The sequence below is a fragment of the Lissotriton vulgaris genome, chromosome 7, assembly GCF_964263255.1.
Source record: "Lissotriton vulgaris chromosome 7, aLisVul1.2, whole genome shotgun sequence".
Lineage (NCBI taxonomy): Eukaryota > Metazoa > Chordata > Amphibia > Caudata > Salamandridae > Lissotriton > Lissotriton vulgaris.
This window is the reverse complement of record NC_141695.1, coordinates 1654630913-1654703001: the sequence shown is the minus strand read 5'-3', so window position 1 is coordinate 1654703001 and position 72089 is coordinate 1654630913.

Genomic DNA, 72089 nt, shown 5'->3' with positions numbered 1-72089 from the left:
TAGTTCTGATAGAGACTTCTAGGTGCAGATTCCTCACCTTTTGAATATTTCCGAGACATCAGACTGGATCTGGAAACTTTTCAGCATACCTCTGCATGCCAGTAAGTGGCTCAGTGCGGCTGTGAAAAGGACATGCGGAGGCGCCACTCCAGTGCACTGATGTCAGTTTCTTCCCGCACCACCAGATGCGGATATAGAGCTACCTCTTGTTTATTTGCGATCCTTATCTCAATCAAAGAAATTTTTTACAGTGTGCAAGGGACATGTCACCTCCAAAAATGACAGGTTTTAAGCCCTGTAAGAACTGTCACACAAAAGTGTCTGTTGCAGATTCTCATCATATTGGCCAGTGGTGCCAGTCGACCCACGACTGTAAGGCTGGTAGTAACTGCATGTCAATGAACCCGAAGGCCATACACGACCGCAAGGCAAACCTTTACATCACCAAGACTCAGAAGAAGAGTCCTAGTATGAAGTTCGATCCTGGTCCTATTCAAGATCCAGAATTTGCTGGAGTTGTTCCAGGGATCGGTCTTCCTCTCGATCCAAACCTTCAGGTAAGTTGAAGAAAAAGCACTAGAAAACTAAGCAGGACTTGGCCCCTTCCCGCCATTCACATGCCCCCTAAAAAGGCGCAAGCATGGCACTATGCATCTCAATCTCACATTCAAAGTTATTCAAGTTCATAGTCGGTCCCACAACTTCTTCTGGCGCAACATGAGTTTCTGGGGACTTCCCCCCTCCTAAGCAGATCAAAAAGCTCCTTAAGGCCATGCTCTGACTCTTCAGATCCTTGCCTACTACTCTGGTATTCCTGCAGGCTCGCTCAAGACAAGGGGTTCTCCACCTGGGTTAAATCCACTGGATTAACCTTTGGCACCAGCTGGACCCTCTGAGCCCATAATAGGCCTCCCTCCAGCTCCACTGCCGACGTTACCTCTGCAGCTCTCTCCATGCCGGTTCCCAGTGCATCGATGCCAATGCTGTTGACTCTGGAAGACAAGGTCCCAGTCCTTGAGCTCCAGCTCCACACCTTGAAGGTCCATGAAGGACCTTGAAGGTCAAGACCAATGTACCTATAAAGGTTCTTCATCCAGGGCAAACAACTATTGAGTCACCCTTACCATTTAACAAGGTCCTTACCAATACTTCTTTGGGGGCTTAGGGCAGAACTTGCTCTGGCCACCTGGTCAACTGTCAAATTGCACAATTCCATTTCCTTCCTCCGGCAACACTTGTTTTAGCTCCCCTCACCTAAAAGCTTGGTGGTGCCGGTGTCTGCAAGCAAGACTAACCCCAACACATTTCTGACTACTCCCTCCCGTTTGGGAGTTGATGGGTGGGAACATTTAGTAAGAAGATTTTCTAATCCACCAGCTTGGGGCTCAGGTATGTGAATACCCGCTGCCTGCTAGGGTGCTATTTTCAGGCCCTTTTAGACTCTGTGGCTCAAATCCTAATGATCTCCGACTGGTCCTCGCCCAGGCCACACAGGATGGTTGTGATGCAGCCAAGTTCACAATTTGTTGTGGCTTGGACACCACCAATTCAATTGGGCCTTTGGCACTGGTGTTGCCATTCACTGCCATGCTTGGATGCAGCCCCCGGTTTTTCAGACAATATCCATTTGTGCCTCATGGACATGCTGTTTGACGGGCCTCACCTAATGGGGACAAGGAAGACTCTGCTTTTGTGAGTTAAAGGAGAGCAGGGCATGGCATGTTCCTTTGGCTCGCTCCACCTCACCAGCCGCATCAGCCCTACCATTCCTATTGTGGCTGCGGCAGAGATACCCCATACCATCAGCGCTGTGCCTAGCAGTTTTGTGGTTGCAGCCATAGTACCCATGGCCCCGTCAACAGGCCATCCAGTCCACAACCCCCACACCTCTGTCAAGCCCCATTAACGTGTTCTTAGTGGAGTACAACTACTGGGTAGAAGGCAGGTTCCGACGATTCTTGCTGGGTTGGCAGGTCATAACATCAAACAGATGGGTCCTGCAAATTGTGTGCAGAAGAGCTATGCCCTACCTTTCCTTTGTGCTCTACTGCACCTTCCACAGTTCCCCCATTGACTGTTGGATGACCATTTTTCTGTTTTGTGGATGTAAGTGTTCCATCTTTTTGGACAAAGGGGCTATCGAGAGGGGGCCTGTGCCAGAAGTAGGACTTAGGCCTTTGTTCGAATTTAGACCTGCGCCCTCTCAATGCGTTCCTCCAAAAGGAAAAATTCAAAATGCTTACACTTGCCCTGGTCTTGTCTGCCCTCGATCCACAGTGCTGTTGGCTCTGCAGGATGCCAATTTCTACATACATGTCCTGCAGGCACATCAGCACTACCTGCAGTTCCTGGTGGAAAAGGAGCATTTTTAGATTGCTGTGCTTCCCTTTCATCTCATTGGTGCCCCTTGAGAGTTTACAACTGTGATAGCCCTGATGGCACCACATCTTCCCAGGTCAGGAGTGCTGGTGTTGCCATAACTTCATGAATGGCTTTTGAGGGTGTGCTCACCCTAAGCATTCATCAACCACCTCGAGACTACAATGAACCTATTTTCATCCTTGGAGTTCACTACCAATGTGCCCAAATCACACCTGACTGCTCTTCAGATGCTCCCCTCGATCGCACAGTTCCATTTTGTGCCTTTCCCCTGGGACAGAGAGTCCAAGACATTAAGGCTATAATCTTGATCTTTCAGCCTCAGTCCTTGATTTTAGTGGTGTCAGCTTTGAGGCTGCTTGGTTTGATTGCGTCTTGGTGGTTGAGCATGCAAGATGGCTTATAAGGGTTCTGCAGAGGGATCTAAAGTTTCAGTGGGACCAACATCTAAGGGATCTCTCTGACCACGTTTAGATTTTGGAGGAGATTGCAGAAGAACTGCAGTGGTGGTTACTGGACTGTATTTGGGTCAGCAGAAGATCCCTTTCCCTTCCCCACATAGAGCTGACAGTGGTGACTGATGCACCACTTGTGGGTTTGGTTGCCTATCTGGGAGAGAGGGGGTTCAAAGTCCTCTGGTCTCCGTAAGAATCCTGCCTCCGTGTGAAGCTTCTGGAGCTAATCCACTTGGCATTGAAGGCCTTTCTTCCATCCATCGAGAGGAAGCTGCTACAGATGCTGATGGCTAGACTACTATCATGTGGTACTGCAACAAGCAGGGAGGGGTGAGGTCACGGACCCTGTACCAGGAGGCCCTGTGCCACTGGAAATGGCTGGACTATCATGGAAATTTTCTGGTGGTGTACCAACCTGGTAGGATCATTGAATGCCAAGGAGGACAAGCTCAGCTGTCTGCATCTTGTGGACCATGAGTGGCAGTTACACCTGGAGGTGGTGTATGGTCTCTTCTCTGAATGGGGAGAAATTTGTCACGCTCTATTTGTCACCATTGAGAATATGCAATATCAGCACTTCCCCATGTTGGAGTTTCCAGGACATCTCTCGCTGTGAGTCGAGTTCCACCTTGAGTGGAAGTTAGGACTCCTGTAAGCCTTTCTGCCGATACCACTCCTGCCCTGAGTTCTCAAGATCAGGACCGACCGGGCAGAAATCATCCTGGCGGTCACAGACAGGCTCAGATAGTTTGGTGTCCAGAACTACTGGGCATGGGCATCTGTGCTCTAAACAGGCTGCTCCGCCGAGAGGATCTGCTGCCGCAGCAGTAGGGCAGAGTCGGCACCCAGGCCTTTGCAATCTCCAACTTGATGCTTGGAGACAACAGTGGAACACCTTCAACCTTCCTCCAGAGGTAGTTGATGTCACCTTGGCAGCCAGACGTACCTTGACAAAAACTGTATACGCCTTTCGTTGGTCAAATGTGTAGCTTTGTGCAGGATTTGGCAGATAAACCCCCTTCAGGCTCAGGTACCTGACATTTTGTTGTTTGTTTTTCCTTAGCTTGGCAAGGCATTGTTCTGGGGACAGTTAAAAGGTACCTGTTCGGCTCTTTTGGCCTGTTTACGGTGGCTGGATCAGCATTCTTTGTTTACGTCTCCAGTTGCTATGCACTTTTTGAAAGGTTTAAATCTGTTTCTGCCTCTCCCTTTGTCACGCCACAATAGGACTTTAACTTTGACCTCTAATTTCTTATCTACACTCCATTTGAGCCTCTTCACAGCTGTTCCTAGTGTCTCCTCACCCTCAAGACAGTTTTCCTTGTCGCCATAATATCAGTGCGGCATGTGAGGGAGCTTCAGGCTCTTTGTGTCAACCTGCCATAAACCACCTTCCTCCCAGGCAAGCAGGTTTTGCGGACACAGACATCCTTCTTGCTTAAAGTTTTGGCGTCCTTCCACATGAGTAAAAACATCACCTTGTCTGCTTTTTTATGCTCTCCCTCGCCCCTCTAATGAGGTGGAGAAATTCCTTTGCTTGGACCCCAATAGAGCTTTGAGCTTGAATATTGATCATACTAAAGAACACCAAGTGGAATATCAGCTTTTGTGGGCAGTTCTGAAGCAAAAAAAGGCAAGACTGTAGAAGAGAACCATCTTCTTCTGCATCACATCATGCTCTGCAGTTAGATCTGGTAAGCATTGCTTAAAAGCATCCTCATGAAGGGCTGTGTGCTCATCCTACTAGGATTAAAGTTTCTACCACTGCATTGGCATGCGGAGAACCTGTCCTGGACATTTGCTAGGCGGCCACGTGGGTGTTCCTTCATATGTTCACGAAGCACTATTGTCTGACAAGTCAGGTTCACCAACAGGGACATTTTGCCAGCTTAGTCCTGCAGAACTTTTTGGTTTGCGTTCATGCACAGACCCACCTCATAGTAGGTACTGCTTTGATATTTATTCGAAAGGTGAGGAATCTGTGGCTAGAAGTCTCTATCAGAAGGAAAAGTACCTTAGCTTTGGTAACACTCTTTCTGGAGACTAGCTAGCCCCAGATTCCTAACCAATCCTCCAGTTCTGTTCTGTGGTTGGTCTCTGTACATTAATAAGATGCTAAGTATAGGGCTCTGCACACTGATCCCATCAATTTACTTTTTGGGCTCTGCTTCTGGGGACGCAAACACTCTCTAAAGTAACTGACGTCAATGTGCAGGAGTAGTGCTTATATAAACTATGCAAGTCATTTGAGGAGCGTAACAGCATCAATGCTGAGCCACACAATGCAACCCACCAGCATGCAGAGGGACAGCTGAAACGTTTCCAGATCCAGCGTGTCTTCTTTGTATTATTCAAAAGATGAGAAATCTGCAGGTCGATACAGTCTCTCCCAGAAAGATCATTAGCAAAGGTAAGTAACTTGTTCTTTACAGAGTGCTGAATATCTGAGATTCAGAACTACAAGTATCAGAATACAAAAAGGCGGATCATCAGAGGAGATGATTATAGGCAATGTACACTTATTACATCTTTACAATTTTCCATAAACACTGATGTAATTATCTGTTTTTCAACAAGTAAAATTAACTTGGAACAGACTGATCCAGTTTTTGTGGGCATATGTAACATGGGTAACTACTGACATCTCAAGAGGACTATAGTGATCACGTAGATGCACAGTCGCAACATTCCTGCCTGCAACAAAGTACTCACATTGGCGAGGCAATTAATAACCATATGAAACCCCCAAAATCTTGATACAATGTTACATTTTATAAAGTAATGCATTTGTATGTGGAAAACTGAAACATAGCTCTCTCCGTGTATCGTGTGGGCCATATTCGGGAAGAATTACGTCCCAGCCAAAGCATACTTTTCTGGGTATTGTTTCCTTATTCACAGACAATTCCAGAAGTACGCCTGGAAACCTATGCCAGGCGCCGGTTTCAAGGCGCATTTCTTGGAATGCATATGATTTTAAACAGAGCTGATATTCACCCTATGTAGAGATTTCTACAGCGGAGAACTCTGAAAGGTAGAATCAAAGCGTCTTGGGCAAATGTTATTTTTCTCTCTAGAAGAAACATTTTACCACTCACCGCATCAGACTGCCCTCAGATGTTATTCTGACTCTGTATACTATGCAGTTTCAATGTTAGCTTTCACACTGTCCGCTGCCTACGACTGGACTATGACAGATGGTCAGACTCTGTATTTGGCGTTGCCAAACCAGCAGCCCCCATTCTTTTCTACGTATAATCTGCACTGAAAAGGTGGTGTGCAATCTGCAGACTTCCTTTGGATGCGCCAAATCAGTCGCCACCTGACTGCCATCCTCAGGCCTGCGTTAGGCACGTGAGCAGTCAGGGCAGTGACTGACTGCAGCCACTCTAACTCACTTTACCCCACCTCTGTGCCCCTTGCTTCATTGAGTTACCAGAAGGTCTGTAAGTCTCCATTCTCAAAGAGGTCATATGGCCCCTAGTGCCACTACAATCTCACTTTTAACAACGTTGTGGTGGTGATAGGGGCATTGCTTATTTACAAGGCAGCGTTAAGCCACTTAAAGTGGCTTAACGCTGCCTTGCAAAGAAGGCCTCCTTTCATGCTAGGCTTAGCGTGAAAGGGGTGGGCAGTAGGTGTTGCAGTGGGCCTTCCACCCCAACACCCATTGATTTTGACGCTGCCCCCTATCTACAAGGGCAGCGTACATAGGAGGCAGTGCCAAAATTAAGACCAGGGAAAACCTGGGGCATATGTACAAGAGGTTAATGCCGCCTTAGCAGCACTTTTCGGATGGTTTTACGTAGAGATTTTTTTGGCGTATGTACAAGCTGTCGCTAACCTCTGTTAGCAGCAGTTTTCCGGCGAAAACGTCCATTCTAAAGATCGCCACTTCTGTTAGTGATAATGACATGCAAGGGAGGAGTTCCTGAGCAAAAACAGCCGCTAACCCCACTTAACAATATTTACAAGGGGAATCCTGAAGTTTGGAGGACCAAAAAACTGCCTCTAACTGCAGTTAGAGGCAGTTCTTTAAGACCATAAAATAGCTGGTCTTAAAAATTGAGATAACACTTGGGGCCTCTTTCCAGTAGGTTTTGGTGCTGGACAGTGCTGCAAGCAATGTCGCAGCGCTTCCCTGCAACAAAACTACAGGGCAGGATTATTAAGGGTTTTAATGGGCCTCAGTCATGAAAAGTGTTGTAGCGCTGCGACAAGACAGCGTTGCAACACTTTTCACAATCCCCTTCTTGGGACACCACTGATGCGCAGTATTTACTCGACATCGCTCCATGACGCAAGTAATGACAGATATGTCTGGAATCATGACATATCTGTCTACTCTAAAGTCACACATTGCAGCAGTCGTGTCACAAGCAAGGCACAACTCCAGCAATGCATGAGGCCAGACTATACCTGTGGCACTGCATCACCCTTACCCCTGTCATCAGGCAGGTCAAAGGTACTGACGCAGTTCTGTCGTACAATTGTCGCAGTGAAATCTGAGGGATTTCACTGTTCCACTCCTATGAGGCCTTGTCGTGTGGGAACGCATACCCTGGGTAAATTATACCTGAGGAATATAGGATGTAGAACAGGGCTTCACAAGGTCACACATATGCCTCCAAGCGTCAGTTTGCAAATATGGTGCAACATGGTGCTAGTTTTGCCAGGTCCATTCTTGAGGGGTGCCAAGGTGTCGGGGCAGTTGGAGATCCATCAGTGGCAGTTGCGCGCTGTGGTGTCAGCGTCTGTAAGTGTTAGCCAAGTGGTGGTGCTGAGGGAGTTGACGAGACGTTCTTCGGTGGCCTTGATCCAGCTGTGAGTGGGGGGCGATGATGGGGATGGTGCACTGTGGGCATGGTGAAGAAATGATGTATACCATGATGGTTGAACAGGAGAGTCCGGTAGTGTGGCTGTAGCTGAGGTTCTCGCTGGGGGAGGAGACGTGCTTGACCGTGTGTCCTGATATGTGGCTTGCTGCAGGGACTAGCTGCTTGAGTCTGATGTTGGGAAGCCTACCCAGTTGGGGCTGGTGTTCTAGACACTGGGGTTGTCCAGGTGGAACTTGAGCTAGCCGAGTAGGATGTCGTCGGTGGATGGGAGAGCCTGGTGTGCAATGAGGTCTACAAAGACATCAGAGAATGGGTGTCCATGGCCTGGGGGGCCTGCAGATGAGGGTGCTGCAAAGGATGGGGTTGGGTTTGGTCCCGATCTGGAAGTTGAGGTATTCCATGGTCACCGTTAAGTCATTAGAGTGCGTGGTCAGTCGAAGTGTGCTTCTGTAGGTGATGACAATACCTCCCCCTGGACGGTCGGGGTGGCCCTTCTGGGTGATTGAGTAGCCACCAGTGATGGTGATGTCGATGTCAGGTCTGGAGCAGATGTTGGTCCTTGCAGATGATGTGTCGTCCAGGGTTGATGGCGAGGAGGGTGCTAGCGCCGTAGTGATGGAGTATCCAAGAGAAAGGGTCCTTGGTGCTGAGCGCAGTCCAGGGGCAGACGGATGCAGATGGACTTGCCTATGGCTTGCCTTTGGAATGGGAGACGTCCATTACAACGCAGGCATTACATTGTAATGCCTTTACAATGCAACTCCAACAACGCAGGTGTCTTTATATCACATTCCTTTACAGGGCATGTGAGGTCAGTAATGGGGAATTTTTAAGTTTTAGGGTGGGTATGGGTTTTGGGTGTCAGAGATGAAACTTGGGGTGTCTAATGGGGTAACATTTGAAATTGGGGTGTGTTTTGGGTTCAATCATAAAAAAAGGAAGGTGAGCATTTGGGTCAAAAATGAACATTGGGGTTTGCATTTGGGTCAAATATGATTTTTAGGGTGTAGTTTGGGGGCTCAAAGATACATTTTAGGTTTAAAGTATTTTATTGAAGCAGGGTAAGGAAGGGAACAACAAGGACATGAACAAGCATTGGAAATGCAATAGGTCTCGCATTAGGAAAGTTTGAGCAATTGGTATTGTAAATGACACTTTTTTTATTTATGTGTTGGTTTTGAAAATAGCAAAAGTAATAGCTTTGTCAGTCACAATGTCAATAGTTTTAACTTTCGCAAATGTGACACCTATAGCATTTGTAATGCAATGTGTGTTGTCTTTACGTGACTTAGATGTATTGATATTGCAAATAACAATGGCTTTTAATTTTGTAAATAATTAATACTTAAATAAAATTTATTGTAATTTATAAATGGCAATAGCTTAAACGTTTGTAATTTAATTTTGTGAAGATTATGTTCAGTGTATTTTATTGTGACGAAAATCCAAGAACATTGCATTTGCACCTGGTGGTGGATGTGGTGGTGGTGGGTGTGGTGGATGTGGTGGTGGTGGGTGTGGTGGATGTGGTGGTGGATGCGGTGGTGGTGCATGTGGTAGATGTGGTGGTGGTGGATGTGGCGGTGGATGTCATGGTGGATGTGGAGGTGATGGAGGATGTGGTGGATGTGGTGGTGGATGCGGTGGTGGTGGTGGATGCGGTGGTGGTGGTGGTGGATGTGGTGGTGCATGTGGTGGATGTGGTGGTGGATGTCATGGTGGATGTGGAGGTGATGGTGGATGTGGTGGTGGATGCGGTGGTGGTGGTGGATGCGGTGGTGGATGTGGTGGATGTCATGGTGGATGTGGAGGTGATGGTGGATGTGGTGGATGTGGTGGTGGATGCGGTGGTGGTTGTGTTGGATGTGGTGGTGGATGTGGTGGTGGGTGTGGGTGTGGTGGGTGTGGTGGGTGTTGTGGATGTGGGTGTGGTGGATGTGGGTGTGGTGGATGTGGTGGATGTGGTGGTGGTGGGTGTGGTGGATGTGGTGGTGGTGGGTGTGGTGGATGTCATGGTGGATGTGGAGGTGATGGTGGATGTGGTGGTGATGGTGGATGTGGTGGTGATGGTGGATGTGGTGGTGGATGCGGTGGATGTGGTGGTGGATGCAGTGGTGGTGGTGGTGGATGCGGTGGTGGTGGTGGATGGGGTGGTGGATGTGGCGGTGGATGTCATGGTGGATGTGGAGGTGATGGTGGATGTGGAGGTGATGGTGGATGTGGTGGTGGATGCGGTGGATGTGGTTGTGGTGGATGCGGTGGTGGTGGATGCGGTGGATGTGGTGGTGTTCAGTGGGAATTTGCCGGACAATTTACATTAAGATGTTTAATACTTCATGGACATTTTCAGGGTTGTCTTTGCTTTGTTGTGAAAACTAAAGGGCAGACCGAAACGAAGATCTGAACCCATCTACCCTTGAACAACCAACATAGTACCATGGCACTCGTGCACTGCAATGCTTGCACCAAAATCTGCACAGAATGAGCAATGCAAACACATTTGCACCGATTGCTGCAGAAGCCCGTTTTGTGCAGCCATCCATCTGTGGGTTTTAACTGTTAATATGAAGAAATATGTGCTGAGGCACTGGCAGGAATCATTAATTTCAGCCACCTGGTGTAGTCACACATTTCCCCCAACTCAAAGTTAGGCCCTTAAAAGGTTGGGCAATGAGACTTAGCATCTCAGGGAAAAAGTTTTGAGTTCATACATTTAATTTATTCAGAACACATTTCATGTGAAAACTGAAGTGTTCGACCACTGGAGAAATGTACATTTGTAAGTATTTCCACCCTTATGCAAAAATCCGCCTAGTACATTTAACTATGGTAAACATTTGAAACCCCAAAAAATGTAAGCTAGTCTTTGGTGCTAGCTGATTCGACAGCCGCCAGGACACAACTAGGGGTGTGCAAACTTTCTATCTCACGAAGTTGCCACAATTGATGCAAGCACTGCAATTAATAGGATTTAGGTAGACAAAACCACCATGTGAGTTCTTCAGGTGAAAGTTGGGACTTTGACATTTCTGAGTTGTTGGTTGTGAGGCCAAAAATACAGGCCAACAGCATTCTAAACAGTTTTAAAGATGTAAGAAAACTGGACAATTTTCAGCACCAACTAACACCATCGGTGGGAAATATAGGCAATGCGCTGGAAAAACTAAACTATGCTTGGGTGCAAATGCAGTTAAAGCAGAAAAGTCCACGAACTAGGGGTAGCCAAATAACTACTCAAAACGTTGTTGGTGGTGTTAAAAAAAATGTGCACTCCCCACACAGCAAACGTATTACACGCAGGGTTTAGCTGCAGATGTTTTTGCTACTGTTCAAACATTTGCGAAACTCGCCTAGAAAAAATGCTCTTTTCAGGTTTTTACTTTCAAATTGTTGCTCTTTACAGAGACATTTGAAGCGTGGGAATTTGCCGGACAATTTACATTAAGATGTTTTATACTTCATGGACATTTTCAGGGTTGAAGACAGTCATGAAGACAGATAGGCTGCGGAAAGAGTGACTGAAAGAAAAAGAGTAAAAGAAGGGGAACCAGGTTTGGTGCAGTAAGGACCTTTGCACTTGCGGTTCAGAGGTCATCTAAAACAGGGTCTTGCACATGGAAGGCCACGTCGCCAACAGGGGAACATTAAAGAGGGACAGTCCTTTAGTGTAATCCCCACTTCTAGCTGAGTATATTTCATTGGTCACCTGGCTAAGCAAACTAGCTCTGGCCAACATGACTTCTCCGCCCCTGATCCCTGGCGGATGACATACTATTTGGCCCAAAGTAGTCGGGTATTTAAATGGGCACTCTCGTGCTCTCCCTCTTTTCGTTGACTAAGAGTGTGATGGCCAGCAAAAATAACTTAACAGTTCTGGTGGAGGTGGTATTCCACCTGATAGTCCCAGGTCTTTGTTCTAATGTCTACTGTGCAACAGAGAGGGGACGCATAAATAGGGGAACACGTTTTCCAGAATGACAACCCCACCGGTAGGTTTGCACACCCTGAAATCTAGGCAAACTGGTGGGGGCTGATGTAAATGATGAGCCTTACGAGAGAGAGAATGTTTTAGTATTTGTCTCGGTTGATGCTTTTTAAGGCTAGATTCACGTGATGTTCCTTTTAATAAAAATTGGCTATATATTCTTCAATTGTTTCTCGTATTGCCTGTGGGCTTCCTGGACGCTAGTGGTGCCCAAATTCAGAGCTACGTCGCGTTGCTGTAAACGTCCATAAACACAGCTCCCTCTCGATGTAGATAGCCAGGGCACTCCGATATAGTTAAGGTAAATAGCAGTTTATTCCCAAGGGGTGGAACATCTTCCGCTTGGGAAATAAACTGCTATTTACCATAACTATACCGGAGTGCCCTGGCTATCAACTTCAAGAGGGATCGCAGTGTGTGTGTATGTGTGTGTGTGTGTACATATATATGTGTGTGTCTAACCTGTTCCCCGTTTTTTGTCTGTCAGGATAGAGCGGAGTGCAGTAGCCTTCTGTAGTCTTGAGTCCTCTTGGGGTCACTGTGGCTTCTTTTGCGTAGCGCCTCCTTGTCCTCTTGTGCTCGCATGTGGCGGTGGAGAGAGGTCCTTATCCTGCCATCACAAGAGTTGTTGTGCAAGGAGCCTTGGCCTCTCGCTCCTCGTTTCGCAGTGATGCTCAGCAGATGCTTGAGAGCTTCGCTCCTAGTGGCGAGAAGCCCGGCTCCGCCGCGGGTGATTATCTCAGTGTTTAATGGGGCTGGCAGCACAGGTACAGCTGCCTGATATCAGTGTTACGGTGTAGGACTGACTAACAAGCAGGTGGGAGTACACTTCGGGGAGAAGGAATGCCTCCGAGACGTTTGCAGCGCACGGATCACTAAAGACGAGGGCCTCCTTATTAGATCTGCATTTCTCTGCCTTCCACCCTGATTGAGATTTTTATAGTGTGTAAGTAAATTGAATGTGTCAGTTTAATTGAAGTCTGGAGTTGAAACCAAGTCATTTTGAATTGGTTACAAAGTTGGTTATTGTACCGTTGTCATGAACACAGTGGGTATTTGTCACATAATTTTAAGTCCCTAAACGGAATTTGCTTCATAGGGTGGTGTGATGCTTCTTCGTTCTTTGTAGCGTGTTCAGAGTTGGGCTGTCTCAGGCCATGTGCACGTTACCTGGTGTGTCTACTGCAGTTGTATATTTGCATGCGCACTTCCGGGCAGTGTGAATACGTGTGTCATTGGCTCACGTTCTTTTCTTTTTAAAAAAACATGTCCGCAAAATGTAACTGGGACCGGGTTATATTGCTGATACTCCATAAAGGAAGTGGAAACAGCGAGGGTGTTACGATGAGTGGAAGAAGGGGAACAGCAGAGAGAGTAATGAAAGCTGAGAGCAAAAAATGTGCATGCAAAAGGGAGAACGAGAGTGCCACGGAGGCTAAGAGTAAATGTGTGTGTGTTTGAGCGTGCGAGTGAGAGAATACAAGAGACGAGTGAAAGAGTGAAATGTAAATGCGGGGGCCTTTGAAGTGAAGCTTCACTTGTGTGTGAGAGGTGAGAAGGGGAGGGGGGAGGAGAAATGCGACACGGCGGGCAGGGGAGGGGGCGGAGCGGGGAGAGGGAACAGACGGCGATTTGGTGATGTGCACGCGCATTTTAGGTCAATGCGCTTGCGCATTGACCTAAAAGCCACGGGCACAGGACCAAATCGCCAGTAAGTTTAACTCTGGTTAAAGCCCTATATGCTCGCAAGCTCGATGCGCATGCGCATCGAATAGCGAGACCTAAAAAGAAAAACCACAGGTGCCCCACAGTCAATGCGTACAGTACATTAGATACATCAAAGCGTTACTGTCACCTCGGAGAGCACCATCCAGCATGGAAACACAGCTTGCGCGCCTGTGGTTGAAAACAAAAAACGGGGGGGGGAGGGGAAGAGGGATGGGGGGAGGGGAAAAAAGGGGGGGGGGAAGAGGGGGGGGGAGAAAGGGCGGGGAAAACAACCCTGCTCCATATCCTACCCAACCAACAAACCCCCCAACTCCTGCACCCCAACCCACCTCCTGTACCGTGCCAATGGTCATCTGCTCTCCCCTCATAGCGACCCTCCGGTGGACTCCGCTACTAGACGCCGTTTCCGACCAATCAAACAGGCGGATCCGGCGGCTGTGTCAACCGTAACAGCCTGAGATATCTAGGGCAAGTGATCTCCCTGAACTCAGAACACAACAGACCATGGAAAGGCGCCCACAGCTCCTCAAAAGCATCTACATCCCCCACTGCCACCAAGGACATTTTTTCCATGCCCAGAACATGCCACAATCTATGCAGCCAGCCGACAACGGTGGGGAGCGTGGTGGAGCGCCAGTGTATAAGAATGTTTTGCACCGCTGACCCCAGAGCTATCGCAATCTGTCTACCCCTTCTAGACCTGAGGGGGTACATCAACCCATTCGGCAATCCCAGTAGGATTTAGGCAGGGAACCGTGGCAGCTCTATCTCAAAACACTTGTCAACCTCGCCAAGGACCTCCGCCCAGTAAGAGGCCAAAAGGGGACAATCTCACAAAATATGTGTAAGCGTGCCAATTTGGCCACAGTCACGCCAGCACGTCCCAGGTATGGACCTATCCATCTTATGTAATTTCTCAGGAGTGCGATACCAATAGGTCGAAATTTTGGTGAAGGTCTCCGTGAGCCCCGTGTGATAGGCAGAATGGCGTGAGCGGTAGGAGATGTGATCCCATTCTGTATGACTCAGCACACGTCCGAGCTCCCGTTCCCAGCGCTCCCGACCCGGGTTGTGAATGTGAAAGGGGGGGGCTGCAGCATCTTGTACAAGTCGGAGATAAGCTTAGCGTCCGACGTGCGAGTGACTAGCCAGCGCTCGTACCCCGTGATCTCCCGGTCCACCTTTTCGCGCACTTGGGGCTGTAGCGCCCAATGGCGCGCCTGCATATATCGCATGCGCTCCGTCTCAGGGAGGCCATAGTCCCGCCGCAAGTCCTGGAAGGGGACGACACCCTCCGGTCCATACAGGTGATACAGAGCGCAACAGCGGGCCGCCCGCCAGCAGTCGTAAGCGCCAGGCTCCGTGCCCGGACCAAAGTCCGGATTGCCAATCAGCGGCTTGAAGGGAGAGGGGAAAGTAGTGAGGTCATGCCTGGTGGCCACTGAATCCCATACTCGAAGTGGGACACGCGTCACAAAAGAGGCGTAGAGGTTAGGGGGTCGATGAGCCCGTCTCATGAATGGCACCTCCTGTAGCGTTCTGCCTGCTACCGCCTGGTCCTGAAACAGCCAGTGTTTATCTGACTCCCACCGGCTCCACTCCACCAGATAGCGCAGTTGGGCAGCCTGGAAGTATTTCCGTAAATCTGGTATCCCTAACCCTCCAGATTCAGGCGCAAGCGTAGCTATGTTCCTTTTAATCCGTGGCCTACGGCCCTGCCACACAAAACGTGCAATGGCCGACTGAGTCTCCGCGAGCCACCCTGTGGGGGGCTGTAGCGGCAGCGCCCGAAACAGGTAGAGTACTTGAGGTAGAAGGGTCATCTTCACTGCGGCCACCCTACCCAGCAGCGATAACGTGCCATTATCCCACCGACCCAGTTCCTCGCTGATTTTCGTACTCAAAGCCGCATAATTGGCCGTAACCATCTCTGGGAGGGAGGGTGCCAACAGGATCCCCAGATACGGAATCCGGTCCCTAGACCAGCTAAGAGGGAAAAGCCTCTGCAGTTCCGCCTTGGTGGCGCCGGTCAGCGAAATATCGAGGGCAGCAGACTTCCCGAGGTTCACCTTAAAGCCCGCCACCTCGGCGAAGAGGTCCAATTCCGCGATACAAGCCGGCAGCGACCTCCGTGGGTCATCGAGCGTCAAAATGACGTCATCCGCATAGAGGCTGATCGCGTGGTGGAATCCTCCCATCTTGACCCCGATGATATCGGGGTTCTGACGAACCCTTTGAGCAAACTGCTCCATATAAAGAGCAAAGAGCAAAGGGGACAGTGGACATCCCTGCCGTGTACCCCGTTCTATAGGAAAAGGCCGGGAGCTGCCCCCATTTACTCGGACCACCGCGGACGGAAACCGGTAGCAGTTGAAGATCAGGTGCCGGAACTTCTCGCTTACCCCGAACTTGCCCAGGACCTTCTCTAGGTAGGGCCAGTGCACTCTGTCAAAGGCCTTCTCCGCGTCTATAGAGAGGAGCATTCGTTCACCGGGGATCCTGGAGGCCTTCTCAAGAATATGAGTCACCCTCTTCGTGTTGTCCACCGTCTGCCTGCCAGGCACAAAGCCGGCTTGATCGGAGTCGACCATGCCGGGGAGATGAAGTGCTAAACGTGCCACCAGAATGCTAGTGAACACTTTCAGGTCCGTGTTCAGTAGCGAAATAGGACGGTAGGATCCACAGGCAGTCCGGTCCTTGCCCGGTTTCGGAATCACGGAGACCGTGGCCTGGAGAAATTCGGGGGGAATGGCGCCCGGCTCCGAGAAAGTGTTGAAGAGGCGGGTCAACAGAGGCGCCAGTTCCTGACAGAAGGTCTTATAAAAAAGAGGGATGAAGCCATCCGGGCCCGGGGCCTTGCCCGGCTTAAGCCGGGAAATCGCCGTGACCACCTCCTCGATACGGATCTCCCGCTCCAGATACTGGGCCTGATCCGACGTCAACGACGGGAGTGGCACTGAGTCCAGATAGTCCTCCTCCGCCCGGGCGGAGGGGGCCTCGCCAGTGTAGAGGTCAGCGTAAAAACTACGGAAAACATCCGCAATTTGCTCGTCATCCGTGACTGAACCTCCGGCAGGGGTGACCAGCTCCTTCACCCGGTGCTGTTGGTGTTGCACCCTAAGCTTGTTGGCCAAGAGCCGTCCACACCTGTCGCCACCCGTGTAGTACTTGTGCTTCAGACGGAGCATCGCGTACTCAGCCCGGTCCATATCAAGGGCAGACAAGAGTTTCCTGGCGGCTTTCAGTTGTCTCCAGACTCTGGGGGCTCCCGTTCTAAGATGGACCTGCTCCAGCTCACGCACCTGCCGGGTCAGCTCATCCCTCTTGAGCTGGCGATCCTTGTTCTCCGCCGAGGAGATAGCGATAAATTCGCCCCGGAGCACAGCCTTCAGGGCGGCCCACTGCGTCGCGCGGGAGGTGTCATCATTATCATTTATGCGCTGGAAGTCCGCAATGGCCGCGCGGATCTGTTGCACCGTTGCCCGTCTGTGCAGCAATGTGTCCCGGAGTCGCCAGACCCCTCTCGGTCGAGCCGCCGGGGGTAAATTGAAGGTACCCTCCACCGGCGCATGGTCAGAGAGAGAGAGGACCCCCATATCGGCATTCGAGGCCATAGCGAGCATCGGGCCAGTCACAAGGAGATGGTCCAATCGCGCGTAGGACCTGTGTGCGTGTGAGAAATAAGAGTACGCGCGGGACGCAGGGTGAAGGCGGCGCCACATGTCATGCATGTCCAGCTCCTCAAGTCGGGTGCGAACCGAGCCCGAAAGCTCTCCCAACTGGTGGCGCCGTTGCACAGACCTGTCCAGAGCCGCGTCGAAGACCAGATTCAAATCTCCCCCCAACACCATGTGCCTATCAGAGGTGGACGCCACGTCTTCCAGTGCCCTGTGCAAAAACTGATCTTGATGGTCATTAGGGCCATAGATAGAGCCTACAGTCATCACCGTGCCCCCCACCCTAATCCTATACGCTAAGAGCCTCCCTTTTTGCTCCGCCCTGATCTCCCCCCTGAACCCCTTGGAGAACAGAAGTGCCACCCCTGCCGTTTTAGAAGCACTGGAGGAGAAAAGCTGCGTGGGGAACTTGGGGGTACGCAGTCTGGGACAATCTTTGGCCAACAAATGGGTCTCCTGCAGTAGGCAGATGTCAGCCTGAGAGTTCTCTAACAGAGACAATACTGCCCTCCTCTTAACCGGGTTATTCAGCCCTTTCACATTCAAAGTAACCACTTTAAGAGCCATCAGGGAGGGGAACCCTTGACACGCACATGATGGTGGGCAAAGCCCAGCAGGCAAACATAGAGGCCACCTCACGAAACCTCAGCGCACAACAGACGCAAACATCCCTTCGGCACGGTACAGTCCCCAAAACCCCCCAATTAGGTGGACCCCCCCCCCTTCCCCTGGAAATTCACACACCCAACCGCACACTGCTCCCAACTCCCCGTCTCCCTGCAAACCCCCAAACTCAAAACACCCCCCTGCAATTCCCATTCCCATTCCCCGCTCCTCAAGTCATTCAAAGAAGTCATTGTCCCAGTCCGGTCCTTATCGGACAAGGCCGTGGAAAGTCAATCTAGTGGACGTCCAGCCACCACCACTTGCACTCACCGTCCCTTCCCTCCCTACCCCCAGAACCCCCGCACCTGCGATAATGAAAGGCTAGTGTAGACTCCCCCCGGAGTAAGTTCAGGCCGTCAAGGCCACCTCGCCATTCGCTGTTGCTCTGGAGGCCTCCTGGATGGCGGCCGACATGTCCGCCCGAATCGTGGGCGAGTCAGGCCGCTCCGGTGGCGGGGAGCGCCTCTCCCCAGCCTGCTGCCATCCATCTTGGGTGCTTCGTCTATGTCGCGGCGCCGGGTGTCTGCATCCGATGCCGTGATGCCCAATACTGCACATCCTGGAGGGACCGGAGTTGGTGCAAAGTTCCGTTCCAACGAAAGATCAGGCGGAAGGGGTGTCCCCAAGAGTACTGCGTTCCATGCTCCCGGAGAAAGTCCGTAGCGATTTTAAAAGATTTTCTCTTCTGCAGTGTGACCGTAGATAAGTCCTGATAGAGGGCCACCGGGTGGTCTCTGAAGCGGAAAGGCTGCTGCCGCCGCGCCTCGCGGAGGATCCGCTCCTTCAGGGGGAAGTCCGGTAGGAAAGCCAAAATGTCCGGGGGGGGCGCCGTAGCTCTGCGAGGGCGGCCCACTCGGTGCGCCCTGTCGATGCGGACCTGAAAATCCTCTGACTCCCCCAAAATTGCACGGAAGAGGGCCTCTAGGAAGGCGGTCACGTCTTCACCCTCCTCGCCGGACGGAACGCCCCAGACCCTGATGTTGTTTCGCCTGGACCGGTTTTCGAGGTCTTCGGCGTGGGCCTGCAGCTCAATCTGCTGCTCCCGCAGCCGAGGGCCTCCTGCTGCAGGTGGGTGATCTCCTCATCCCTGGAATGACCAGCTTCCTCCACAGTGTTGACTCGCTCCCCCAGGGAGTCCACTTCTCTCCGTACCTCACGGACCTCCCCAGCCACCTCCTGCTTCAAAGTCTGAAAATCCTCCCGTAAGGAGCTGAACAGCGACTCCAGGAACGATCGCGTCACCGGTGGCTCCCCGCCTTCAGCGCCTCTAGCAGGGGCCGGGGAGTTCGGGCGGCCTGGCTACCTCCGCTGCGTAGGGCACCGCGTCCCAACATGTCTGGCAAAGTCCGATCCCCCCTCCTTTGCCCTCTGGCATTCGACATCCTGGCGGCGCGGGAGCCACCGATGGCCGCAGCTCAGCGAGGAGGCCACTAGGGTCAGGGTAACTATTCGCCAGCCAGGAAGCACCGCCACACAGAGGCTACGAGCAAGGCCGGGTAGCCGGTCCGAGGTTCCCAAAATGGCCACCCGCTACAGTCAATGGGCCAACGCCCAAGGAATGAGGCCTACCTCCGCCGCAAGTCCAGTGGCGATAAACACAGCCGGAGGGCAGGCTCGTGGGGCGAAAGCAGCCGGGGCCAGCTCGTCTGGATGATGAAATGCTCCGGAGGCGCGACTCCACTCCGCCACGACCAGGGTTGGGCCGGAGCGGCCGCGCGAGGCGAGCGTTCTCAAGCCCCGGACTTGCGTAGTAGTCGGAGGCCGGCTCCGCTTCCGTCGCCCTCCTCCGTTCGGCTCCGCTCCGCCGGCGAAGTCCTCCTCAGCACACACTCGGACACCACAGTGCAGGCACTTCGGCAGGCCACTCACAGTCGGCCGGTCACACCGCCGAGGCCCAATGCTTGAAGGTCTCGCGGCCCCCGGGCTGCGCACAAGCTGACCAGCAGGCTCCGCCCCAGGCTATCTCGATCGGAATCGCACGTCCGGCGGGGCACCCAAGGCTCAACGACCGCTCCACACCACCACGGGGGTCACCAGGCTCAGTCACCGCCCGATCCGGGGGGGAATCAGCGGCTGCGAGCGGTGCAGGGTATCAGGGGTCCGGGAGCTCTCGGCAAGTGCGACCTCTCAGCCCGCCATCTTGGCCACGCCCCTCAAAGATACATTTTAAGGTTCAGGGTTTGCTTTGGGGTGCAAGGGTTAGTTTTAGGGTTGCACTCACTGCAGTGGGAATAGTAATATTTACATCTCCGCTATCCAACACCTTCTCTACTGTTGCAATATGCCTAGTATTAGAATGCATTGTAATGGAATGCAATGTAATGGAATGCGTCTTAACTTCATATATACCTTTGGCACACCAGTGGTACGCCCGCTACGCATTGCTGCACAACGGCCGCCAATGAGAAATGCTACGGGGGGACTGGACAGCTGGGAGGTGGGAAATGCCGGAAAGGACACAGGATGGGGCGTGTGAGAGGGTGTTGTAAATATTTAAATGAGAGAAATCTAACCTCGATGCCGGGGTCTTGTGTCTTCTTTGCTCCTGCTCTCAGGAGTCTGCTTCCAGGAACAGGAAGTTGGCAGCCAAGCTCCTTTCCCTGAGGCCAATCACAACGCTCCAATGCGGCGTTGGGATTGGTCATTGGCGCTGGGACAAGGCGTTCAGCCCTCTTGGCCGTGACAGAACGTCTCTGCCGCTGGGCAAACGCTTGGCAAATGTCGGCGTTGATCCTGTTGGATCTGAGCACTGCGTTTGACACTGTTTCTCATCACATACTGCTGAGACGCCTGAAAGAAGTGGGAATTACAGACTCGGCCCTGGAGTAGCTTGCCTCATTCCTCAATGAGAGGTCATTTTCAGTAACAGCCCCTCGTTTGGCTCCGGCGAACATTCTGTTAAACAAGGGGTGCCACAGGGCTCCTCCCTTAGCCCCCTGCTATTTAATATCTATGTCCAACTGCTGGCTGCAGTAGCCACTAGCAGAAGTCTGACCATGGTCTTCTACCCTGACGATACACAGTTGATGGTGGCACTCTCGAATAACACCGAGCGGGACGCCCTCAAGTTTCAGGGTGACCTTGCGGCAGTGGCCGGGTGGATGACCACCAACTGTCTACAGCCAAATTCTAAAAAGTCAGAGGTATTGTTAGTGGGAAAGAACCATGGTCAGTGGAGTGAACTCTGGTGGCAAGATAGCCTGGGCAGGGCCCCCTCTCCCATGCAGGCAGTGAAAAACTAGGGGTATGGCTGGACTCATCTCTTAACTATCGAGTCCAAACAAAAAAGACGGCAGGGACCTGTTTTGGACTCCTACGGGGGCCTAGACCCCTGTTGGTCTTCTTCGATGCACCTACGCGCCAGGGTATTATTCAGGTATCTGTACTGTCCAGACTTGATTATGCCTGTTCTCTTTATCTGGCGTCTCACAAGACGGAGATACGGAGGCTACAAAGGGCACAGAATGTGGCAGCAAGAACTCTTTTAGGTCTGCGCAAGCCTTGCTCTGTGTCTGAGGCCATTAGCCGTCTTCATTGGCTACCTGTAGCCAGGCGTATTGAATTCAAAGCCTTATGTATCGTCTTTAAGGCTTTGAAACTGACCACCCCCTCTATTTTGTTCACCCTCCTCTTGCCATATGTTCCCTCAAGATATCTCCGCTCACAGGGTCAGCACTTGGTGGTGGTTCCTCAAACACGAAGAGTTTGTGCTGGTGGCTGCTCTTTTCGAATAGAGTGGCCATCCTTTGGAACTCACTCCCGGCGCATATTCGTGGCCTTAATAACTATTTAGAATTCTGGAAGGCTATCAAGACGCTGCTTTTCCCTGCACCATAGTTCAAGTCCGCCCAATCTGCTTATATCAGTCTTTTTGTTGGTTTTAGCGCTGGGGCGCCCCTTTGCTGGGGCAGCTGTAGTGCTGTACAAGTCACAGTAACATAACATGAGGCGTGAATTTGCAGTGCTCCCGCCACAAAAGTTCAGCACAGTTCAGGGGCCTCACCCTCCACAGCGTCCGGCCAGCGCAACGTCATCCGGTTTGTGATGCAGAGAGGCGCCTCACACCATTGGTAATCCCTTCCATGCACCCCGGTGTAGTGTTTGATTGTAGTATGCGATGCAGACCTCCCTACATTGGTGTGCAGAAGCGTCTCTACCATTCACAGCTCCAAGGGGCTCATGGCAGTCTTCTCACACAGGTCAGCAACATGTCTCCATGGGACCAGCCAGACTTCACCATCAGGTACAGGCGATCTTCACGCCTCAGTGTCTACCGCCACGGCTCATCGGCTCCACAGCTCCTCTGCATTCCACTCCAGACACAGGTCCCGCAAAGCATCCAGGCTCCAGACGCAGGTCCAGCGAGGCATTCAGGCTCAAGACGCAGGTCCAGCGTGGCATCCAGGCTCCAGACGCAGGTCCAGCGAGGCATCCAGGCTCCAGACGCCGGTCCAGTGAACCATCCAGGCTCCAGAAGTAGGTCCAGTGAGGCATCCAGGCTCCACACGCAGGTCCAGCAAGACATCCAGGCTCCAGATGCAGGTCCAGCGAGGCGTCCAGGCTTCAGACACAGGTCCAGCGTGGCATCCAGGCTCCAGATGCAGGTCCACTGAGGCATCCAGGCTCCAGACTCAGGTCCAGCGAGGCATCCAGGCTCCAGACGCTGGCCCAGTGAAGCATCCAGGCTCCAGAAGCAGGTCCAGTGAGGCATCCAGGCTCCACACGCAGGTCCAGCAAGACATCCAGGTTCCAGATGCAGGTCCAGCGAGGCGTCCAGGCTTCAGACGCAGGTCCAGTGAGGCACCCAGGCTCCAGACGCAGGTCCTGTGAGGCATCCAGGCTCGCATTCTGGTCATCCTGCATGTTTGGTGGCTTGAGGAGGTTGTTGATGTGTGCTGCACTTGGCCCTGGCTGCTCCATTCTGCATTTCAAGGTCTTTTTTTGCCTATTTTTATTGGAGGTCGACTGATAGGCTATTTTTTCTAATAGAGGCAAAAAAAACCCTCAATTTCAGCTGACTAACGTGCGTTTTTTTGCTGCTAAAGTGCCTTTAACTGGTTTTAGCCCGCTAACACCGGAATTCCTATCGCCTTCACTCTAATATTAGCGGCAGATTTCACCACTGATCCCTGAAGCTATCTCCATGTAGCGACATCTTGTACATACGTTGCTAACAAGGCTCTTCAGGCATCCATATGGGTTGGCCCAGCCTTCGTACATACAAGACTTATTACGTAAAATACGTGACATTGTATGGGAGGATAATTTTCTTTTGCTTATGCTGGATGTGTGCAGCTTGTACACCAGCATCAGAGATGATGATGGTGTACAGACCTGCAGACAGTTTTTGATGTCTGGCCCTATTGCCTGTCTTCATCATACTGAGATGCTTATCTCCATGATCAAATTCTGGCGACCCGCTAGGAGGTGAAGCAGTGTGATCCCATATTTGATTCATGTTTAAAAGGCTCCCTCGAGCCATTTGAGCTGACGAGCTCGTGGAAAGGCACCTGCACGCCTTGAGAGGTAATGTGACCCCAGAATACTTTGGCAGCCTGCTCAGCAACCCCAAATATTTGAAATGCCTTATCTCTACTGACGACAGATAACAATCCAGAAACACGTGTATAGAGATGGCCAGCAATAATCTGCACCAAACTGGTGAAATACTTGAAAAACATTTGCAAGCACACACACTTGGCGAACTGCATTCACCATAATGTTTAGGGGCGAACCTGCTGGGAGGTGACGCAGTGTGATCCCACATTTGTTTCCTGTTTAAAAGGCTCCGTCAAGCCATTTCAGCTGACGAGCTCTTGGAGAGGCACCTGCGTGCCTTGAGAGGTACTGTGACACAAGAATACTTTGACAGCCTGCTCAGCAATGCCAAATATTTGAAATGCCTTATCTCTAATGACGACAGATAACATTCCAGAAACACGTGTATAGAGATGGCCAGAAATAATCTGCACCAACCTGGTGAAATACTCGAAAAACTTTTGCAAGCACACATGCTTGGCGAACTGCATTCACCATAATGCTTAGGAGCGAACCTGCTGGGAGGTGAAGCAGTGTGATCCCACATTTGTTTCCTGTTTAAAATTCTCCCTCGAGCCATTTGAGCTGAGGAGCTCGTGGAGAGGCACCTGCACGCCTGGAGAGGTACTGTGATCCGAGAATACTTTGGCAGCCTGCTCAGCAACCCCAAATATTTGAAATGCCTAATCTCTACTGACGACAGATAACAATCCAGAAAACACTTGTATAGAGATGGCTAGCAAACTGAACCAACCTGGTGGAATACTCGAAAAAAAATTGAACGCACACACGCTTGGCGAACTTCATTCACCATAATGCTTAGGTGCGAACCTGCTGGGAGGTGAAGCAGTGTGATACCACATTTGTTTCCTGTTTAAAAGGCTCCCTCGAGCAATTTGAGCTGAGGAGTTCGTGGAGAGGCACCTACGCGCCTTGAGAGGTACTGTGACCCCATAATACTTTAGCAGCTAATGCTTAGGGGCGAACCTGCTGGGAGGTGAAGCAGTGTGATCCACATTTGTTTCCTCTCTTTTAGCTAGGACTAATCCTAAATCTATAAATTTACTGGTAATCTTAGTACGGGCAGTGTGGGGAACTAGTGTTGCCGACAAAAACCCAGGGTCCGCTGAATATCCCTATCTGTTACCTCATTTAGTCTGGTTGTGACTTCCCCCCCCAAAACCCGTATAACAATGGACATTCCCAGAACATGTGAACAAATGCAGCATTTTCTAGTTTGCACTGCGGGCAGGCTGTACTGGATCCGAAAAACTTTTTAATTTTGTGAGGTGTGAGATACGCTTGATGGAACACATAAAACTGAATTAGTTGAAATCTCGCATTTCTAGAGCATTTCCACCTCTGTTCCATCAACACCTCCCACGACTTTTCCTCTATAGGTGTCCAAAGGTCCTCTTCCCATTTACTGCGCAGCCCCTCTAAAGGAGTACTGAACCCCTGCGTAATTCGCCTATAAAAACAGGTAACCACCTTGACCTTTCCCCCTGAGGAGACCACTTATTGACAGGGAAGAAAGGTTGGCGGTTCCTCCATCCCTTTCTTCCAATGTTTACTAATGGCTGCTGTCAATGCTAAGTGTAAGAGAAAGTCTTGTCTGGGCATTTCCTATCTTTCCATAAGGTCTTGAAAGAGTACCATCTTCATAGAGGTCTCCAATATTGGAGATCCCCAGGACTTCCCAGACAACCTCTGCCAATCCCCTCCATGCGGTAACACCTCACAGAGTCATAATGGAATCTCAGGTGCATATGTGGGCCCCACCTTAATTCTCCTAGTGGCACAATTCCAGCATTGACACACCACCCACAGGTCCCTCGGTACCTCCATTTTCCGTAACGGCATCCCGAAGAAGAGTCCGAGAGAGCTGGCGGAGGCCCGGGTCCATACCCCTTTGGTCCTCATCTACCCGCAGCTTCCCTGCCATCCACTGCGCGAACCATTGAAATTGGGCCGGGTGATAATATGCCTCAAAATCAGGGGCTGCCAACCCTCCCTCCTGCCTAGGGCGCATCATGGTGGTCAGCACTTCTCTATGTCTCCCAGAGCCCCATAGAAAACCAGTAGTCTTGGAGTTAAGTTGGGTAAAATATTTACCAGGTACCCATAGTGGCAGCGAGCCAAAATAGTAAAGTAGGCGGGGCAGGGTTACCATTTTAGCAACACCACTCTCCAGTGGCGTAGCTAGGGGGGGGGGGGGGGGGGGCGGTCCACCCTAGGCGGCACTAATCTGCGGGCGGCGGCTTCGCAGAATTTTGTTAGGGAGTCAGTCGGGACACTGACAGTGATGTACACGCTGGTCACCTGTCACCCCCACGTGCGGCTATAACTGAGCAGCTGGCACGGCACACGTGTAGGTAAGTGCAATATAGTGCTTATTATCCCTGACGAGGGGGTAAAAATATGTTATTAGATAAGATTGTAGTAAAATTCCTTGTCAGCCACTGCCTCGTCATTCATGCCTCACGAGCCTCTCACTTCTCAATTAATATGGAACAATAACAATATTATTACCGAAGCACTATGACCTTTACTTATGAGTTAATATAATGGATTGAAAACGCTTTTCCGTTTGTTCTTTTTGTACTTGCTTAAGGCGTCACACTTGAAATGGGGCCACTTAGTTGCTGTTAAGTGTTGGAGTCGTACAACATACGTTACTTTTTCTTTCCACTTAGTTGATGTGAGATAAATGTGTTTTTAACCTTTTCAAGGCTAGGTATTTTGTTATAAAAAGGTCACATACAGTTACAACCTTGATGTTGATGATCGTTTGAAAGCATACTGGGGGAGTGCACAGTTAAGCTTTCTTGCACAAGGCACACAACTAACTAAATCGACTTTTGTAAATATTACTTGTGATTTCAGTTATGGTAGAAGTTGAAAGTTCTGAAGCCTTCTTCCACAGGAGTATAAATGCTTACTGTACTCAAAGGTGTGCATAAGTGCAGGTAAGTAACCAATTAAATTAATAAAACGAAATTCGTTTTTTAAATTTAATTGGTTACTTACCTGCAATCATCCATATTCCGAAGTTTATCATCCCCCACCCTGCCCCTTCCCTCGCCCCGCCTGCCTGCCCCACCGGAACTCCCTCCACGGACCGCGGCTGATTGTCACCGGCCCAGTGACAGATGCTTCAGGTGGAGATGACTTGTCTCGCATGGGTTAAAAAATGTGTTTCCAGTGCTTTGAAGGACAGCTGCCAAAAGTTGCAATTGTCTGAATGTATGAAACATATCATGCAGTAGGTACTGGTGGTTCATAGAAGTTTTTTCTACTTATGACGAAATAATCGCACAGTGCTATCCAGGTGAATAGTTTACGCACTTTAAACAATTGCTGGGCTTTACCGAATTCGTTGTGTAGGAGCAGTAACTGTTACCTTGCTTTTCGGTTCCCCCAGTTTTTAGTCTGCACTAATCCTCCTGTTTACCTTGTGTACTGTGCAGCAAGCGAAAGACAAAAAGGCTAGCTGCTTGCAGAATGCTTATTCCAACAATTCTGGCATTTTTACTCGTAATATCAAATAGGTTAAATGCAGTTAAGGACCTAGAAGAAGCACAAGTGGGGAACAGCTAATGATCCAGAACTTGGCATGTAGACTATTCCTAAATAAAATAAAACACAACCACGTCACTAAGTATGGGCGAATTTTGCAAATCAGCGGTTCGCGAATTCGCAAACAAATCTGCGAATTCGCAAATTTCCCCGTGAAATCGCAGATTTTTTTGCGATTTTGCACCATACTTAACTGGAGTACTTTCTACTGGCTAATCAGTAAGTGCTACCTCGTTGTGTAAATGTATAGTGCTTTTCCTGCACTACAGCTGCGTAGGGCCAGAAGAGTTGCCTCCAGTGACCATGTGTGTGTAGCTTTGCCATCGCACCGAAGGGCGCCGGGGTCCCTCGAGTGAGCTGTCCATCATAGTTTGTAAAGGGCGGGAAGACGGTGCACACCGCTAGTGTTTGTGGGGGGCAAACGGGGGGGCTTCTTTGCGAGTTCACATGCCTCTTGTGTGTACAAAAGGTCAGGCACAGATCAGAGCAGCAGATGAGGAGAAAGAAGCTACTGGTTACAGGAACTGCACGGGGATTGATTTCGTGAAAGTCAAGGATGCAAAGGCCTCCATCAAGCATCATAGCTAATTTTCGACTGTAGATATGGGGAGAAAGCACACCTGCCCAGCCTCGACAAAGCGCACGATTTTTTGGGGCTGAATAACTTTGCCATCACGCCGAGGTCGCCGGGGTCCCTTGAGTGAGCTGTCCATCATAGTGGGTAAAGGGCGGGAAGACGGTGCACACCGCTAGTGTGTGTGGGGGGGGTAAATGGGGCGGGGCTTCTTTGCGAGTTCACATGCCTCTTGTGTGTATAAAAGGTCAGGCACCGATCAGAGCAGCAGATGGGGAGAAGAAGCTACTGGTTACAGGAACTGCACGGGGATTGCACTCGTGAAAGTCAAGGATGCAAAGGCCTCCATCAAGCATCATAGCTAATTTTCGACTGTAGATATGGGGAGAAAGCGCACCTGCCCAGCCTCGACAAAGCGCACAATTTTTTGGGGCTGATTAACTTTGCCATTGCGCCGAAGGTCGCCGGGGTCCCTCGAGTGAGCTGTCCATTATAATGGGTAAAGGGCGGGAAGACGGTGCACACCGCTAGTGTGGGGAGGGGCTTTTTTGCGAGTTCACATGCCTCTTGTGTGTATAAAAGGTCAGGCACGATCAGAGCAGCAGATGGGAAGAAAGAAGCTACTGGTAACAGGAACTGCACGGGGATTGCACTCGAGAAAGTCAAGGATGCAAAGGCCTCCATCAAGCATCATAACAAATTTTCGACTGTAGATATGGGGAGAAAGCACACCTGCCCAGCCTCGACAAAGCACACGATTTTTTGGGGCTTATTAACTTTGCCATCGCGCCAAAGGGCGCCGGGGTCCCTCGAGTGAGCTGTCCATCATAGTGGGTAAAAGGCGGGAAGACGGTGCACACCGCTAGTGTGTGGAGGGGGGGCAAACAGGGGGGCTTCTTTGCGAGTTCACATGCCTCTTGTGTGTATAAAAGGTCAGGCACCGATCAGAGCAGCAGATGGGGAGAAAGAAGCTACTGGTTACAGGAACTGCACGGGGATTGTATTTGTGAAAGTCAAGGATGCAAATACCTCCATCAAGCATCATAGCTAATTTTCGACTGTAGATATGGGGAGAAAGCACACCTGCCCAGCCTCGACAAATCGCACGTTTTTTTGCGGCTGATTAAGGAGTTACTGAATTTGACCTTTAACTCGGGCACCTGCTTTATCTATATCTGTAAGTGCTTCCTGTTCATGGAGCCTCGTTGTCTACTTGTAACTATTCTCTGACCCTTCATCGAGGGTCAGAGCAGGGTCAGAGAATAGTTGCAAGTAGGCAACGAGGGGCCGCTCAGGAAGCACTTACAGGGTTACAGCAGGTGCCCAAGTTGAAGTTAATTTCTTTGTAACCATTTTGTAAATGGTTACAAAGAAAGTAGCTTCAACTTGGGCACCTGCTGTAACCCTGTAAGTGCTTCCTGAGCAAAATTCATCCTGCTCGCTAATTCGCGGATTTTGCCACGATTTCGTGCGATTCGCGGATCGCGAAATTGCGAAAAATCTGCAAACTCCGCGAGCAGAACGAATTTTCCGCCCATACTTACACGTCACCCGGGCACTGATGCCCCGCCTTTATATTCTGAAGCAGTAAAACAACCAGTTCCAGGTTTTATTCCTAAACAAAATAAAACACAACCACGTCACCCAGGCACTGATGCCCCGCCTTTATATTCTGAAGCAGTAAAAGAACCAGTTCCAGGTTTTGTGTCCCATACATGCAGCCTTTCATTGTAGAGGCACTTGCTACTTATAAGAAATGGTCACACACTACCCATGAGAAATCTGTTATCCAGAAATGCTGCCTGCTCTTACTAAAATAACTCCAGGTATCGGAAGCATTGATTAAAGCTCTGGTAGTTATGGTCCTACTCCTGTGAAATTAGCTAGACTTTGTTTATGAGTTCATCTTCTTTCAGTTCAGTAAACACTTTAAAAACCTACCTCTTTAAAAGGGCTGTGGCACTTTCTTGTCTGATCCGGATACCACCCTCGATCCCTTGGATTGGGCAACTCCATCAAATAGGAGGACCCTTCCAAGATCAGATTGTTTGCAGGAAAACTGTAAGGAATCTCCCAGTTAGCTGGAATTCCTGGACTGAACAGAAAGAAAAACCTAGATAGCAGCCTGGAGTGTCTGAAACCCTGCCAATCCATCTCCGCTGCTTGTCGTCTTTTTCCCCCTGCACCCCCCGCCCAACTACCTATCAGGGGCGCCAATCTGAGGGATAGCCCCGGGCGCCACAAGCTCTAGCTACGCCTCTGCCACTCTCCCCGCTACTGATAGAGGCAGGGTCCCCCAAAAATCAAAGTTGCTACTGGAGCTCTCAATGCCTGTACTACATTGCCTTCGAACAAGTCAGGAGGATCATGATAAATTCGAACTCCTAAATAAGGCAAGCAGATTCTTTCCCATCTCACATCCACTCCACCTGGCGGTTCAGCTCTACCCCCGCGGACCGGGAAAAGGCACGTCTTATTGCAGTTGACTCTAAGCCCTGCCATCCACCCCAGACTATCATGCAATTTTCGGGGGCCCTGTACCTCCTCAGCAGCATTGGCGAGGAACATTAAAAGGTTCTCTGCGTATAGGGCAATGTAGTGTGCCTGTCCCATCCCGCCCAAACCCCTGTAATACCGCCCGATCTTGCATGGACTGCTAGTGGTTCAATTGTCAGAGCGAACAGGAGGAGAGACAGCGGGCACCCCTGCCTCGTGCCCCTCATGGTGCCACATTACCTACCTTAAAATCGAAATATACATCACATCCAAGTTCCTGCATTTTTAAAACAATAATTTTAAAATAATCAAAAGAATGTCAAAATATGATGTACAAAGCCAACACACTAGGATGATGGAAGAAGCGTGGAAACTTTTTAGACATTCAGTCATTAGTCAATTTGGGATAAATCCATCATCGTTCTTTTGCTCACTTCACCACCCCAATTAATACCCAGCCATATGCAAATCAGTCTTGACCCTGTTCCTCATGGGAAAAGTCTAGCCCGAACTCCCAAGCCAGGTCTGCCCTGGACTGGAAATAAGAATCCTGACTGGTTTCGGGGTAACACCCCTCATCAGTCAGGCTAGCTTGAATCCAGTGGCACAGTGAGCACGGAACCCATGTCTAGGCATACCATGTCAATTTAGGGCAAATAAAGCAACCACAGTAAGATGATGGATGGAGCGTTAAAACTTTTCAGACACTCACCCTCAATCACTATTAAAATCGGGGTTTAATCCATCATTGTTCCTTTGCTCACTTCGCCGCCCCAGTTCAGACACAGCCATATGCAAATCAGTCTTGACTCTGTTCTTCGTGAATTTCAAGCCATTATAACTGAATTTCTGATGCACGTTTAACATTTGCTCATCTTTTAAATGCTTTATAAGGTTCCCCTTAATTCAAAATATGGAATGGTTGGCAAGAAAAGCTCAAAGTATTTCATGAAGCACTGGATGGAAACAGCTTAAGAATACAATTTACTTTACACTTTGGAAAACCAGACATCAATTTGTTGTAGATGTCCTAGTCAGAAAAGCAGGTACAGACTCTGAAACAATCACACACTGCATGATAGAGTGCGCAGGTCACCCAATTATAAATTTACCATAATCACCTGGGCCCATAATTAATTTCCTATTTCATTAATCAGGTAACCTACCCTCTATCTACCATATATTTTATTCTACTAGGTCCTATACCATTGACTTACCAATCTTTGTCACTGGTACCTATAACTTATTAGATCAGGGTGTTAGCATAAAAGGTAAAATAACATTTGCACTCATATAATAACCACAGACTCTGGAAAGTTTTAAACTCTAAGGGGTCCATTCGGATGGCGGGCGGGCTTTGCCCGCCCTCCACCCTAACGGAGAAGTGGACCGCCCGCTGACAGTTCGGGGGTCCTGACATTGGCATTGGGATGCGCCCGCCACACAGGCGGGCGTATCCTGTATGTTTACCATTGCGGCGGGCGGAGCAGAAATCTCCGCCCGCCGCAATGGTAAAAGTGCACGTTGTGCTTTTCAAAGGGAAAGATGACAGGCACCGCGCGGTGCCTGCCATGTTGCACTTTGAAATGCGGGGGGGGTACCATAGGTATCCCCATGTGCACCCCCCCAAGCCACGGACTCCCAGGGGGCCCGCAACGGGCCCCCGCAGGGAGTCTCCGCATGCCTTTCCGTGGCGGCATTGCCGCCACGGAAAGGCATTGTCCACAGCCCATTGTAATATGGCGGGCGGTGTCTAACAGACACCGCCATGATGTTACTGGTTTTTTGCCCCGCCCGCAAGGCGACCGGGGCGGAAAACATGCGGGCGGTGTTTGTCACCGCTGCTGTCCCTCCCGCTATACTAATATGGCGGGGGGGAATTGGGCTGATGATGTCGGTCGGATTTCCTACGCCAGGTTGGCGGTAGCCACAGCCAGCCTGGCGGAGGAAATCCGCCCGACATCATAATGGACCCCTAAATTTCATAAGTGGTCATGATCCAAAGATTGAAGGCAATAAGACTGTCAATGACCAAGATCAAAAATAAGGTATAACTATGCAAAAGATATATTATGCCAATCATTTAGTAATTCTTAAAGGGAAGGCAAGAACAAAGAACATGCTATTTAATAAGACAGTTTATCACGATTTGTCTAAGGGTGAAAAAGGAAAAAAGAACATGCTAAATAACACAGCTTTAAGCAATTTTCCAAGGGATGGCAAGAAAAAGGAACATAATATGCAATCACGAAACAATTTGAACATTCAGCTATAGGGAGGGTAAGAAAATGGAACACACTATTAAATCAAATAACGAATTTATCATTTACCAAGGGAAAGGTGAAAAAGGGAAACATATGCAATTCAAAACTTTAACAATTATGGAGGGTGAAGAGAAGGAACAAAAATATAATGACGAAACCAACACAGATTTATATTTACCAAGAATGGTGTGAAGACCAACCCTGGCCATGGGTCAGTTAAAAGACGGTAACCCCAAAAATTTCAGTGCCAGTAGGCCAGCAGGTGCAGATCGAAATAAGGACAGGAAAACCAGATTTGGATCAGGACAGGACCACCAAAGGTTAAGACCTGCACCCGCAGTTCAGTTGCAACGCCTGCGCTACTCCCTCGTACAGTTTAGCTTCTTCTAGCAGGGTTAGGGTTCAGCTTCCCAGGCGCATCTTGGCTGTGACTGTCTTTGGCTCCCATTCAATGTCAAATGTTTTCAGTTTCCCTTTGGAGCTTGTCATGCGCAGAATGACTTTCAAAATGGAGTAATAGCACCTCCCAGGCCCAAAGATTACGATACATGAAAAGTAGAAGAGGAACAGTTTTAGAATACAGAATAAATGAATACACTGTATACCATGCATTTCTACTCTATAACCATTATCTTATATTTAACTATAGCATTAGGATTAGGCAGAACGAACAGCTTTGCAAAAGCAGCATTGCAAGCTTCTCGCATATGAGAACACAGAGCAGCCATATTAGCACTAGTGCGCAGATGCAGCAGATTCCCTCCAAAGCAAAGAATACGTCATGTCACGTGAGTATGACAGACGCATGCGCAGTAGAAACCCTTGCGTAGCAGCAGCCATCTTAGATGCAAGCGTATTATGGTTTAGTAAAACACAAAAGCAAGCTTCACTCGGACACCCAAGTTTGATGTAAAATATGCATATTAATAAAACAAACAAGTTGGTTACTTTATTAACGTTATTCGAATACAAGCAAGTTGCTTCGTGTGCGAATCCTTGCTCCATCAATCGCCTCTTTGATGATATTTTATATCATCACCAATTAATGAAACAGATGCCAACTTTCACATTTCACCTAGTTCAATCTCTTCAAACTTTCTTTTCTGCTTCTTCTCATTATTATCATGAGAAGTTTTAATTTTCTTATATATTTTGCTATTCATTTCTTCTAATTCGAGCTCATCAATATTTCTTTTTACTCCTCGCCTATTTACGGAGTATTTCTTTTTATGTTTTCGACATTTGCAACACATTATCATACCTAGAACTAGTAAGCCTATTCCCACCATTGGCAACAGTATTCTATCTACAATACTCTTTCCTACATTAGAAAGCCAACTACTTATAGATGAGAGACCATCAGAAAGCCTCTTCCATGCACTATCAAACTCCAGTGGTTTAAGCTCTTTTTCCAAATTAGTAATATTTCTCACATACCTCATAATTTCAACACTTTTGTCAGGTATGTAAGTGCAACAATGTTGCGCCTTCAACATTCTACAGACTTCGCCCTCTTTTGCCAATAATATGTCAAGAGCAAGTCGATTTTGTAAAACCATTGATCTTATCGCAACCAATTCGGTGTTGACCATCAAGAACCCTCCAGCAGTGTCAGTAGATAACCGATCTACTACTATTGACAATTTACAGATTCTGTGTGTATTCAGAGCCACTCCCACTGTCGGTATCAATGCACTAAATATATCACCTACTATTTCACCAAAACTAGCTCTTGTACTACGTACTAATCCATTAGTTTCTTCATTGTTTCCAGTGATTTTATCCACATGACATATCTTAGGGAAAACTATTCCAAAATAACAACTCCCATACCAGTGATCTGGTTCCCACATATATAATAAACTCCAGGAAGCACAGGTTCAGTTCCATCTTTGAAACCCCAACCCCCAATTACCTTATTGTTTGTGTTCACATTCACTGGAACCAATGAATATATTGTTATAATAACCAGTTATTTCTCTGTGGAGACAGAGTTTCCCCTTCTTTTCGAAATCCAGTAACATAGCAACATTAGCTCCACCATTTGAGGTGTTTCCTATACTTTCAGCCCATTTAGGAATTTTATGGTTCTTATCATTTGCCTTTCTTTGGAAATTCTCTCTCCTTTTCTCAACCATATTCAAAAATATCCTTTCTTTTTCTTGTAATAAACATGTTAAATTATTCTTGTGTGCATCAGCTATATCTATTTTACCTATAGTCAAAAAATATTCACTCATGTGGCATGCTACATTTCTAGTAGGATGTACAGGATTCAGGTCTCTACGTATAGGAAGTTCAGAAAATATCACGTCTAAATTAGAGCAATAATACTGTAAAGGTCCTTTCTTATAGAATAAACTATCTAAAACACTACATGAAATTCCATATGTTAGTGGTAAATGGTGGTATGTTACACCTTCAGCTACCAAAGTAGGTAACTTCATACAAACATAGCAATCGTCTATTTCCATAGCTTCTACACAGTGTACTAATAAGTTTGCAAATACATTTAAGTGAGTTCTGTTTTTGATTCTATTATAATGCAGTCTTTCTTCATCTGGTGCTTCTAAGTCTCCCTTTCGTTGTCTAATGCTAAGTGCTTTCTCTTGTATCTCTATTCTTTTTGGTGTATCTCTTGTTTGAGTTTCTTCTGTACCTACTGGCAGTTGCTCATTTGTATCATTCTTCATGTCTTTGCTCATCATGTAAGGAATAGCTATTGTTAGTCCTATCCAAACTATAAGTACTATTGCTATACTACACACACATACTCTGCAGCATGTCTTCAAACAATTTCTTTTCGATCTTCCATTAACAGTATGATCAGCCATTTCTGACTAAAGGAGATTCAACCCCTCTTTGTAACTTTTACACAGCCTTTACCCTCTGCGAATTTCAGGTTGGTCTCACTTCTTCATCAGTTTCATCAGTAATCAATTCTTCATCACTTTCGTCACTTATGTCCAGGTTTTCAAAATCTTCCAAAACAATGCAGGTCCACTCAGGGCCTTTGTATTTATTATTCAGTCTCTTTAATCGTGGACTTCTCCTTCTTGGTTGTATCACAGGTTGATCAGTTTGACTTGTTATTTATTTACTTGTTCGGGTTCTTCATTAATTGTCTTTAAACGCAGTCTCAGTCTTTTGACAAATCTAGGCCACTTGTCTCCTTTTCTGAGTCTTTTAGCTGGCACTGTGCTTTGGCCCTCTTCAAATGCTCTTTTATTTTCATTCAGTTGTGGCACATCTATTTCAATGCTGTCTTCCGTTTCCCTCTCTACCTGATTAAGTCCAGGTCTTATTATTATTTCTTCTGCCTGGTCACTAAGCTCGCCTTGTTCAGGTGTCTGCTGAATTTGGCTTTTGTTCGATTCACCTCCTTCTTCCTGAACACAATTTTCTACTCCTGTCTTTTCCTGCTCAAGCTCTTGGAACCCTTGATTTTCTTCTGCTTGAGTCTCTGCCCTAATTTCTATCCGTCCCTTTTCAGGCTCAGGAGTTCTTGGTGGAGTGTCGATTACCTGATCTTTCCCTATCTGGTCCTCCTCAGAATCACTTTTGACTTGTATTTCTATGATCTGAGTACCTTCTTCTACACCTGTCTTGTCCTCACTATCACTCTGTCTATCTTAATAAGTTTGATTTCTCGTTCTCACATATTCTGCAGGTATGTTGATTACTGGAATCCAATCATCTTGACTGGTTCTCGGTTGTTCCTCTTCAGCTACTTCAGGATCGATATCTTGAGACCCCTCAGCTGCACAATCTTCAGCTTCAGTTTCATCAGGTTCAGTCACCTTTTTCGTATGAATGGCGTGAATCCAGTGTGGGACTCCTGCACACTTTACGGCTGTGGTGGTAACCAAAATTACTTGTTGTGGTTTTCTCCACCTTGGTGCAAGGCAAGTTTTTCGAGCATGTTTCTTTAACACTACCCAATCACCTGGGTTCAAGTCATGTGGTGAAGTTGCTTGTCTGGTGACAGGGTCTTCCCCAACCTGGTGAGAGATATAACGCACTTGGTCAGCCAGTTCTTTGCAGTACTCCAGGACTAAATCATCAGATATATTTAGCAGCTTGTGTCCTGGCACCCATGCTTGCCTCATTGCTCTTCCCATCAGTATTTCATGGGGACTTAAGCCTGTGTTCCGGTCTGGAATACTTCTACGTCCCATCAGAACAAGTGGCAAAGCCTCTGGCAACTCCAATCGTGTAGACTCATACATCTTTCCCAATCTTGACTTGATAGTGCCATTCAATTGTTCTACCACTCCAGAAGCCTAGGGTGATATGCACTGTGCAGCTTTTGCTTAATTTTGAATGCTTCACAAATTAGACCAATTATTTAATTATTAAAATGGCAGCCTCTGTCTGATTCAATTGTTACTGGAAAACTGAAACATGGTATAAGCTCTCTAAGTAAAAGTTTGGCTACAGTGTTGCTATCATTCCTGCGTGTGGGGTAAGCTTCGACCCAGGCAGACAATGACAAGTATGTATTTTAGTCCTTGACAAGGGGGTAACTGAATAAAATCAATCTGTAATCGTAAAAAAGGACCCTCTGCCTTCCCAATTTTTCCTGGTAACACTACTGTTTTCTTCCCTGGGTTCATTTGCTGACAAACCAAACACCTTTGGCAGAGTGCCTCTGCTATGTTCCTGAGTTTCGTATTAAACCATGACTGTCTGAACAGACGTATCATAGCATCTCTTCCCAAATGAGAATCTCCGTGAATCATCCTAGCCATAGGAGCAAGCAGACAGTCGGGTAACACTGGCATTTCATCAAGATAAACAATGACGCCATCCTCTGCCCTTCTCTACAACCTATTTTCCTCCATTGTTCCTTGTCTTTTGGTTCTGCTGCATTCTGCAAATCTCTCACTTCTTCCCACATATTCACACCTTCTAGCAACATAAGTTGGCAGCTGTTTCCACCCACCTCAACTTTCTTGTTAACAGCCATTTTATATTTTGCACAATGCTGGGCTAACTGGTCAGCATATCGGTTACCAGCTGTCACTTTGTCATGGCCAGATTTGTGAGCAGCACACTTGACCACAGCCACTTCTTTTGGATGGCTTCAAGTAAATCCTTTACATATTGACCATTTCTAATCGGCGTACCTGAAGAAGTCAGAAACTCTCTTTGCATCCATAGTTGGCCATAGTCATGTACAACCCCGTAACCATACTGGTTGTCAGTGTATATGGTTACTTTCCAATTTTTCCCAAATTTGCAGGCCTTTGCCAAAGCAACCAATTCAGCTACTTGTGCAGACTTGACTCCAGGCAAATGTGATGCTTCAACTGGACCTCCCAATGTGCACACTGAGTAGGCAGCACTCAGACCTCCTTTCCCATGTCTCATAAAGGAACCATCTACAAATAACTCATATTCTGAATCAACCAATGGCTCTTCTCTTATGTCTGGTTGTGGTTTTGTACTATATTCTGTTAGATAAATACAGTCCAGTTCAACTTCTCCATTCACTTCTGCAGTATGTGAATTAGGTAGCAGTGTTGCTGGGTTCAAAATATTACATCTAGCAATGGTTACATTTCCTGTACCTACAAGGATTCTTTCATACTTAGTCAGACGACTAAGTGTGAGATACTGGGTCTTAGTCCTGGTTAGCAAAATAACAACTGCATGTGGAACATACACAGTCACAGGATGTCCCATAATAATGGATTCATTCTGCTCAAGACTCATGCAAGTTGCAGCCACTGCTTTCAGACATCCGGGCAATGCAGCTGCCACTGGGTCTAATGTGGAAGAAAAATATGCCACAGGACGTCTTACCAAACCATGAATCTGAGTCAAAACTGAAAGTGCACAATTAACTCGGGTGTCACAGAAAAGTGCAAAATCCTTTGAATAGTCAGGCATTCCTAACGCTGGAGCTGTACACAGACATTCTTGTAATTTTACAAAAGCAGCCATGCTTCCGTCATCCCACTCTACTCGGTCCTTGGCTCTTTTCTTTGTCATTTGTATTAATGGCTTTGCTAGGACTGAAAATCCCACAATCCATTGCCTGCAGTATCCTACAACTCCAAGAAACATTCTAATCTCTTTTTGGGTATGAGGCAAATTCATGTTTCTAATTATTCTGATTCTTTCTGAGGTAACTCTTCTAACACCCTTTTCTATCTGGTGCCCCAGATATTTCACTGACGTAGTGCAGAATTGCAACTTTTCTGGTGACACTTTATGTCCTCCTTCACCCAAGTGATTCAGTAAGGCGATAGTATCGACAACACAGTCATTTCGAGTTTTAGACGCCACCAATAGGTTGTCTATATACTGGACCAGGACTGACTGTCCAGCCAGTACAAAAGACTCAAGGCACTTTTTCAAAATCTGATTAAAAATCGAGGGACTCTCTGTGTACCCCTGAGGGACACGATTCCAGACATAAACATGACTGTCGAATTCAAATGAGAAAAGAAATTTGCTATCTGGGTGTAATGGAATCGAAAACAATGCGTGACACAGGTCAATGACAGTAAACCATCCAGCCTCCCACGGTATCTGATACAGAATCCATGCGGGATTTGGCACGACTAGACAACAGGGAACAACAATCTTACTAATTTTGCGGAGGTCTTGTACGACCCTGTACTTGCCACTGGGTTTCTTTATACCAATTATGGGTGAGTTGCATGGACTGCTCATTATTTCCTGTAAAATGCCTGCTTCAGCCAACCGCTTTATTTCTACTGCAACACCTGCTTTTATTTCTGAACTCAATTTATACTGTCAAGTATTTGGGTAAACTGCATCTTCTTTTATGGTCACTTTTATTGGGTCAACATTTGCCATTAATCCTACATCTTTTCCAGTAAAGTCCCATACAACTGGTTTTACTGTCTGTTGCAGGTCTTCTGGTAAGTCCTCTATGGTCAGTCTTTTAGTTTCTGTCTCTTGCTTGGCTAACATTAATTTGTAAATTCCGTCTTCGTCTGGTGTTTGTATTTCAACACCACTTGGGGTGCAAAAGATGGTGCAATTCATTTTGCACAACAAGTCTCGTCCTAACAAGTTTACAGGACTTGAATCACAGACAACAAATCTATGCATTTCTTTAAAATTACCTATTCTGGGTTCCATTGGTTCTGTAACTGGGGTACTAATTTGTTTATTAGAAACGCCCACTACTTGGATCGCTTCTCCCGAGAGGGGTAGGTTTGGAACGTCTGCTGTTCTCACAGTAGAACGGGTAGCACCAGTGTCCAACAGAAAGGTGCCATCATTTCCTTCAACCTTTCCTTCAATATATGGACCGACTGGTCTACGGGCAAGGAGGCGCCAAGCACGCACTCCTTGTCCTCCCCTCTCAGGCACCGTCAGTAAGGATCTTCACTGAAAAATGTATCACTCAAAAGAAATTGTGAGGTTGCTGTAGCTCTCCTTTCACTTCCCTCCCAGTTTGTGGTCTCTACACTCTGTTGTGCTTTGCTCCTGTAATTTCTCATAGGTGCGGGGGGTAACTGGTTCTGTATTACCTGCTGCTGTGTCTTCCGCGGCACCTCATTCTGCGCCTGTGGATTCAAATCATTATTTTGCACATTACCACTCTGCATAGCCTTACACTCGTTCTTCCAGTGCCCTAACTTTCCACACCGTGACAAGGAAATTTCCTTCTCGCTTCCTCTCTATTGAATTTTCCCCTCAGCTTTCCTCCACTTCCATCACCCTGATTCTGGTTACTATTTATCTCGTTTAACTGGTGTTCTTGTTGCTCTGCTATATAAGAGCGTAATTATCATTTACCACTGTGAAATTTCTGGTCTTACACCTGACACAAATTGATAAATAAAATGCGTCATATCTTTCATATCTATGTTATCCAATCCACTGTACTGTTTGAACACATGTAATAAACGCTCATAGTATGCATGTACAGACTCATCTTTATTCTGTGTGGTTCTATCTATTCTAATCCAATCAGTCTCTTTTGCAGGCACCTTCCCCTTGAGATAGAGTATTACCTGGTTGTATTTTTTCATAACATCTTCAGAAGGAGTCCCTGTCTTTGGGTCTCTAAGGTACTCAATACTAGGCCAATCAACAGCAATTTTACATTCTGTCCACAAATCTACTGGAACTACAATGTCGAATAATCCATCTAAATCTTTTAAAAGACATTTTGAAACTTTTACAAATCTCTCGACTTGTCTGTACCATTCTACAGGTTTTTCACGAAGTTTTGGGAAATTATTTGTAAATGTCAAAATATCCTGTCGGGACCATGGAACATGCACATAACCTCCACCTGGTACCTCTCGCGTAGGACATAATTTTTCCACTTTTTCTGCTTCTTTTAAAACATACTCTGAAGTCATTTGTTTTGATCGAACCTCTTCCTTTTTCTTTGCCCATCTGGCTTTCTATTTGTCTAATTCTCCCCATTTTTGTAACAAGGCTAGTAGCTCTCTTATTTGCACTTTTCTTCCTGACACATTAATGTTTTCTAAATCCTTGTCAGAAAATTCTGTTCGATATGGTTTTTGCAATACTTTAGATTTACCAATGTCAATTCCCATTCTGGCTGCGGTGTCCATCAATTTTTCATGAAACACCCTTGTATTTCTAGTAATGCCTTTACAAATGAATATTAATTATTCTTCACTAAGAGTATTTAATCTGTCCAATCCCACATTTCCAGCCATCAATTCCTCTAATTCAATTCTCAATTTGTATATATCCAATGGCTTTGGCTGTGTATTTGTTTTTTCTATTTCTCGTGTCCATCTGTCTATTTCTTCAGGAGTTACTACAGTAGCACTTCTCATACCTGAGGATGTCTCCATCTGTACTTCTCTTAAATTTAAAGGAGTGGTTTTTCTAATTGAATTACTCTCTGGTTCTCTTATTGGTAAATCCATTAAGGAGATTACTGACTCACAGTCACTTGCCTGATAGTCTACTATCAATGGTTCTTTTCTTGGCTGTACTATCGATGTAGTTATAACCGGAGCTTTTGGACTAGCTTGCTTATCTCCGTACAAAGTAACAACCGGGCCAATAGTTAATGGAATTGTCAGAGCCTCGGGACTTGTGTTTAGTTGAGAAGTTTTCTGAATTAATTCCCTTCTCTGTTTATTTAATGCTTCTCTTTCTCTTTCTTGTAATACCCTTTCGATTGAGGTCTCATGTACCACTTGCGGAATTAAAGGTGGTTTTAAAAACGGGGCGTTCGGATTTACTGTACTTGGTTCCTCATTATAAGGTGGTGGATTTTTCATTAATAATTCCTCCATATAATCATCGTCTGAATCACCACTAGTCATTAAATGTTTGGTTTTCTCAGTCCTTTTACTTCCTGTGGGCTCTTCTAAAGTTAATAAGGGATATAGTCCTTCCACTATCATGTCCTGTCTCCATTGTTTCATTTGTTTATCTCTGGTTTCTCCTGGAAATTTAGGGTAGAATTTACTCAATCCTTTGTCAGTTCTAGGTCTGTCTCGCTCAAAAAGCCTCAATCTCCCATTCTTCTAGTGCCTCATATTGTTTTAGTCTAGGTCTAGGATGTAAATCATTCATTCGTGTCCTTAAATTGAACAAAATTCTGCCATTAAATGTGCCATCTAAGGGAAATGCCAAAATTCCGTCATCTTTAGTGTATACCACCCAATTTTCTAACCATACACAAGTGTGGTAACCTCTATCAAACATCATAAATGATGCAGGAGTATTCGGTGGTGGAATAATAACTCCTTCTCTAGTTTTAATTGGTTTATCTTTTTTTAAAGAAATTCTAAACTCTGTTTGCAAGTGACATTTTTCTCTCACTTCTGTACATTTTGTAAGGTCTGCCCCTTAACATCTGTTCTCTAGCAAACCCTAAGTACCTTCTATCAGGCCGAATTTCTGGATTTAAATGCCACATATAATTTGCAAAGATTTTGAAATCGTATGATAATACGGTTTCAAATAATTTTAACCAATGATTACGCTTCTTTTCTTGTGAGATGAGTTCCCACGCTCCTGTGCTCACCCCTCCTTTACAATACTATCTCAGCTACACGCCCGCTGTCTCGACCAATACCAGCACGGCTCTAGGTGACGTCAGCGCAGCTCCGCAACTGACTCCCTTCTTCACAAGGTAATGCAAAAACTCTGTTCTTTTATTTTAGAATCAAACATTTTTATTATGTGGACAAAACATCTTTGTACACAGCCTAGCTGCCTACATCGACTCGCCGGCAGGGCGTATTCCTACAAGAATCAAACACAGCGTATGGGCCTACATCCCATCACCCTACCGGAAGCAAAGCTCCCGCCATTTTAGATGAAAAGAGTCCAAAGGTAACAAGGAAGAACGTAGAACCCCCCCCCCCTTCCCAGCGCCCACCCCCACACCCACCCAGAACACCCTCCCCCACCATCCCACTCCCACCCCACTCCGCATCAGCCCTACTTAGCACCACCTAATCCCAGGGATCGCCTTTCTCCTCGAATTGCAACCCTACAGTTCTCAAGTGCGTGGTGTGGCGCCTACCGGTTCTAGAGGAATAAGTTGTACGATTTGTAAGTACTTCGGGCATGTCCCCTCCCTGAGGTCTTTGGACAGGAGCTGTAGAAACGGTGCCCAAAGGTAGCATATTCCGAACCCTTCCCATCCATATCCGGGGAGAGTCGCTCCATAGCAAGGGTGCGCCACAGACGCTGAATCCAATCCCATGTGTCAGGAATCACTGGAGAGCCCCACTGCGCTAAAAGAACTTGCCTCGCAGCCAGTAAAGCCAGCACAATTTGCCTGCCAGTGTGCGAGCGCAAGGGAAAGAATTTAGGATGGGGCAGCCCAAGTATGATGTGTTCAGGAAGCCGGGGTAGTGTAATCTTAAACGCTGCATCTAACTCATCAAGCACCGTTGACCAATAGCTTTCTAGTTTCGGGCAGCGCCACAGTAGGTGAGTCAGATTCCCAGACATCCCACATCCCCTCCAACAGAGGCCTGATTTAGCTTTATCCCACTGCGTGACACGCGCTGGAGTATAATACCAATACGTCGCTGTTTTGTAGGCCGATTCAGTCCCTGCTGTGTTAGAGGTCGTATGATGCGCTCGGTAGAACACCTGCTCCCACTCTTTAGTCGAAAGGGGACGCCCTAACTCTATCTCCCAGCGAACCTGCGCTTTCGTGCGCTGTTTCCGGGAGCAACGTAGAATCATGGCATAGAGCTCCGAGATAAGGCTCCGATCATCTTTCTTAAGTCATAAGTCAAGTCATAAAATTTGTATAGCGCACTACATACCCAGAGGGTTTCAAGGCGCTTAGGAAGGGGAGGAGGATTATTTGTCAAATATCCACGTTTTAAGCTGCTTTCTGAACGCTAGGTGGTTCTGGGTGAGGCGAAGGTAAGCGGGGAGTGAGTTCCATGTTTTAGCAGCCAGGTATGAAAAGGATCTGCCTCCCGTGGTGGTCTTGTTGATGCGAGGTACAGTGGCGAAGGCTTGGCTGGAAGAACGTAGTTGGCGGGAGGGGGTGTAGAAGGACAGTCGAGAGTTGAGGCAATCTGGTCCGATGTCGTAGAGTGATTTATGTGCGTGGGTAAGCAGTCGGAAAGTGATCCTCTTATTGACGGGTAGCCAGTGGAGGTCTTTAAGGTGACCAGAGATGTGTTCGTTGCGTGGGATGTCTAATATGAGCCTGGCTGAGGCGTTTTGGATTCGTTGGAGTTTCTTCTGGAGTTTAGCGGTGGTACCTGCGTAGAGGGTGTTTCCGTAGTCCAGTCGGCTCGTGACCAGAGCGTGGGTGACTGTTTTCCTTGTTTCGGAGGGGATCCAGCGAAATGTTTTTCTGAGCATGCGAAGAATGTTGAAGCAGGAAGAGGATACGGCGCTGACTTGTCTGTTCATTGAGAGTGAAGAATCCAGGATGACGCCACGGTTCCGTGCGTGGTCTGTCGGGATGGGTGCTTTTCCGAGGGCTTCCGGCCACCAGGAGTCGTCCCAAGCAGAGGGGGATGTACCTAAGATGAGGACTTCTGTTTTGTCTGAGTTCAGTTTCAGACGGCTTTGTTTCATCCATTCGGCGACTTCTTTCATTCCTTCGTGTAGGTTAGTTTTGGCGGTGCTGGGGTCATTGGTGAGAGAAAGGATCAGTTGAGTGTCGTCCGCGTAAGAGATGATGTTGAGGTTGTGTTGGCGTGCGATGGCCGCGAGGGGGCTCATGTATACGTTGAAGAGGGTGGGACTGAGTGAGGATCCTTGAGGTACGCCGCAGATGACTTCAGAGGCCTCGGACTTGAATGGAGGAAGGCGGACTCTCTGGGTTCTTCCGGTGAGGAACGAGGTGATCCATTCAAGTGCTTTTCCTTGGATTCCGATGTTATTGAGGCGTTGTAGAAGGGTGCTGTGGCAGACTGTATCGAATGCTGCAGAGAGGTCGAGGAGGATGAGGGCGACTGTGTCTCCATTGTCCAGTAGAGTTCGAATGTCGTCTGTTGCTGCGATGAGGGCGGTCTCAGTGCTGTGTTTTGCTCGGAAGCCAGATTGTGAGGGGTCGAGGGATTTGTTGGCTTCGAGGAAGGCGGCGAGCTGGTTGTTGACGGCTTTCTCGATGACTTTGGGCGGGAATGGAAGAAGCGAGATGGGGCGGTAATTTTTGAGTTCGGTGGGGTCCGCTGTTGGTTTTTTCAGAAGGGCGGTGAGTTCAGCGTGTTTCCAGTCTTCTGGGAAGGTAGCGGAGTTGAAGGAGCAGTTGATGACGTCTCGGAGGTGCGGTGCTATGACGGAGTCTGCTTTGTTGAAGATGTGGTGAGGGCATGGGTCTGTGGGGGATCCAGAGTGGATGGAATTCATCAGGCGGATGGTGTCCTCAGTGGAGATTGGGTTCCAGGCGTTAAGGGTGTTTACGGGGGGAAGATGGTCAGCAGATGGTAGGGTGGGTTGGTTTCCGGGTTGGTTGTCAAAGCTGTTGTGGATGTCTGCAATCTTGTTGTGGAAAAAAGAGGCTAGGGAGTCGCAGAGGGTTTGAGAGGGGGTGATGTCGTTGGAGTTGGCCGAGGGGTTGGAAAATTCCTTGACGATGTTGAAAAGTTCCTTGCTGTTGTGGGCGTTGTTGTCAAGTCGATCCTTGAATGCTGTTTTCTTGGCTTTTCGGATCAGTTGGTGGTGAGTGCGGGTGGCGCTTTTAAAGGCGTCCTTGGTGCTGGTGGTTGGGTCTTTTTTCCAGGCCTTTTCAAGGGAGCGGCAGAGTTTCTTGGACTTCTTGAGATCATCGTTGAACCATGAGGTTTTCTTGCTGCCAGGTTTGCTTTGACGTTTTTTCAGTGGAGCTAAGGTGTCGGCGGTGTTGGATAACCATAGGGTGAGGTTGGCGGCGGCTTCGTTGGCGTTAGAAGAGAGGGCTGGGGAGTTTCGAAGGAGCGATGCGGAGATTTGGTCCGTGGTGATTTTGTTCCAGTTTCTTTGCAGGGTAGGTTGGGAGTGGTTGATGTGTTTCGGCTTGTTGTAGGTGAAGTGAACACAGCTGTGGTCGGTCCATAGGAGATCCGTAGTACCAACTAGCCATCGTTCAAAGGCTGTGAGCGGCCACGACATAAGGGCCACATTGGCCGGGCGAGTCACCCAATGTGCCACTTGCGCATGGTAGAATGCGTCCTCAGCCAGCGGGTAATAGTCCGACCGCAGCACGGAAAACGGGATCAGCCCATCCAGATCAAAGAGCATACCCACCCGCTTGCAGCTTTCTCTCGCCAGCGGTGGAAGACCGGAGATGCGCGACCTGGGGGAAGTCAGGGTTATCCACTATTGGTGTCATTGGAGAAGGGAAGGAGGTGCACCCCTTACGGAGCGCCAACTGGTCCCATGCCTTTAGCGTCAGAGATGTCACAAGGAGGAATACAATCCCCACGCTCTGTATTTACGCGGCAACCAAAGCTCTCGCCAGATATTACATCTGGCTATCGTTTGGTCCATAAAAAGCCAATGTTTACTGGACATGGGCCTGTTCCATTCCACTATATGTCTAAGACAGGATGCTTGGAAGTATGCAGAAAACTGAGGGAAGCCCAGGCCCCCAGCCGCCTTCGGGGAGGTGGTCACTGTGAACATAGAGCGTGGTCTTTTGTTGTTCCACAGGAAATTATTAGGAAACCCCTGGAGTTTCCTCAACATACCTGGCTGTGGAGTTAGGGGCAGCATCTGAAACAGGTAGAGTATTCGAAGAAGGATTGTCATCTTAATAGCGGCCAGTTTACCTAACCATGCCAAATGAAGGCGGGACCAGTCCGACAGGGACTTAGTGACCTGTTCAGTTAACACGCTTAGGGTCGAGGCTAGTCATATACCTAGATACGTGATGTCTGAGGGTGCCCATTGAAACTCAAAGTCCCTCTGTAGATCTGCTACCTCAGAGGGCAGGATCGAGATGTTGAGGATTTGTGATTTAGAGAAGTTAACTTTGAACCCCGCTGCGTTATGGAAAGCAAGAAGCTCTGACGATAAACTCAGTAGGGAGGAGTAGGGATCCATCAACGCCAAGATGACATCGTCCGCATACAGACTGATTTTATGCACGTCGGCTCCAAAGCGGATTCCCGAGATATTGGGGTGGGACCTGACACGCTGGGCAAAGGGTTCCGTATAAAGCACAAAAATTAGCGGTGAGAGGGGACACCCCTGTTGCGTTCCCCTTGTGATGGGAAAGGCGGCCGATTTGCATCCATTTACTCTTACTACCGCTTTGGGAGCTGCGTACAGGCACTGGGCCCAACGCAAAAAAATTGTCACCTATGCCAAACGCCCTCAGCACCTCAAATAGAAAGGCCCAGTCCATACGGTCAAAGGCTTTCTCTGGGTCAATAGACAACAGGAAAGCCTGTGACATAGGGCCATATGTATCATACAAATTCGCATTTGCAAATGCGAATTCGCTAAATGGGATGTATGAATGAAAATCCGGTGCAAAATAAGGAATCGCAAAATTTGCGATTTCTTATTTTGCAATTGCATTTGAGGAATCGCAAATTTTGAGATTCCTTAAATGCAATGTATGAAGCTAAAAAAAATTGCTAATTGTCCCTAAGGAATCGCAAATTACCACGAACTTCAAGTTGATGGTAACTTGCGAATTTCTTTAAAAATGCCCATTTTTGCATTTTTCAAAGTGCCATGTGACGCACACACATGCCCTTAGGGCATGTATGTGCACCACATGTGCACCCATACTTATTTCAGGGGTGCAACAGGGTGTCCTTTGGACACCCCTGCATCCTTGAAATTATTCTCAATTTGCGATTAGCAAATTGCGAATCGCAAATTGAGAATAAATTCCCATTCCTTCCTATGGGCCAGTAGGCCCATAGAAATGAATGGGAAAGTATTCCTTAATTGCGAATTCGCAATTTGTGAATTCGCAATTAAGGAATATCAATAAATCGCTAAAAAATTGCGATTTTTTTTTATACATACCAATTAGCGATTCTGAAATAGCGATTTCTTAAAAATCGCTATTACAGAATCGCTAATTGGTATCATGATACATATGGCCCTTAGAGCGGTGCACCAGGTCAAGCAGATGGAGTAGCCTCTTAGAGTTATCCCCCCTTGTCTAGTTGGTATAAATCCTGCTTGATCGGGGTCAATCACCCCATCCATTAAGGTTATAACAAAATTCCTGCCGAGCAATCTATAAACCAATTGTGATATTTTTCAAAGTTCATATAGTAAGTCTAATCAAAACAAGTCCAAAATTGTTGTCCAATAGCCAGTCAGATACCAGAGTCTTGTAGTACGATGATCCGTATTTTTATTCCAGATTTCAAAGTTCAAAGTTCAAAACATTCTCTGCAGGCAGCCTGCTGATAGATTGCTCGGCAGGAATTTTGTTATAACCTTATACCCTGGAATTTGTTCAGAAAATTTTGGGAAGTTAGGTAACCTTCCTTTTCTTGCCTAGTAGCAATCACTAATGATATGTTGATTTTTTACTTTTAGCCATACTCTTTGCTGTGCGCCCTTTCCCTGTTACCTACCTTGTGTGACCCCATTCATTAAGGGACTAAGCCTCGCTGCTAGTATCCCGCAAACAGTTTAGCGTCAATGATGAGGAGCGAGATCGGCCTATAGGAGCCGCACTCCATAGGGTCCTTCCCGGGTATGAGAATGACCGTTATGGCCGCTTCAGACATGGAGGGGGTGACCTTCCCGGTGTCAAGGAAGGAATTGAAGAGCCGAGTTAGAAAGGAGGCAGGTTCCCTACAGAAAGTCTTATAAAAAATAGCAGAAAACCCGCCAGGCCCGGGTGATTTAGCCAGCTTGAGCCGGGAGATGGCAGATATTACCTCCTCCACACGGATCTCCGCACCTAATGCTTCAGCTGATTCCGGGAACAGGGGCATGATACCGGACGCCGCAAGATATTGCTTTATGACCTCAGGGGATGCGCCCTCCCTCGTGTACAAAGAGTGGTAAAAGTGGCGGAAGGAGTCAACAATGTCCGCGTCGTTGGTGTGGGTTGTCGCCCGATGATCCTTAATCTCCGTGATGGTATAGGCCTGGGCCCGCTCGCGCAGCCTGTGCGCAAGCATCTTACCCCCTTTATCTTCCCACAAGTAAAATTTGTGCCTCAGGCGCAATAAGGCATACGCTGATCTATCAAGGTCCAGGTGTTTGAGCATGCGTCTCTTCGTTTCTAGCTCTCTCCATACCCTTGGAGCCCCTGTTCTCTTATGTATCGCTTCCAGGCCTCGAACTTCCCCCTCTAGCTCCTCTCGCTTCTCCCGGCACAATCTAGCGTATGTAGCTGCAGGCGCTATGAATTCCCCCCTGACCACTAACTTCAGGGCCTCCCAGATTGAAGCTATTGAAGTGTCCCCTACCGTATTCTCAGCTAAGTAGTAAGTGATTGTATCTCGGATCTTCGTGACCACGGAGTCAGCGTGTAACATGGAGTCTCTAAGCCGCCAACCAGCCGAAGGCGGCCGGGCGCTGTTGAGGGAGACCTTCACTGATTTGAGTGCGTGATCGGAGAGAGAGCGTGGTGTAATGTCCGCCTCAGAGAGGTGTGGTAAAAAGGCAGTCGTGGCTAGGAAGTGATCCAAGCACGCATACGTCTTGTGTGCAGCTGAGTAATAAGTAAAGTTGCGCTCTTGGGGATGCTCAACACGCCACACATCATGGAACCCCCCTTCATCAAGCCATTGCTTCCCTTCCCGTGTCCAAGTGCCGGTTTGGGTCGACTCGTGTTCCAATCTGTCTAACCCCCCATCCATCACAAGATTAAAGTCTCCTCCCACCAAAATCAGTGCATCAGGGGATGTTAGAACTTGTGCCAGGGCAGTGCGAAGGAAGGGCTCTTGCTGGGCATTCGGGGCGTACAGTGACCCTATTGTGAAGATCGTATCCCTTCACTGAACGTGCACCGCTAGAAACCTCCCTCTAATATCTACGACTTCGGACAAGACCTTACAAAGCGCACGGCAACTAAACATCAGCGCCACCCCATTTTTCTTATTCGGGCTCGATGACCAGATCTGTAAGGGATAACGCTTATCCTGCATGCGCCGGACATCTTTAGTGAGAAGATGTGTTTCTTGTAAGAGGAATGTGCGCACATAGATTATGGGCGCATCCCTGCCTTTGGGCACACCGTTGGTTCTTCCACAGAAGACTCAATGAAAACGTTGAAAATAATTTTTAATGTTCACTTTCACATGAGTTCCATTATTACTTTACTTTGATATTCTTATTTCATATCCAGTAATGATCCCAAACAATCCATGTGTAACATATGCATTTCATTACATTGATGATCGCTTCAATACATTTCGGGCTCCTGCGCCCTTTTTCAAGGAGCTCTGCAAACAAAATATGATAGTTCAACATTTATGGCCCATCATATCAATTTTCAAACAAATTAAACAAATATAGCATGCTCGGCGGTTTCATGCTTCTAAGTGACTGACTAGATGTGACGACAAGTGATGAGGTAGTAAGTGCACGAGTGTATAGACGGTTAGCATTATAGTTCAAACTATCGGCGCTCCCATGTAACAGATGTGGATATAACACTTACGCACATGGAAATAAACACACACTGGAAAGTGGCTGCCTAACTAGGCAGAAATGCGCTGGATATACAAAGGTGATTCGTGTTTAGCCTGCAGGCATACTGGCCGACTTACTTGGTTAATCAAGGAGACGCTTGCTCTGCTTACTCCAGTTGAACAGCGGGATCGGTTCCCCCACTCTTCTCGTAGTTTACGTCCCAGACCTCCCTGGAAGTGGGATTTTGCCGGGCTAATGGGTGTTTAAAAGTCAGCTGCGAAAGCTTAATTGAAGAGCCGTGGTTGGCTCTAGATAGGGTCACGTGTTATACTAGATCTAAAAAACGGACTACATTTCTACAGCGAGCTAAATGTAGCGGACGACATGCTGGTACTGTTCAGGAATGTATTACTTACAAGCTAATAAGCAGTCGAATATCAGTTGACACATCATAATACATACATCAGTATACATCACAGTTCAGTCATGATAATGTTATCAGGCAGCACGCAAGAGTTCTGTATTAGGTCCCCACGTAATGGAGGTGGTTACAAAAACAACTAAATTCAGTTCGGTCATTTAACGCAAACGGCTTCAGTGCCTGAAGGCGGTATATCCAGGCTATTTCACGCTGTAGCAAAGTTTTATTATTGTCCTTACCTTCTTTTTTATCAATTATCTCTAATACCAGAAATTTGAGTTGAGCTATACTGTGTTTCTGTTCCACAAAGTGCATTGCAATATTTGATTTTTCATTTCTCGTGCGTATATTAGATTTATGTTCGTTGAGACGCACTTTTATTTTCCTTTCTGTTTTCCCAATATAGATTTTTCCGCATGGGCACTTGAGCAGATAAATTAAGTTGGACGAGTCACAAGTCGCACTGACGTTCAGTTTAATGTTGTAGCCCTTCATGGGGTGACTTATAGAGTTACCTTTGATAACATTATTGCAACTATTACAATTGAGGCAGCAACGGGTTCCTTTGGATTTTGCACGTATGATGGGTTCTTTGGAAAGGATTTCCTTTAGATTGTTATTCCTTGTGTAGGCGAAAATAGGTGGTGATTTAAACGCTTCTTTAAATTCGGGTTCTGATGCCAAAATGCGCCAGTGGTGCAAGATGATTTTTTTGTAACTAGCACTTTGTGTAGAGAATTTAGAGACTAATACCATCCTGGTATCTTTGGGTTTTGTGGCTCTAGTTAAGGCTTTGTCTCTAGGTATTTTGGATACTCGATTTTCAGCATCATTAATAACTTCCAATGGATATCCTCTTTCCAGGAATCTAGAGGCCATTTCTTCCATTCTTTTCTCACAGACATCTGCTTCAGATGATATGCGTTTAACGCGTAGCATCTGGGAGTATGGTAGGTGACGTTTTAGTGAACCCTGGTGAAAACTGGAGAAGTGCAATGTGTTGTTGCGGTCTGTTCCTTTCCGAAACAGGTCAGTTTGTAGTCTGTTGCTGGATTTTGTGATCAACACGTCAAGGAATGTGATTGTGTCCTCACTAATTTGCCACGTGAGCTGTATTCTGCTGTCTTTGGTGTTTAGATCAATGAGCGCCATTTCCAGGCTTTCCCTAGTGTCCTTCCAAATGAAGAGCAAGTCGTCAATGTATCTGACAAATAGTTTAAGGTTCTTCTTCCAATTGGGATTGTCATAGATATTAACTGCTTCAAACCCTTGCATATAAATATTTGCGTATGTGGGCGTTGCACAGTTTCCCATGGACATCCCGGATAGCTGCAAATACCACTTGTTTTCATATGTGAAATCGCTGTGATACAGGGTATACATCATGAGTTCCATGAGCAAGGTTTGCATGGCGTCTTCAATATTACTATTCAAAATGGCTTTTTCGATGGCATCGATCCCTCCTCCATGGGGGATTGATGTGTATAAGCTTTTGACATCTGCCGTGCAGAGAATCAGATTTTCTCCTTCTTGGATGCTTACTTCTGATAATTTAATTAGAAACTCTGTTGTGTCCTTTACATAGCTTCGCATTTGTTTGACAAGAGGCTGAAGGTGCCGGTCCAGAAATTTCCCCACCGGTTCATGCAGGAAACCTCTGGTAGATACTATCGGCCTGAAAGTGGGGTCCTCCAAGTTTTTGTGAATTTTGGGGGTCATGTTGATAGTCGGGCTTTTAGGGTTTTCCAACAGTAAGAATTTTTTTGTTCTCTCATCAATCACACCAGCCTCATGAGCTCTCACTAGTATTTCAACCAAGATCGCTTTAAATTGAGTGGTCGGATTGGCTTCCAGTTGCATATATGTTTCACGATCAGAGATGTGTTCATTAATTTTTCTTTGGTACATACTTGTATTAACAATAACCAAGGCACCGCCTTGAAGGCAATAAGACTGTCAATAACCAAGATCAAAAATAAGGTATAACTATGCAAAAGATATATTATGCCAATCATTTAGTAATTCTTAAAGGGAAGGTAAGAACAAGGAACATGCTATTTAATAAGTCAGTTTATCACGATTTGTCTAAGGGTGAAAAAGGAAAAAAGAACATGCTAAATAACACAGCTTTAAGCAAATTTCAAAGGGATGGTAAGAAAAAGGAACATAATATGCAATCACGAAACAATTTGAACATTCAGCTATAGGGAGGGTAAGAAAATGGAACACAATATTAAATCAAATAACGAATTTATCATTCACCAAGGGAAAGATGAAAAAGGGAAACATATGCAATTCAAAACTTTAACAATTAGGGAGGGTGGAGAGAAGGAACAGAAATATAATGATGAAACCCACACAGATTTATATTTACCTAGAATGGTGTGAAGACCAACCCTGGCCACGGGTCAGTTAAAAGACGGAAACCCCAACAATTGCAGTGCCAGTAGGCCAGCAGGTGCAGATCGGAATCAGGACAGGAAAACCAGATTTGGATCAGGACAGGACCACCAAAGGGTAAGACCAGCACCCGCAGTTCAGTTGCAACGCCTGCGCTACTCCCTCTCTGCAGCTAACAGTCAGAACCCCGATTGGGCTATCGATTTCACCGACAAAGTGCTTTGCCAGCACCTCAGATTCCCAGAACCCCGATTAGGTCAGCGAATCTTCCGACAGAGTGCTCCGCAGCCCTCTGCTCTTAGTCACCTATTGAGTGTGTTGGGTCAGTGACAGGTTAGCTATTCAGACAAGTCGGGCAAATTAACTATCTAGCCTACTCTAGTTATACCATTTTCCAGGGCAGTGTACTACCCCCCAATGTTGCAAGTGTAGGGATCCCCAATTTCGATTGGACAAGAGAGAAGGAGAGGTCATCACACCACCCTGAATTCTGTTACTTCAGTTGTTGAATATGAATTTTCGTTCCTGCCCCATCAATTTATTTTCACATGACATATTCATTCCACCTAACAATGGAGAATTTAACATTAAATACATTGTAATATTTTGCGTACATTTTAGCTTCTTCTAGCAGAGTTATGCTTCAGCTTCCCAGGTGCATCTTGGCTGTGACTGTCTGTCTCCCATTCAATGACAAATGTTTTCAGCTTCTCTCTGGAGCTTGTCATGCGCAGAAGGACTTTCAAAATGGCGTAATAGCACCTCCTAGGACCAAAGATTATGATACATGAAAAGTAGATGAGAAACAGTTTTAGAATACAGAATAAATGAATACACTGTATACCATGTATTTCTACTCTATACCCATTATCTTATATTTAACTATAGCATTAGGATTAGGCAGAACGAACAGCTTTGCAAAAGCAGCATTGCAAGCTTCTCGCATGTGAGAACACAGAGCAGCCATATTAGCACTAGTGCGCAGATGCAGCAGATTCCCTCCAAAGCAAAGAATACGTCATGTCACGTGAGTATGACAGACGCATGCGCCGTAGAAACTGCAATGCACTAATAGACAAACTACACAGTTTAGTCCAACAAGATTTTGCATTAAAAATACATGTAAGGATTACCATATAGCCGATTAAGCATAAAATATATTACTTCACGACCAAAAATGTATGTACTAGAGGAGAGAATGGTATCAAAATTTAGACCAAGGGAGTACAAAATAGGAGACTTTGGAAAGAGTAAGAAAAAAGAAATCTGGTAAGAAAAAATGTCACCAAAGGAGGAGAATTCCAGGAAATCAGCAGAGTGACATTCATAATGCAATACTCAACAGCTTCAAGAGACATTAGACCAACAGAATTGAAACTCTGGGAAATTAAAAAAAATTAATAAAACACTATCAAAAGCAAACTTTATTTGTGTTCACAAAAAGAGAAGATAAAAAAAGAAAATAGTACAACTAGAGAAATAACCTTAAAAGGGAGTAAACCAACAATTGAGTCAGGAGCTTTTCCATGCTTGTCCTGCTCAGATTGCAATAGTTAATAAAAAAAACAGAAGTACAGCCATACAGAGTAACAAAAAGTTCAAACATACAATATTATCCTTTTGAAAGTAAATATGTAATGTATAATATTAACAACCGATGTGGTTTACTACGCATTGGAAAGACAACCAGAATAGCAAAATGATGTTGGAATGAACAGAAATCAGATATTCACACCCAGGACCAAAAATAACAGGTGCCTGTCACTTTAAATTGAAAACTCACAGTTTACCATAAATATATTCCTAGAACATAAACCCCAGACAGAAATAAAAGACTCATTCAACATGATTTATATTTGATTAATCTGTTGAGGACGATGCCACCAGCAGGACTCAACGAACAAGAGATTTTGATGTGTTATATATAAGGAATTGACACAAATGATGAATAACATGACAAGATGGAAGGATATCTTTTCCAGCTCAGCAGCAGATAAGTCAGCAGTCTAGACAAATGAGGTTTAACCGGAAAATAAAAAATAGAGCCCTTCGTGGTCAGTTTAAAAAAAGTTGTGGGAAGACAGGCACTCCATTGTAACCTAAATACCAAATAACTAGGTATTCACAAAAAATGAGTGACATCACTAGCAGAATAGCCAGTGCGCAAACAGCTGAGCGCCCGTTTATACGGCCAACAGTAGTCAAACAGGTACACAATTATTGCCAGAATGTCATGAAGGACAATAAGACTGCAAGGTAGAAATTTAAATATTAATGAAATGTTTGTAAATGTTAATGGTATTTTACTTTCCTTCAAGGATGTCAGTGTATGAATATAGACATTGTTTTTAGAACAACCCTGAAGAAAGAATGCGCATTCTCCGAAATCTACTGGCAAACTACAAATAATAAAAGGAGTATAAATATAAGCTTTCTTGGATTTTGGACATAATCCGAGCTAAAATAGTTATTCAACCCTTGCATAACTCCAAAACCACTTTTGCAGTCCAAACAACCACGTCATTCACAAACTTCAAAAAAGGTGATCCTTGGGGCTCTTAAAAACACAGGGAAATGTTTGTGTGTTACAGCATAAACACGAGCAGAACACTTAGACTATGCAAAACTCAACTTGAAATATCGGCAGGGAGGTATTCACTTAAGTGCAGAACTCCTCTGTGTATTACATGACTCCATCTCCGCATTCAGCGCCAAAGCATAGCAAAGCGGAGGTCAAAGAACGTTCAGTTCTCCCTATGTGTACATATAGGCCATGTCTGAGGTATGGGCTTTACATGGATTGTTTACATGCACTGTAGGAGAGGTCTCCAGCGATGACGCAGGGACTGGCACACAAGGCGTCTCCCCACACTTTCCAGGTAGCGTTCCCCCCTGCAAGCTCCGCATCACTCCTGGATGTCATGTCTCTGTTTGCAGCAGAGATAACTCCAAATGCACAAATGAGGCACCCCTCAAATATGAGTTGAAAGTTCACGGGAAAGGGGTAAAACCATCTAAACAAACATCGAATAAACCTGCCAAGCCTATCTTTCTTTTGAATCAATCAATGATCACTCCCTGGTAGGGAGATACTTAAAGCCCAACATTATATCGAACTCACTTTTTATTTTGTTTATACAATAATAAAGTGCAGATAAATCTTTTATAAATATTCTGATACAAAAATAGTAAGAACTAAAGAGCATTTCATCAATGCACGAGATCCTCTTTTTAAGTAAAAGCTTGTCTCTAAATATATTTACCTATATTGTAGTTACAAAAAAGTCGACATCCACACCTCAAACCACCATTCAGTCACACTCTTACCATATTCATCAAACTTCTACACATATACATGATTTTAAATTCACCTACTCAGTAGAGGAAACAGGCTCTCTAGCGTTTGCTATTGGTTATTACTATGTTTTTCCTCCATTTCCATTGTATATCTCCTTCCAATAGAACCCCTAATATTCTATAGTGATTTCTTTTTATAGTCCCATTGCTCATCTCCTTCATTTGGGACTGGGAGTGGCAACTCGCATTTCGGTGAAAGAAGCCATAAAACAACCATTTTCATTAGGACACACAAAATATCATATGAGTGAACAGGAATCCTCCCATTAGTACTTCCAGCATGAGAAACCTTTCTTCGAAAATTAAAATACCAGTAGGACCTTATTCTTACTCTGTGGCCTGGGAACTATATTATCTTCAGAGGCAGCGCTGCTTTGTAGTCCATACGGATAAAATGGCTAGAATATGCTCTCCTTTTTTTTTTAGTTTTTTGTTTCTTGTTATCATCATCTAAACACACTTGAGTTTTTCATTATTGACTTTATGTCCCATACACCTAAATGTGTACGCTCTCCGATGGAGTATCTGCCCATCAAAAGAATCACAAGACAAGACCTGAGAAAATGATGGCTGTTTTATGTCCTCAATAATGCACTTATCTGGGGCCTCCACTCAACTGTACCTCTCCAATATCCACTGCTCTTCTGGACATTTGATACTGTTCCCTTCACTGCAGTAAGAAGATGTGCCTGCCATGGTTTGTTGGAAATATACAGTTTGGAAGTATCTTCATGACCACCTTTTGACTTGCCTGACTCTGAGGGAGCCTAAGTTACCCTTCGGCTAGTCAAAGGGACGAAAACATTTTCTCTTTCACCCTAGGATCTTGGTGTGGTTCCTGATAAATGAGCCTGGTTGCCTTAATTCTGGACTGATTTAAAGCGAACATCTGCCCAGTACAGTTCTGGAGATTTTGTTATCAGAATGTGAAGGAAGGATAAATTGCTTACCTGTAATCCTAGGTCTCTTCCAGGGGAATACTCACTCATCAAAGTCATAAGCACTGAATACTCCCGCTCATGCACTGGGATCTCGCAGCACATATTGAATATAATATATATGTATGCTTAGCCTCATTAAAGTACTTTAGCACTCCCAAAAACCCATACATATATATATATATATATATATATATATATATATATATATATATATATATATATGCAACGAGGTTACAACAGTAGGGATTTATTGATTTATTGGCCGCTCTCACGAAGGCTAATACCAATGAGAGGCCAGTGGCCACAACTAGTAACAATTCTGAGCCTGTTACCACAGTTGTTAAGCCAGCTGAATCGAACACTATAAGATTAATAACAACTTACAGTGATCAGGAATATAAAGTGAGGAAAATCACACTCAACAACTGGCACATTGTAAAAACTGACCTGACCCTTTCTCAGATACTTCCAGACTCCCCCTCTATTACATTTAGAAGGCCACCTTCCATGCGAGACAGCTTGGTGAGAACCAGTCCAGAAGTAATCATGGCACCCACTACCTGGCTTTTTCTTAAATTGCCGGAGGGTGAACTCATAATAGGGGGATTTTAATGCGGTTGTAGACGATGGGCTGGACCACCATCCCTGCAGAACGCAGGGGTGGGGTAAGTCTCGGCTGGCTGGTTTTACAGAGGCACTAGGCCTCACGGATGGGTGGAGGTTTAAACATCCCAGGGAACGCTGGTACACCTCTCAACTGATAGTTTGCCCCATTTAACAGCGGCAGTGATAGGCCCAAGAGTTATCTCCGATCATTCCCCGGTCTCCCTGACCTATTCCTCTTATCTTAAAGCTTGGAGGCATATTTTCCCGATCTCCCCCCGGCTATTTACAGATCCCTCAAATCAGAAAAGAGTTGATCGCGGTTACAAAATATTATTTCCAAGAAAATACGTATTCGGTTCGCTCACCCGGGGTCCTCTGGGAGGCGTATAAAACGGTGCTAAGGGGTCAAGCGATAGCTTCTATAACAGGTCACAAGCGAGCTGTGAATGCTGACCTCCGGGTGGTCGAGGGTGACTTGGCTATGCTGCAGCCCTGACATGAGGAAGACCCTACTGAGGAGGTTACGCAACAGTTGCGCCTCAAACAGGCTGAATTCACTGAATATCAGCGGACCCATGTTTGACAGCGGCTCATGCGCTCGCAGCACACTGTCTATGAAGTTGGGGATAGGGCGGGGAGACTCCTGGCCTGGCTGGAAAGAAAGGAACAGGCCCAAAGGACGATAGCGCAACTCCGCACCCCAGACGGCGGTGTAGTCACTGTTCCCGTGGACAGTGTAGATACCTTAGCCGACTATTATGAGACAGTCTATACCCCCACCGCCCGCATGTCAACAGAAGAGGCGCAGACTTATATGAAAGATATACAAATGCCTTCACTATCAGACACTGAAGCCTCACTCTTGGAATCTGACTTCACGAAGGATGAGGTCCTGACTGCTATACACTCCTTGCAATCGGGTAAGGCCCTGGGACCGAATGCGCGATCTTGCGGCTCCGCATCTTTTGAAGATGTTAATAGATAGTCTGAATAAGGGGGAATTACCGCGGGACCAGCGGACAGCCACAATAATCGCTATACCAAAACCCGCCAAACCTCCGGGCGAGTGCATGTCTTATCGCCCGATTTCATTATTAAACGCGGAAGCGAAAATATTGGCAAAAATGATAGCTAATCGACTGACCCCGCACTTAGAGACGCTCATCCACCCGGATCAATCCGGGTTTATGCCAAACAGAAATACTGCGCTTAATTTGAGATGGGTCCACGCGGTAATGGCACAGATACCTAGTCTTTCAGAACCAGCGGTGATTCTTTCATTGGATGCCCGCATGGCTTTCGACATGGTCGAATGGCCCTATCTCTTCGTGGTTCTTCGACACTTGGGCTTCGGCCCCCAGTTTTGTGCTTGGGTGAAGTTACTGTATACAAAGCCTCTTGCACATGTAGTGGCTAATGGCCATATCTCAAGGGACTTTCAGCTTGGTCGTGGCACACGTCAGGGGTGCCCTTTGTCGCCCCTGCTCTTCGCACTGATCCTGGAGCCTCTGGCGGCATGGATAAGGTGGGACCCCATGATCAAAGGACTTAGCTGGACAGAGACGTCGGAAGACCGCATATCTCTGTATGCTGATGATATTCTTCTCTATTTGACCCTGCCCAGTCGGTCAATTATAGTACTCCTTAACATCTGTGAGATTTTTGGTAGGGCTTCGGGATACACTATCAACTGGTCCAAATCGGTTTTATTTATTCTTAAGGGACCTCCACCGCTGCTTCCGGCTGATTGCCAATTGGTGATCACTGATGGGCCCTTTGAATATCTGGGGGTCTGGGTGACGCCTAGCCAGGAGGCTTTTTTTACCATAATTTGACATCCCCGCTTGAATGATTCCGTACAGATGTGAAGCATTGGCAAACCCTACCACCGACCCTTTTGGGGAAAGCGGCGTTATTCAAAATGATGACTTTACTGCGGCTATTGTATATCCTTGAGAACACTCCGTATCTTGTGCCTCTGAAATACTTCACGTCTATAAACGCACTGGTCTCTGGTCTCCTCTGGGGGGACAAACCTGCGCGCATTTCCCGACATAAGTTAGTTAGGGGCTGGTTCGATGGAGGCATAGCACTTCCTTATATTCAATTATATTATTGGGCGGCCCAGTTACCATAAACCACTGGCTTCATGCTCCACAGACTGAACTGGCGTATAAAGCGGACAGGTACGACCTAGGTGGCGGAGGGGTGCTGGCAGCACTCTATGACATAAAAAGGGCGACGGCCTTACTGGGCCCTACGGCCCTTACAGTGGAGTTGTGGTACTTGGCCTCGGCTCGCCTTAAATGTAAAGATAAGATCAGGAAGATGACGCCACTCTGGTCATCGTGTCGACTTGGCCGACTCCGCAACAGTAGGGGATTTGAGGCCTGGGACTTGATGGGTATCTCAACGGTTGGAGACCTCTGGAGGCAAGGTGCCGTCCTCACATTTAACCAACTAGTGGATCAATACGATTTAGTGCCTACGGAGCGATTCCGGTATTTGCAGGTTAGCCATGCTCTCAGATCAATGATTCCCTCTGGCGAAGAGCTGCCTGAATCCACCCCACTAGAAGACAGACTGCTTACGGAGCATATGCCCAAAAAGGCGACCTCGCTGGTTTATCATAAGCTTGTCAATAATCTGCCTGACCCCACTCTGAAGCTAAAGACAGCCTGGACGGCGGAGGTAGGTGATATGGATGAGTCAGGTTGGCAGGCCACACTTTCCTCTCCACGGAAGGTCGCTGTGCCATCCAGGCTCCGATTGATACAGCTGAAAAGTTTACATCGAGTTTATTATACTAGGGTCACTCTTCACAAGATGGGGAGAATTGCACCTCAGTATTGTTTGCGGGGCTGCGGGGAGGAGGGAACTTTCTTTCATACCATTTGGGACTGCCCCTTAGTTGCCTGTTTCTGGGCCAAGATTATGCGGACCATATCACAAGTAACTATGGTCTCATTAGTTCCGGAACCGCGCTGCTGCTTGCTGAACATTTGGGAGCCTAACGACCTCAGTCACCCCATGCAAGACTGGGCCACGCTAAGTATTATGTATGCTAAACGGAATGTAACCAAAGTTTGGGGGTCCCCTTTAGTGCCAGCGCTCAGGGACCTGGATTCTACGATGGTAGCGGAAAAGGCGGTGTATTTGAATCGGAAATGCCCGCTGAAGTGGGCCAAGATCTGGGGAGCGTGGAATGAGTATAGAAGGTTCATTTGCGAACCACCGCAGTTGGATAGTGATAGTGACCCCGAGTAGAGGGGGAGGGAGATGAGGGGTTTCGGAAATGAGGTGGGGGGGCTGCTGTAATGCCCCAACTGTACTGCACTCTCCAAAATGTGTCACTACACTTGACTTCACTCGTCTTTTGAGTTGCCCTAATACTGTATGCCTTGAATGTCTTTTTAAAATGCCCATTGTTTATTTTTTGTATCAATAAAAATTATTATGTTTTTTTTTAAACGGTTTTTACAAATGCAACAATTGCAAATTGGGTATTAATAAAACAGAATATACTGATGCATTTGATCCTAAACCGGTCCAGATCAAGGGCTGTTACACTTGTCGCACCAAGTTTGCGCTCTACATACTTGAGTGTACTTGCCACCTCAAATATGTGGGTAGCATAAAGCTTCAGGTGTTTAACCGCATCTTACAACACTTGCGTGCCATTGTCAACACAGACCATAATTACCCTGTGGCCGCCATTTTATTCTGGTACATAATAATCATCTTAAAGATCTCACTTATTTTGTCATTGATGCGGTTCCTAAGCTACCCGGAGCAGGCAACAGGGAAGAAGATTATGTCAGTTGGAATCACAATATATCTTGACTCTGGACACCAAGATACCAAATGGATTAAATACGGGTGAAGATTTGCACAATTTCTTGTAATCAACCTTAGAATCCAGAACAACATCCGATTGATTAATTCTGTATTTATCTATAGTGGCAACCTTTCATTCATTTATTTAACTGGGTATCCGTCAGATGATCTGCTATGAATGTACACAGTTTTTTATATGTCATATCCAGAGAACTACTTTTATCCAATATTTATGACCGTGTTTTCTATCCCCGTTTTTACACAGTTTTTAGCCACTTATTATTGGTTTTTAACTGTTGTGAGGGGCTTTTAGAGAACTTGGTTTTAATTGGTATTTTAAGGAGATCTCCATTGGATGCTGCATATACTATTGTGAAAACATGTACAAAGTCTTTTTTTACAATGTTATTTATAATGTTATTTTTAATGTTGTTTTCACTTCCGTTACATATGCCATGCTGCTGCACACAGGCACTTTTTCCGGCTTATTTACACATCTGTTTCATACTGGATTCATCCAGGCATGAGCCACGTCTCTTTATGCTGCTAAGTTTGGGCACTTTATCTATTTGTTGACTTGATTAATTTTGCACACTATTATCACCATATGCTCAACTCTTAGCACTTTATTTGCGTTCTTTGCACACCCCCGCTAAGGGAAGGCTACTGTTGACTAGTCATTAACAACTACTATAAAATATATTTCGTAACTAGGCCTAGTTACATGTCATTATTTGCCCTTTTAGTCATGGTTTCCGCTTGATTTGCACTCTTGCTCTATAGTGCTGTATCAATTGACATCCTCAGGTATAGATTTTCTTAACCTATAATATTGATGGCATATCAGCATCCCACTGCCTAATAACCTGTCCCATAGAATTTATTACATTGTACGTGTCACGCACTACATTCTAAAAAGCACTTGCACTTTTTTCCACTTCTCTTCATGATGGTATACTGACCACAATTTTTGTCATTACGGAGATAACTATATGCCTTAAATGTGCAATACGCCCGATTATTCTTTGGCCACTTGGCCACACAATAATGCCATATTCTGTATTATACAGTAATATCGTATATTGGGTGATGATTGAGGTACGCTATGTATTATTGTGTAGTTTCAAATCACATGTATGAGCTATTTCTGTACTAAGCATTTCCATCAGTATGTTTTCTATGTTCATCCATCATGGAAGAGTGGCACTTTGAAAAGCACTATTTAAAACACGCCTTTTGTTTTGCCCGTCATGTGATCAAGACCGGAGAGACCCGGTCGAAACGCGTCATGCAGAGGTGGTCATTTTAAAATAAAGCACATATTCCACCAAGCTGATTGTGGTCCGTACCTGTTATTTCCCTCCCTGTGGGAAAGTGGATTTCGGCAAAAGGAGATGCTTACTTATTATATATATATATAGATATATATATGTATGTAGTCTGTTCTCGAAATTCTTCAGTGCCTGTACTAGTGCTAATGGGGAGGGTTATATATAGTTCTGATTGTACGGCGCCAAAGTAGACTGATAAAGCCTGCTGTGCAGGCGAAACTCTTCTCTCTGTCATTGCGGGATCGTTTGAGACCTGAACAAAATAACTTAGCCTGATACATACCGTTTATGTGTACGTGCCACTTTCTCCTTGGAGCTGGCTGGATGACTGGTGTATATATATATATATATATATATATATATATATATTTATATATATATATATATATATATATATATATATATACATGCACCCTATAGAATAGGCTAAAAAATGTCCAAATTACATTGAGTTTTTAATTTGAAATGCCCTGCAACCATTCAACATTTCTGTAATACAGAAAATGAGACTTTAAAATGTAAAACATAGCCATTATTTGAAAAGACCAAGCAATGAAATGTAAGGCAGTGTTAGCCAATAGGCTGCATTGAAAACATAACGGAGAAAACTGCCACTGTGCCCTTATGACCTTATAAGACCTTCTGCATCCCATCAAGCTGCACAGGTGACAGTTAGGTAAGATCTTTCTTATGGTGATATGAAGAGGATGTGGCCTAATGGCTAGGGCGGTCAACCTCAAATCTTGGGAACCGGGTTCAAGTCTCGGTAATGACGCTCATCATCCTGTGATTCTGGGCAAATCACTTAGGGCCAGATGTACGACCTAGAATTGCATGCGCAAATGGGTTTGCGACCCGTTTGCGAATGCAATTTCAGTCTGGGACATGTACAGTTCCTAAATAGTGAGTCGCAATTCATTTGCGACTCACTATTTAGGAATTGCGAGTCGCAATTAGGAAAGGGACGTTCCCTTCCTAATTGCGTCCGCACATCAATGTACGAACGTTTTGTGACTGCAATTGTGGTCACAAAACACTTGCAAATTCCCACCCTCTTCAAGAGGGTGGTAATGAGGTACCAGTTTGGAAGGGGTCCCTAGGGGACCCCTTCTACTTTGTGACTGACTATAAAAATATTATTTAAGGGCAGGCAGTGGTCCCAGGGACTACCACCAGCCCTTAAAAAATGAAATGCAAACGTTTAATTTTTTTAAAAAATGTATCCCGATTTCCTTTAAGGAAAATGGGCTGCATATAAAAAAAAATGCTTTATTAAAAATCAGTTCCAGATATAGTGGTCTGCTGAGCACAGCAGGCCACCATACCTGGTAGGGCCTGCCATTCCCGATAGGGTCGCAAATTGCGAGAGGCTCATTAATAATCCTGAGACTCCATTGGGAATCGCTAACAGTGTCTCTGACACTGTTGTACATTGGATTTAGCGCCTCACAATTTGCAACAAATTGCGAGGCGCTAAATACAATGGTTGTACATTTGTCCCCTAATCTCCGCCTGCCTGACAAAAATGAATGCGTCCTTATGTAATGCTACTGGTGCACATGTAAAGCGCTCTAATACCTGATACTTTCAGGTCAAGTTTGCGCTATATAAAACTCCGGAAACCCCCCCTCCAAAAAAAAAACATTCTAAGTAGTAATAATATAACCGCTGCTGCTTTAAGTATTCGTCCGAGGGGGAGGGATGGTTGGTTAGGACTTTGATTAGTATTTCCGTGGAAGAGAACCAGGATTACACGTAAGCAATTTATCCTTCTTTTCCAGGGGATACTCATCAATAGTCAGAAAGTGGCCCATCCAACACCCCTGAGGAAAAATAGAATCACTTAATAGCAGCTGAAAATAAATCACTCAGAGGGGTTTCTCAAAGAAGCCTTCCCTACGTGAGCATCTGCCTGTGAGTCAAGACAATAATATCTAGCAAAAGTATGTATTGAACTCCATATTGCAGGCTTGCAAGTTTCTACGATAGATACATTTCTGAGCCGAGACAGTAGGCGCCTTACCCCTCGTAGAGTGAGCTTTGGGTCTAGAAGGTGGGCGCTCATTGGCTAACTGGAAGGGAAGCACTATTTAATAGACTATCCACCTAGAGATGATTTCCTTGGAAGAAGCTATACCAGTTCTCATTGCACCATAGTTGATAAGCAGGTGGTCAGATTGTCTGATATCTTTTGTAAAACTTAAGATCTGATGAGCCCAAAGCCCTCTCCACTAGTGTGGAAAGGTTAGGGAAAAATGTTGGAAGAGAAAGTGTCTAATTAATGCGGAAATCGGAAACCACCTTGGGAAGAAAACTTGGATGTGTTGTCATGACCACCCTGTTTGCATGAAAAAACAGCTAGGTTCTTTGGCACATAGAGCATGGGTTTTACTGACTCTATGTGCTGAAGTAATAGCAACTTGAGAAGCTGTTTTCCAAGTAAGGTGTTGTAAGAAAGCTTTGTGTATCGGTTCAAATGGGGGGTCCATTCATTTGGAGAGCACCGCATTACGTTCCCATGGAGGGGCAGGTGATCTTACCGGGGGTATACCTTCTGTAAGCCTTCTAGGAATTCTTGGACCACAGGCATTTGAAAAAAGGAATCCTGCGTGGGAGACTTTCTGTAGGCATCAATGGCTGCAAGGTGTACAATTTATAGATGAAAACTGCGGGCCAGACCTCACTAAATGTTGAAGATAAGGTAAGGTTACACTTTCGTGGCACAAAAACGGATGATGACCATTCTGGGCACACCACAAATAGAACCATTTCCACTTGAATGCATATGATTTTCTGGTCAAGAGCCTCTTGGACTCTTTTAAAATTTCCATACAGTCCTGTGAAAGACCTAAGTGTTCATACTGGACTGACTCAGGAGCCATGCTGTCAAGCTCAGCAGGAGCAGGTTGGGATAGAAACTCTGTCCTCCGAACTTGTAAAGGAGATTCTGTCTGCATGGCAACCTCTTGTGTGGTCTTTCTGACATGTGGGAACCACCACTGGCGAGGCCAGTCCAATGGTATGAGAATCACTTTGGTCTTGGATCTATAGAGCTTGTAGGATTCAATGGAAGTGGGAAAAAACACATAGAGAAATCTCCCCGACCAGTTTATCTAGAGGGCATTCCCCTGCAATCCTGTTTGCGAGAACATGGGTGCCCTGTCTTTGCATTTTGTTTTTGTTTTCATCTGCAAACAGATCGATTTGCGATTGCTCCCATTCCCAAAAGATATCTTGTGCGACGTCTTTGTTTAGAATCCAGTTATGAGCTTTGGCGAAGTTGCAACTGAGAGAGTCGGCTTGGGTATTTAGTGTCCCTGACTGGCGGATGGCGGAGATTGTCAGGCTCCTGGCAGTTAGCCACTTACTAATGGCTTGTGCTTCCAGGGATAGAGGACGGGACCAAGTTCCTCCTTGTTTGTTCAAGTAATGCATTGTGGTCATTTTGTCTGTTTGTATCAGGAGAGAGCTTGTCTTTATGGATGGATAAAAAGACTTCAAGGTGAGATGGACTGCCTTCAGCTCCAGCTACTCTGGTACTTACATCGACTTTTTGAAGTTGACTTGTAAGGTAAGATCTTGTAAAGTTTCGAGGCTGATCTGAAAATGTTCCTGCGTTAGCGATGGGGAGGAACTTTTGAAAAGCCAGTTGTCTAAGTATGGGTGGGCAAATATTTTCGAGAATGTGCAAGGTGCTGATTTGAGCCCGAAGGGCAGTACCTTTTGCTTGGATGCTACTCTGAAGTGTAGAAACCTCCGATGTTTTCTGGCTATCAGAATGTGGAAGCAGGGATCCTGAAGATCAATGGCACACATCCATTACCTCCTCATCCTGTCTTCCCGTCCCATTCCTTAACAGTGAGCAGCTAGTCTGCTCCACAGAAACCTATTACCTAGGCAAGCTTTTCGCACGTCACCCAACATGGCGCCACCATTAGGGGACAATAAAGGGGAAGTGCGTCATAGAAACATCCTGTTCTTTTTTTCTGTATTTGCAGTTTCCTTCGTACCTAGCTGAGCTGTGGGTAAGTGTTCCTTTCTCTCTTTTTGTGTTTTTCGGTCGGCCTGATTTAGCAGCCGCCTTTGTTGTTTCTATTGATGCCCTGGTTCACTTGTGCTGCCTGCTGTGCCTGTTTTGTTTGCGGTCCACTCTAGCGGTCGCTTCTGCCGGGTGCGCTCACCTGCATGTGGGTTGTCTTCACGGCCTGTATTAGCGGCCATACTCCTGCTTGCTGGACCCGCGTGCCCTGCTTTCGCGGGCGTTTTGATGGTTATTTTCTGCAGCACGTTTGTTCCGCGTGATTCCCGGTTCTGCACGGGTTGAATAACACAACAACGCTCAAGGGTCAGAGCTATAATGACCATCACAAATTTTCACTTAGTGATGCCTATCTAGCAAATGGTTCCTTGTGCGACACGGTCGAGGATGAGACCCATATACATCCCCTGATAGTGGCTAAACAGTCACTAAAACATATATCGCAAAAAATTGACCCGCACCAAGGTTTGTATACAAGTACTTAATTATCAGATTTCTATATTTCACAAGTGTTATCGATGTTCAGAAGAAAACTTCCCACAAATAAGAATCTCAAAAGAAGTTGATTGAAGATTTTCCAATTTTCTTTATTCAATGTCTCAATTAAAAATAACAGAATTGCTTGTTGCCATCGCGTTTCGTCACATCCGTGACTTCTTCAGGGCTGTAAGCAATTATATAAAAACATACATATTACAATACAATACAAATACATCTCTCTACAATTAACAACTATTAAAAAGATCAGTGATAATAAAAAAGCTCTTATAATCATTTTTCAAATCTTTTGGATATCTTATTCCGGTCAGTGTTCTGGGGAAGTTTAAACCACAATTGTTATAATGATGTCTTGACATGCGAACCAAGGTAGCCTAAAAGACAAATCGGGAGGAGACATGCTAAAAAGAACTACCTTTTTTTTGTAGTTTGTGGTGAGGGCTACACAATATACATATGTAGCAATATCTTTTGACAAAAATAACCGCAGTATGGATAACTGTTCTATGTGTGCAAAATGCCATTACATCTATATTTCATAATACAGCCTCTTGGTTTTCATACCTCAATTAGTAATTTTCTGAAAAGAATAGCGACAGCCACCATATAGTTTCTATGTATTCACAGTCTGATATCTAAAGGTGAGATAACAAAAATTACTAAATCACAGAAAACAGCAAATAAGCAGTATAACAATATTCCAAACTATTAGCATTTTTGTATATATCATCGCTCCCTGCATTGCATATTATAGTGCATAACACCGAGTGTATGTAATTGATATATTCAATTAAGAAGTGAAAACATTTACAACCAGTTGGACAGCTATCACATAGAGATGTATCCCTCCTGAGTCTAAACAGAGAGAGGAGGACAATCTTAACCTTTGTGTACAGTATAATGATAAATGATATTGCAAACCATTGATATTTATGCATATATCATTGCTCCTTACATTGCATATTGTTGTGCATGACACCGAGTATGTGTCAATAATATGTTTAAATTCAGGATTAGAAAACATTTTCAATAAATTAGATAGGTATCACTTAGCATGTGGCCCAGCATTATTGGGAATTGTAGTTGGAATATGTTGTCATTGCACATAATGACGCTTCAGAAATGCTAGGTCATATCATATCGTAAATGCGATCACTTCACCTCAACAGATGTAGCATAGCTACTTTGGTAGTGCAGTGTCATCTAAAGACCGAATTTGGAACAGATCACGGTTCAAGACCCGGGACCCGCTCCATCTGGTTATATTTATTAAAAAAAGCCCCGTTTTAGGATTGTAATTTTGACCATTCGTATGCTACCGTAGGGGTATCAAATTACGGAATCCGGACGTGTATTTTAGACTCACTAATGTCGAGGTGGTAAAGATATAGTAGAGATTCTTTTGTCTCCTAGGATATGAGGTTCGACTCACGTGCATTTTTTATTGTTTGTGTGAAACAACACGTATGTACTGTATCGTTAGGAGGATATGTATTATCATGCCAGTCCCGAACCAAATATCTGATGCAACTACAGTGGCATCTAACTACGGTGGTCTGTCTGGTTTTAGACTCACTAGTGAAGTCAATGTAAACACACGATGGGCTCCTTTGGGTTTCAGGACATGGGGGCTGATTCATATACACTTTCGTTTTTGAGTTACATATTGGAGGCACAAATCAGGATAGCGCATACAATACGTGTATGTCAGGCTTCTACATGTATTTAGTTTTTATTTGGCTGTGTTTTATTTGGAGACATACATTTAAACACTGATATTGCAAAGAACTATATATATTGGTTTGTTCCTTTTTCCTCAATCTTCGTTTATATATATATTATGTATTAGTGCTGGCCACGAGAAATTAATTGACTAAAGCTCTACAAAAAAACAGGAGGTACTTTCCCTGTACTGTACTGAATGGTTAGAGTGGGACACGCCGAACATGTCATTTTGAGCGTAAGTGTATAATATTTAATCTCACTGTACGCAAGATGGATAAGACACTTCTAAATGTAAGGGCAGATTATAGATATAGAAGTATGAGTATTTCTGCAGTAAATCTTTATCTCATTAGGTAGGCTCTCTTAAAAATAAATGTGGAAACCAAATAATTCAAGATATTCTAGCGAAATACAGCAAGATGTATTCTAAGGTTGTTGTCTACATGCATGAAATTGTGTGATAGAATACATAGGTTAAGACTGTACTGTATTAAGGCTTAGGAGGGATACATCTCAAAGTGATACCTATCTAATTTATTGTAAATGTTTTCTACTCCTGAATTTAAACATATTATTGACACATACTCGGTGTCATGCACAACAATATGCAATGTAAGGAGCAATGATATATGCATAAATATCAATGGTTTGCAATATCATTTATCCAGTGGCGTAACGAAACTTGAGGGGGCCCCCCTGCAGAATACGTCAAAGGGGCCCCTCCGGTTGACCTCTTCATGTAAGGCTTCCACAGGGTACATGTCTTGGGGGGTGGGGGAGGTAGGCAAAAGATCTGCCTACTCCACTGTCCGCAGGTCTGCTTCCGAGGCTGTCGGTGCTTCTTCAAGGGTTGTGGTCTGTGGGTTTAGGTGACAGATTATGCCCTTCGAGTCTCTCTCCATTACTTCCTCTCTATCACTCATTCTCTTCTGTTTGTGTCTCCATCACACAATATCCTGACTCTCTCTATCACTCATTCTCTTTCACTCACTCTCCTCCCTGTATGTCTCCATCATACAAGATCCACATTGTCTCTCTTTCCATCACTCTGTTGTTCTATTACTCACTCTCCTCCCTGTGTGACACCATCAGACAATCATCTTTGTGTCTGTCTCCATCACTTCCTCTCTATCACTCACTCTCTTCACTCACTCTCCTCCCTGTGTCTCCATCATATAATATCCTCTTTGTCTCTCTCATCACTCATTCTCTATCACTCACTTGACTCTCTATGAGTCTCCATTAGATGATGCCCTTCGAGTCTCTCCCTCACTTCCACTCTATCACTCACTCTCCTGTGTGTCTCCATCACAAAATATCCTCGCTGTCTCTCTCCATCAATCATTATCTATCACTCACTCTCCTCTGTGCGTGTCTCCATCAGACAATATTGACGTTGTCTCTATCACTCTCCTTCCTGTGTCTCCATCATATATTATCCTCTTTGTCTCTCTCATCGCTCACTCTTTATCACCCACTCTCCTCCCTGTGTGTCTCAATCAGATCATCTCCTTCGAGTCTCTCCATCACTTCCTTTTTATCACGCACTCACTCTCTTCCCTGTTTCTTGCTTTGTTGTTTCCTTCCATCTTTATCTCTCGCACTCTTTTCTTTCCGTTCTTGACCACACAAAGGTCTCTTTTCCATCACTTATGTCCACTCCTGTCCCCATCATTCTCTTTCTCTGTTGCGGCTTCTCTCTGTTCATCACTCCCTCTAGTCCGTCTCCTCCACCCACCCTGTACTCACTCGTCTTTTTCTCGATCACTTCCTCTCACACTCCGTTTGTCTCCATCCATCCCTCTCCGTCTCTCTTTCTGAGTACCTCACTTCTCCTTGTTTTCCCCCCGTCCCAATTCTTCGGTGCCCTCGCCCCTGCAGTCTTTTATGTAATTCCCTCTATCTGTAGTCTTATTCCTTCAACTCTTTCTTCGTCCTGTACACTCTCTCATCAGTGCCATCTCTTCTATCTGTTTCTCCTTTATCCGCTCTTGGGTGTCGACCTTTATTTCTCTCTCTGTCTTTTCTACAACACTCTCTTCACTTTCTCGGCACATCTTTCCTAAGTATCTATTTTTATTCACTCTCCCCGGATCTCCTTCTTCGGCGCCTCGTCAGGGGTAGTAAGTACTATATAAATACAATTACAGTGACTTCTGTAATGGGCGGCCGCTCCCTCTCTCTGCGTTGCTGTCTCCTCTCCATCCACCTCTCTCTCCTCGCCTCTCTTTCCCTTCTCGTTCTAAGTCAATCAACTCCTTCATGCTCTTCGGGACCTCTGTGACCTGCCTTCTCTTCACTGATTACCCTTCCCAGTCTGTCTCTTTCACTATCACCTCCTCTCCCTTTTCTATCCTTTTCTCCCCCTCCAAGGCTTCACCCCCCCCCCCCCCCCCATCTGTCTCTGCCCCTCGTCCTCTCCACCTGGCTTATTTCAGAACGTGTCCACCTGCTCTACCCTCCACGCAGCCCCCAGCTTGAGCTCTCGGACGAGAGTATTGCGCTGAGGGGCCCCCTTCAGCTCGGGGCCACCCGCACTGCGGGGGCCTGTGTTACACCCTGCCTGGAACAAAACCATCAGGAGTCGGGAAAAATACAGGCCTCGTAAAGTACTCATGGGTTTTTCAACCTAATGCAGCAACCTCCTGCAAAAGAACCCGACCGATGCCGCCCCATAATAACATACATGCTTACTGGACGATTTCCTGCTTATATAGCTTTCATCTTAAGTGCTGCCCATTGCACA